The 72,089-nt window shown below is 42.7% G+C and overlaps 2 long non-coding RNA genes across 2 annotated transcripts in view; both read right to left on the reverse strand.

Annotated features, from left to right (window-relative positions):
• Window positions 1-21,736: 21,736 nt before the first annotated feature.
• Window positions 21,737-53,840, reverse strand: LOC122465561. Its single transcript, XR_006290491.1, has 3 exons — window positions 53,375-53,840; window positions 37,114-37,232; window positions 21,737-22,017 (listed from the first exon to the last, which is right to left on the reverse strand). It is a non-coding gene; the product is annotated as an uncharacterized LOC122465561 (long non-coding RNA).
• Window positions 53,841-69,551: 15,711 nt separating this feature from the next.
• Window positions 69,552-72,089, reverse strand: part of LOC122465562 — an 8,473-nt gene continuing 5,935 nt past the window's right edge. Inside the window, exons 2-3 of the long non-coding RNA XR_006290492.1 lie at window positions 70,484-70,624; window positions 69,552-69,644 (exon numbers count right to left, since the gene is read on the reverse strand). This is a non-coding gene — a long non-coding RNA (uncharacterized LOC122465562). The remainder of the gene's footprint in view (window positions 69,645-70,483; window positions 70,625-72,089) is intronic.

The following is a 72,089-nucleotide window of genomic DNA, read 5'->3' on the forward strand; positions in this document are numbered from 1 at the left end:
TGGCTCCATGTCTAGTTGGCAGCCGGTGTCAAGTGGAGTGCCCCAGGGGTCGGTCCTGGGGCCGGTTTTGTTCAATATCTTCATAAATGATCTGGAGGATGGTGTGGATTGCACTCTCAGCAAATTTGCGGATGATACTAAACTGGGAGGAGTGGTAGATACGCTGGAGGGGAGGGATAGGATACAGAAGGACCTAGACAAATTGGAGGATTGGGCCAAAAGAAATCTGATGAGGTTCAATAAGGATAAGTGCAGGGTCCTGCACTTAGGACGGAAGAACCCAATGCACCGCTACAGACTAGGGACCGAATGGCTAGGCAGCAGTTCTGCGGAAAAGGACCTAGGGGTGACAGTGGACGAGAAGCTGGATATGAGTCAGCAGTGTGCCCTTGTTGCCAAGAAGGCCAATGGCATTTTGGGATGTATAAGTAGGGGCATAGCGAGCAGATCGAGGGACGTGATCGTTCCCCTCTATTCGACACTGGTGAGGCCTCATCTGGAGTACTGTGTCCAGTTTTGGGCCCCACGCTACAAGAAGGATGTGGATAAATTGGAAAGAGTCCAGCGAAGGGCAACAAAAATGATTAGGGGTCTAGAGCACATGACTTATGAAGAGAGGCTGAGGGAGCTGGGATTGTTTAGTCTGCAGAAGAGAAGAATGAGGGGGGATTTGATAGCTGCTTTCAACTACCTGAAAGGGGGTTCCAAAGAGGATGGCTCTAGACTGTTCTCAATGGTAGCAGATGACAGAACGAGGAGTAATGGTCTCAAGTTGCAATGGGGGAGGTTTAGATTGGATATTAGGAAAAACTTTTTCACTAAGAGGGTGGTGAAACACTGGAATGCGTTACCTAGGGAGGTGGTAGAATCTCCTTCCTTACAGGTTTTTAAGGTCAGGCTTGACAAAGCCCTGGCTGGGATGATTTAACTGGGACTTGGTCCTGCTTTGAGCAGGGGGTTGGACTAGATGACCTTCTGGGGTCCCTTCCAACCCTGATATTCTATGATTCTATGATTCTATGATTCTATGAATCTATTCCCAGAAGCACATCATGCCTTAGCACCTAAAATATCTCAAAAGAGTTTTTCTGAAATCAAGATGCTGATGCACACCATGCATATACTGAAACTAACAAACTCTCATAATTCAGAATCATTCAATATTAGCATGATAAATCACGCTGATCACCAGCTGGGCCTGAAAAAATTTCCCATCACAGTATAGTTTTGCATAATAGTTTTTAAAAAATAAAACTTTGCACTTCTGAAGTACTTCCCATCCATAGATCTCTTTACAAGCACTAATTAAGCCTCAATCCAAATCACCACCACCCCACCCCTGGTGGTAAATAAATTGGATTAATCCCCATTTTACAGATAGGTAAACCGAGACACAGAGGAGTTATAACTTGTCCAGGATTGCACAACAAGTCAGGGTCTGTGCTTGAAAGAGAACTAAGGATTTCTGACTCTCAATTTCCTACTCTAATGATTAGGCCACATTACACCTAACCTTTAATCAGTGACGCCAAAGTATCATTATAAACAAGACAAATTCTTCCTTTGATTTTCTTTTTAAAGAAATGTAACTCCTCTTCTGTGTTCCTAGTGTTTAGATTTTGAAGGCAAAAATTCTCAATCCTTTCACAATCTTAATTTCAGTTTTGAAAGATCTTAAAGAAAACCTTTTAAAGTGAGGTTTTGCTTGATTTGAAACTAACTGATACATTTTCCAGTTAACCATAACTGATGTAATGTTACTGCATACCAGTGATCCTGATAATAAGAGAGGTCTGAGCTGTAAATTCAGGTCTGAACCTGATTTCAAACTTTCAAAGCTCAGGAGTGTTTGGACCTGGGATTTTGACTTGATTCAGACCATTACAGACAGCGTCAGCCGTGAAATCTTAGATTCAATTTGCGAGCTAAATCCAGATTTGGTTTTCAAAGCCTGCTTTCCAGCCTATACCGCCAAGCTTTTTTTGGTTGTTTCGGTCCAGGTTACAGGTTTAAATAGGATGACCATAAGTCCCATTTTGGCCAGGAAAGTCCCTTTTTTAAGCCCTGTCCCGGCCATCCTGATTTTTTGGCAAAAGAGTTGGGTGCAGAGGAATATGCAGGGAGAGGGGGGCAAGCGGCGATGCCAGCCCCAGACTCACGTGGGCGAGCAGCAATGCCAGCCCCAGCGTCATGGGGGGCAGGATCAGGGCTTGAGCAAGTGGCTTGGGCCAGCACCATGTGGAGAGAGGAGCTCAGACTAGCGCCACGCAGTGTCCCATTTTCCCTTTGGGAAATATGGTCACTCTCTCTCTTTCTGATAACATAAATAATTTCTGGAAATAGTGGGACAATTCTTCATCAATGTCATTGGAGTTTCACATGACAACGCAGTGTTAACGTATTACTTTTTATTTTTGTATACGAGTTTACATCGACATATATATCAAATACCTGAGAGCAAAGCTGGCCTGCTTGTCTGGAGGTGGTATGTTGGACTGGCATAGTAATAATGTAATTGAGAGAGTAAAAGAAGAAATAAGTAAAGAATTTTTTTTTATTTGAATGCTTCAGTACTCACCCCTCCCACTTTCTTCTATAGAATCTGCTTTAAAGTGATAGGTTTCAGAGTAGCAGCCGTGTTAGTCTGTATTCGCAAAAAGAAAAGGAGTACTTGTGGCACCTTAGAGACTAACCAATTTATTTGAGCATAAGCTTCCATGAGCTACAGCTCACTTCATCGGATGCATAAAGTGGAAAGTACAGTGAGGAGATTTTATATGTACACACAGACGATGAAAAAATATACACTGTAAGGAGAGTGATCACTTAAGAATACTAAGTGAAACTATTTCCCCTTGTTTATTCCTCTCCCCCCTCCACCACCCCCCCATTCCTCAGACGTTCTTGTTAACTCCTGGAAATGTGCTGGAAATGGCCCACTTTGATTATCACTTCAAAAGGTTTTCTCTCCCCCCACCCCACTCTCCTACTGGTAATAACTCATCTTAAGTGATCACTCTCCTTACAATGTATATTTTTTCATGGTCTGTGTGTATATATAAAATCTCCTCACTGTACTTTCCACTTTATGCATCCGATGAAGTGAACTGGAGCTCACGAAAGCTTATGCTCAAATAAATTGGTTAGTCTCTAAGGTGCCACAAGTACTTCTTTTCTTTTAAAAATGATGCCTGCTCAGAACTATAGGCACACACAGGACACGCAATACTCAGAGTACATTTAAAGTTCTGCCTGGCTGTGCAAGGATGCTAAGTGTCTGTCACGTGCTGAAATTGATCGTGTGGAAACTGACATCTGCAGGCCAGTAATAGTGGTCATACCTCACTGCTACCCCAACTGTTACCACTCCAGCACAACCTACCACCCTGAGCTCAACCCAGCTGTCAGGGCTGTCACAGCTGCCATCATATTCCACTGCCATAAGCCTCTTGGCACAGTGGACTTGACCACTGCTGAGAAAATGCCTGTCATTGGCTGGAATAGACACAGGAAATGAAGACACTAAGGAACCCTGGGAAGGTGCAACATGTTCCAGCCACTCAACAATAGTATCAATCCCTGCTTGAGTCTCTAAGGTTGTTCTTTGTTGACTGATAAGATTGGACAAGGCACAGTGGGCCCCCAAACTCGTATTCTGTGTTGCTTTAATTGAATGTGTCACTGACAAGGGACAATCACTTATGCTGCAGTATCTATTCCAAATGAAACAATTGTTTTAAAATAATTGGTCTGACAAGAGGGCAGGCAGCCATTGAGGATAACCTATATACATTGCTACTGAGACAGGCAGAAAACATGCTCTTTGTAATTGCTTGTGCTCAGCTCCTCTAATTTCCCCCAAAAACACACTCAGAGTGAACACTGCTTTGCAAATCTGTGATTTGAATAGCACTGAACAATTCTTGTGACCCCATTTCCATTTTGCAGGGTTTTGTGCTCCATGAAAAGGGCTCACTTCATTGTAAAAAAAATCTGGTTAAAAATATTTAACCCAAACAATTGCCAATTAATTTAAATCAAGTGAAAGTGTATAGAGTCAGGGTCAGGTGCTTGGTGGGTTTAAGCCAGCATAGCTGCACAGACTTACCCTACCAGGCGAATTTGGCCTTTAATTTTTCCACTAAAGTTTGCAGCAGATCAGAGTGCTTTACAAACCCTAATGAAAATCTGGGCAAGTATTCAAGATAAAGCAGATGATCAAAAACCTCTGTGTTTCAGCTGTTATTGTCTGGTATGAGACATCGCTCCTAACTGCTTATTTCAAAAACAAAAGTATAAAGAAAAATAACAGAACATGAAAACACCCATCAAAGGCTTGTGTGTACAAGAGATCTGGGAGGCAAGCATTAAACACCTTGAAGATTTCTCAGGGATAGTGCACACGAGAGCAAGCATGTCCATGAGGGGCTCCATCCTGCAAGGTGCTGAAGACCCTCACTTCCGATTTAAGTCAATTGGAACCAACAGTGTTTGTCACCTCCAGGAATGGCTTAGTACCTTACCAGATCGAGCCTTAAGTGTGAACTCTCAAATACAAGTGACCCCTGAGATGACTCTAAAGGAGTTCACCCACTAGCAACCACAAATATATCTGAGATTCTTGAGGAAAGTCTATATAGAAGTGCTTAATATTATTACTGTGTGATTTTCCCTTTTCTAATTAATTTGTGTAAAAATGTGCCATTTGAGTATATTGAGCCCCTTTTAATTGTTAAATATTGTAACAACTAAATTTTAATTAGTGTTTTTTTGTTTTTTAACGTTTCATTTTAAAAAAACAGACTGGAAACTAGAAGCTCTATTTATGATATATTAAATCATACAGTCAACTCAGTTCTTAAAGTTTTGGAGGATCTGATTTTTAAAACCTTTGGATTAATGGATGCTCTCAGAATAAGATCTTCTCAATTTCTCATCATACAATATCTGTATGCTCCCCAAACTTGGCATTCCTTACAGGCAACATGATTCCTCACAATAATAGACCCCTGGCCCTGACAGTGATGAAACTGCATCATTCCTCATAACACGCACATTTCCCCATGGGATAAAATGGTAGGATCCTTTATTAAATAGTTGCACCTAATTTCCAAATATAGAGCTTGATCTTTACCCAGTCCAGCAAGCCCTGAAACATGTGCTTAAGTTCTTTGCTGGATCAGGCCAGCGTGGTAGGCATCCTGCAGGATTGAGCCCACAATGAGTTCATTCTGTTCTCACACCAGCTTTATGCAGCTATAACTCCACGGACTTTGGTGGAGCTTTAGCTGGTTTATACTACTGTAAGATTAGAATGAGGCCCCAATTATTCATTGTTTGTCCTCCGGTAGGGTTTGCAAATGAGTGACCCACCCAAAAAAAGCTGGGGATGCACACAGCAAGAAAGAAAGGAAGGCAGCAGAGAGGAAACATATGCCTGTCTTAATTTAAAAAAAAAAAAAAAAGGAGGACGTGTGACACCTTAGAGACTCCCCCCCCATCCCTCACGCTCTCCTGCTGGTAATAGGTCACCTTACTTGATCACTCTCCTTACAGTGTGTATGGTAACACCCATTGTTTCATGTTCTCTGTGTATATAAATCTCCCCACTGTATTTTCCACTGAATGCATCCGATGAAGTGAGCTGTAGCTCACGAAAGCTTATGCTCAAATAAATTGGTTAGTCTCTAAGGTGCCACAAGTCCTCCTTTTCTTTTTGTCTTAATTCAGACTCATGGCTACAGACAGAAACAGCAGCTGGCTCTGAGTCCACTGGCTAAAGAGTTATGAGGTCTCTCTGGGTGGGCTAGGCAGCCGGGAAGGAGGAGTAAAGCGAGTTTGGTTTCTGGGCAATTCTTTGGACGGGAAGCCAGAATTGGATGAGAGGAAACAGGAGCGAACAATAGATTATTTCTATCTGAAGTGATGCAAATCTTTAACTAAGTTTGGTTTGGGCTTAAGTACATAGACCCGGGCAGCTAAGATTTATAGAAGGCACAGATTTAAGGGTCTGTATGTGGTGTGTGTGTGTACACAAGTCTCTCTTTTCCTCTCCCTCCAGGGTGGGACGCTTGTAAATATTAAATCTGATAACTGACTGGCCTATGCATATTTTCTCATCTGTTTTGGTGGGTACCACAGAGACTTGCATGGGACAGCAATATCCAGACAAGTCAGCTGTTGCAATATATACCACCCATTGCAAGACTTTATCCTTTCTTCTGCAGTAGACTATTGTACTGACGGGTTACTGCGAGAAGTGGGACATATTTGTCATCATTGCATAGAAGTGCAGTTTTACCCTCTGCCATAAGATAGCCATCTCTCAATAAAACACCACATATTCACTATATTAGACACTGCGTTGCTGTGCCCTTAAAGAAATAAATGAAAGTCTGGGACAATAGACATTTTAAAGAGATTAAAGCCTGTCACAGTTGGTCTAAGCAAAATGGGAAGATATATAGTCATTATCTCTTCTTCTCTCATATTATTTTTTCCCTAGTGTTGTTATTGGCATCTGGTCAGCCTGTCATGACAGAGTCCAATTAAAATTATATATCATTGCAGGTTTTCTTTTCGCTAGCGCTGGTACTCCCACTGGACAGGAGATCCATTTGATAGCACTTTGATGCCCACTACTAGGTGTTTTAATTTCCTGACAAATCTATCATGTGTAATTTGCCATCGGGACAGTCAATCTCATGATGACAGCAAAAAGCATAGAGCTTGGAGTTTTCTGTAGCACTTTAACAGGAAGGCCATTTTTTACTGATATTAAGATTTCACATTTCCTTACCATGTATGTATACATGTGCATACAGATACGGCTAGTTTTGGGGGGTGCTTACCAGGGTTTGCACCTGTCAGACATACACTGAGTGTATGTATATATTAAACAAGACCAAGATCCCATATTACTATGATTTATCATTTGTATTACAGCACCAGAAAGCCCACACCGAAATGAAGGTCCATTGTGTTAGGTGCTGTGATATACATAGTAAGAGACAGTTCCTGCCCTAAAGACCTTGCAATCTAACTAAATCTAACCCATTTTATAGGTGGGGAACAGAGGCAAAGGGAGATTAAGTGATTTGCAGAAGGTCACTCCAGGAAACTGGCTGAGCCAGGAAATGAATCCAGATGTCTCAGTCCAGTGCCTTAACCCCAAGCTCATCCTTCCTCTCATAAGTTTTAAATAATGCTACTGAGAGCATATGACTTGCATGGCATTTTAAAAATCACCATATTGTATTTCCTCCCATTGTCTCCTCACTCCCTGCAAAAATATAATATGGCACACTGAATATAAAATAAATATGAGTCACTGGGGCTTAGATCGCTTACCCCCGAGTTCAAAAAGTCTAAGAGAAATTGTTTCTCTCAAGGACTTTCTTAGTCATTGTTTCTGATGTTAACTGATGTTTAAAACCACATCTACCTGTGCTGTAACTTTTGCCCTGCCTCTGTGGTATCCTCTGTAGTAATTGTTGAGAATCTTTAGCATGCAGGATAGTATGTATGTTGACTGATATGATGAAAGACAATGATGAATCAAAAAAAAATCAATACATTCTACAGGGTTGGTGATTCACAAAGGAAGAAGATTAAAGTCTCTGAATACAATTCTGCATATTATTCCTCTCCCAGCATGTTTAAGTTTAGTTTAAAGGTTCTTTAACAGGAAGATCCAAAGTTTACACAAACTATTCCCCCACTCTAAACAGGAGTGAGTCTGTTCTCTCATAACTTGGTAAGCCACAGATCTCATCTAAAGCGAAGACAAAATATCATTTATCCTAGGACAGCTTTGGGAAATTGATGACAGCTTTTATATATTTATACACACACACATATATATACACACGCACAAACACACACACACAGTATATTAGAGATGAGTGAATAATTCACAGTGAATATTATCTGAAGAATTCAGCCCCATGGGATGTCAGATCATGATTGTTAAAAATTATTCACCACCTGTTATTGTATTATGCATTCTACAGCTCTTCCCCCCACCCCCATCTTGATAAAGAACAGCTCCCTGCAAGTATTCAGTTCTTGATAGTCTCTTTTAAAGGTGAGTTTCCATGAATATTCATACATGTGACTGACATTCACAGCACTAAAACTTGATTGCTCAACTGTTCACAGAAAGCAGACAGAAAAGAGACATGAACTTGGCTAAAGCAAACATTTAAAAATTTCAGCTTCCGATTAGCAGGAAATTATTTGCATTATCAGTCTAGCTTTCATAGGAGCGGGTATGTATGTGGTATATGTATACTCACTCATCACTGACCCAAAAAGATACATGTAAATGTATGGGAGTAGGTCGGTCTCTGTATTCATTCAGTCTGATAATACTTTATATTTATATTGGACTTGGACAGCTAGGGCCCAGATCCACAAAGGTACTGAGGCATCTAAATCATAGGCTTTGTGCCTAAGTCCCAATTTTGCCCTACAGCCATCCATAAAACTCCAGGAGGACTGGACCCAGATGTCCGCCCTGCTGTGGGGATTCCTTAATCACTGGACTACAGAGTTATTCTCACTCTCTTGGGCCCAATAACTCTTCCAGTCTGAATACATACTTGCTCCAAACACACTTTCATTATTTATCCACAATGGAACAGCTTCAACAGGACAGACTGAGGGAGCCACATCAGACTATCCCATAGGTCAGTGGTTAGAATGCTCCCCTGAGGTGGGAGACCCCTGTTCAAATTTTTCCTCCCCCTCTTGCAGAGAGGAGGGAATTGAACCTGCATCTGACACCTCTCAGGCAAAGCACTCGAACCACTGAGCTAAAAGTGACATGGTGGGCACCATCACCACTACTTGTCCTTCCTTCTGTTTGGTGTGGAGCTAAGCAGGCACCTAACTCATTCCCTCAAGCAACTGTTTAAGTGCATAAGCCACCAGACTCCAGGAGACAGGCTCATGTTTGTGGATCACTAAGCAGTGCCTAGGCACATCCCCGAAGCCTAATCCCGACAGAGGAATGGGGCTTAATATTCATCCCTCTAGGTGGCCCATCCCATTGGCTAGCTTAAGCAGCTCCTAGCTCTGTGTGCTACATTTTGTGGATCAGACTTAGGCACCTATCTCTCCCCATTCAGAGAGTAAGGATCCAAGGGCCTAACTCAACTGTGGAGCGTTGTTCCTATGGTTTTCTAGGCACCTAAAAGTTAGGTGCCATAATGCTCAGTATTGCAATGCCTAAGTCCCTTTGTGATCCCACCGTTGTACCTGAACTGAATCCACCAACTCATTTCACATAGTCTATCTGACAGCCGTCAAATGGTAACAACTTGCAATCACTACTGAACCGGCCTGGAATTCAGAGATCAGAGGAGAAAGTCTTCAGATCCCATTACCAACCCCCTCAAGACACTGGCCAACTTTTTCTACCCCAAATTTATATCTCTATATTTTGGAGATGATGCTAGAGCCTTGACCACGTCTAGGCTAGGGAGACTATAGCAGCATAGATCCAGTAGTGGAGATGCAGCCTACACGGTTGAAAGGCATTCTTCAGTCACTGTAGGAACACCACCTCCCTGACCGACAGTAGTTAGGTCAATGGAAGCATTCCTCCACTGACCTTGCGGCACCTACACCAAGAAGGGTGACCAGATAGCAAGTGTGAAAAATCGGGACTGGGGTAGTAGTTTGCCTATATTAGACAAAGTCCCTAATAGCCAGATGGTCCCAATAATATTGGGACATCTAGTCACCCTAACACCAGGGCCTAAGTTGGCATAGCTATGGTTCTTGGGCAGGGGGATTTTTCACACCCCTAAGACCATATCTACATCAGCCTTAATTTTAAGTCCAGACCAAACCTTATATTTGTTAGCAAAGCCTCACAAAACACAAGGCCATATGGTTTGTCTCTTACTTAGGGAGAGAATTTTCCAAGCGTGCCAACGAGAATAGATTGAAGTAGCAATTTTACAATTAAACTTTATTTCTCAAGAGATCTTATTGAGGTTGAGGGCCTGTAGGAATTTCTTTTTATAAGCAACTGTTAATTTTTTTCCCCAGCCCTGTGATTATAAAGGATCCCAAGATGTTTAATTCCTACACTTTAGGCATGACACTATCAACAAAGTTCTTTTTGCATTACACTCCCACATTAGAAAATACAAACATTTCACACGCAAGGCAGTTTTTGCTGCCTGGGGGAGAAAAAAAAACAGAGCCCAGGACTGGATGCTGACATGAAAATCCCTGGGGGAGGGAGGCCCATTATTTTCCTTCCCCCATTTCTGTTGATTTAGGGCCTGATTCTCCTTTCACTTGTGTCAATTTAACTCCTTATTTACGTTAGTATAAGTGAGATCAGAATTAGGTCCCTGGTGTATTAAGGATGTTACCTACACCTTAGAGTTTATGCAACAACCTAGATACAAGAATTCCCATTTGCCCATACTCTGTCAGACCTACTGCATTAAGTAGGAAACAGAAATTTAGCCCCTTCATCTGGTAACTGGTGTTCATAGCTAGCTATGCCTGCATTTAATTATTCTATTGCTTGTGAGTGCCACAAAGGGAAACTTTGATGGCACAGTGGTCTAGCACACTAATGTTTTCTGCTTAACTGCACCTACTCCCTGCTCTTCAGAACTGTGGGTTACCCACACCCTTCCTTCCTCTTGCACTGGGGTGATTCTGTTACCTAGCAGGACTATGGTGCATTTCCAGATCTTGGGAAAGTCTCCAAGGTCATTTTTCCTGACAGAAAAACAAAACAAAAGAAAAAAGAGCAAGAGTATTTGGCTCACAGCAGCTGCTGCTGACTTAAGGACCAAACATTACAAGGCAGCAAATGTATGGGAATGTGTGGTATGTCCCCAATCCATCTTCCCACAGCAGGCAGCCACTGAAAGGCTATAAGGGTTCCGATGATAAGTATCGGAATGGCAGGGGGTGAAGGAAAGGGAGGAAACCAGGAAGAAAAATGGATGAAAATGTAAATGAAGGTGAGGTAACGACCACTATTACTAGGCTCTTCTGCATTGAAAAGCCTGAGTGCTTTCAAGAAGATGGATTTTCAGGTCATATAGAAGACAATGCAGACACAAACCAAAGCACAGGGCTGTGACTGAGATGGGAACTGATTTCAAGTAAAAATCCCAGTGGGTAAAGGAACTAGGGGATCATCTAATTCAATCCAATCCAGAGTGGATCGTGGGAGGAGAAAGGGAGGAGTACATTGGAGTGAGTCAGTCATATCAGACACAATATAACAAGTGCAAATCTTTAAAATGTCATTTCTTTTCCTCAAGTCATTTTCTCTATTTCTTTCCCTATGTTCCCAGCACTTGGCTTTAATCCACCTGTGATGGGTTGGACCCCTAATCTGGGATGCCACCTGATGTGCTGGGGTCCCACTCAGCCCTCTGGCCCTGCCAGCCTGGGTTTCCCTTGCACTGGGTTGCTGTACCAGGCTCTCAAGCCTCTTTCCAGCACACACTCAGGCAACACCACACCCACCTGCAGATACTGACTGCAGTCAGATCTGTGTGAGAGGATTCACCCAGCACTCATGTGCACACTCACTGTGGGAAGACGACGCCCTCCCCCCCCCCCCCCCCCGGCTTCTCCAAAACATCAGTTTTCGCTTCCTTCCTCGTGTTTCCCTTCCCCACCTGGTCCTAACTCCTATATTTCCCCCATTTTGATTCTAATAGCCAGGCTCCTTTAATTCCCCCACCACAGACACACACACACCTTTTCTTCTCTTCTCTTTTCATACTGCAGCACTTGCCTGCCCCCAGCCATATGGCTCCTTGTACACCCTTGCCTCTCCCTTTCCACTCAGTCCCTCCCCACACCCTGTGAAGTGCAGATAACATCGACTTCCACACTGTGCGCTCCTGCCCGGGCCTCTTGAACGGTCTCTGAGACCCGGGGCCTGGCTGCCTGTGGAGAAGCTGGGAGGAATGATGCGGTTAAAGCTGAGGACTGAGCTGGCAACTCATCTGCTCCCCAGCTTGCCTTCTGACAGACCAAAGAGATGCAGTCGTGCTGCCTGAGGTCTGCTTTTGCCCTTCTGATTACAGAGTAGGTAGGAGGAGCAGTTGGTATTTGCCACTCATAATGTCCCTTTACGCCACTGGGGTGGATGTGATTCCACTGCTTTCAATAAGCCATATCAGCGGATCCATATGAACACAGCCTTATCTTAGAGGAGGAATTCAAAAAGAACAGAAGAGAAATAGAGCTGGAGATAAATTCTACCCTTAGTTACACCTATGCAAATCTGGATTAACCTCACTGAATTCACTGGAGTGACTCCAAATTTAGGGTCTGATCCTAGAAGGTGTCCAAGAACTCCAGCCTCCCCTTGACGTTAATGTGCATTAAGGGTACTCAGAAATTTGCAGTATGTATTCAGTACACTGCAGACACAAATAATCCCATATGCATTGCAATGTCTGGCTTTGAAATGGCAAAATGGTCACAGCTGAGACAGTGTTAGCTATTCAAAGTTAACTTGGAATATATGGCACCAGAAAGGGGAACAAAAAATACAACTGAGTTCTCTCCTGACAGCTTCATGACAGGCATCTTGAGTGGCAAGAGAAGTAACTTATAGAAAAATTAGGTACCAATTACCATTTCTCCTCTATTCTCCAAAGTTTAAATACACCAAGATCTACATGATAATGAGTTTTTGCTAATTCTTCCATTACAGGTAATTTTTTTGAGGCTTGTGGAAGTTGCTTCCTGAGTTCTTCTCTCAGAAGCATAAATGGAAATAAGAAGTGATTGCATTCCCACCCTGTTCCACATGAAGTCTATACAAGCCATAGCAGGTCAATTTACTCCTTTCCTGGGGTTTAGCTTTGTTGGTAAGTCACATGATAAGAACAGAGCATAAGCCAGCCAGTTCTTAGGACTTTCTACATGACCTCCCCATCTCTGCCCCTATTTCCCTCTAACCAGAGGGTCACATCCACATCTCTTATATCCTGGCAGAGTTAACCAGCTGCATCTACCACAGCAAGTCAGCAGCATTTACTCAGCAGCTTCATGCAGGAGTCTAACGCCTGCTAACAGGGTGGCTCAATGGAAAAGCCCCGCACACCTCTGAGAGGCTCATAGATCCGGCCACCTTGTTATAAGAGAACATGCATTTATTTGTTTTATTTCAAAGTGGATGCTGACTAAAGAGATTAATGCCCTTCAAATGTATTGAATCATGAAAAAGTAGGACTCAAAGGCACCTCAATTGCTCATCTAATCCAGTCCCTGCACTGAGGCAAGATGAAGTATCATCTAGACCATCCATGACAGATGTTTGGAGTTTTTGGATCTTGCCCGTGGGATTGGAAACCCCATAGCGCCACGGGCCCCGCGCTGCTGCTGGAAACGGCCGGCATCACGTGCCTGCGGCCCCTGGGGGAGGGGGGCAGAAGGCTCCGTGTGCTGCCCTCGCCTCCAGGCACCGCCTCCCGCAGCGCCCATTGGCTGGGACCGGGGAACCGCGGCCAATGGGAGCTTTGAGGCAGGTACCCGCAGGGGAAGGCAGTGCGCGGAGTCCTCTGCCCCCCTCCTCCAGGGGCCGCAGAAACATGGTGCTGGCCACTTCCAGGAGCAGCACGGGGCCAGGGCAGACAGGCAGCCTGTCTTAGCCCCGCTGCGCACCGCTGAAACCCCGGAGCTGTTCCAGGTACAGTGCTGGGCCGGAGCCCACACCCTGAACCCCTCCTGCACCCCAACTCCCTGCCCTGAGCACCCTGCTGCACCCCAACCCCCTGCCCTGAGCCCACTTCTGACCCCAACTCCCTGCCCTGAGTGACCTCATACACTCCGCACCCCTCCTACACCCCAATCCCCTGCCCTGAGACCCTTCCTGCACACCGCGCCCCCTCCCACACCCCATCCCGCACCCCAACCCTCTGCCCCAACCCTACATTCATGGCCCTGCATGCAATTTCCCCACCCAGATGTGGCCCTTGGGCCAAAAAGTTTGCCCATCCCTGGGTTAGACAATGACAGAGATTCGAAAACCTCCCTAGGTAATTTGTTCCAGTGTATAAAATCTTACAGTTAGGAAGCTTTTCCTAATCATAGAATATCAGGGTTGGAAGGGACCTCAGGAAGTCATCTAGTCCAACACCCTGCTCAAAGCAGGACCTATGTTTAACCTAAATCTCCCTTGCTGCAATTTAAGCCCATTATTTCTTGTCCTGTCCGCAGTGGCTACAGAGAACAATTTCTCACCCTCCTCTTTATAACAACCTTTTATATACTGGAAGACTGTTAAGGCGTCTCAGCCTTCTCTTTTCCAACCAAAACAAACCCATTTTTTCCCAGTTTTCCTTGTAGGTCATGTTTTTTAGACATTTTGTTGCTCCCCTCTGGATTTTCTCCAGTTTGTTCACATCTTTCCCAAAGTGTGGTGCCCAGAACTGGACACAATACTCCAGTTGAGGTCGAATCAGTGTGGAGTAAAGAGGAAGAATTATTTCTCCTGTTTTGCTTACAACAATCCACCTAATACATCCCAGAATGATGTTCCCTATTTTTGCAACAGTGATACGGTCATATTTAGCTTGTGATCCACTATAACCCCCCAGATCCCTTTCCACAGAACTCCTTTCTAGTCAGTCATCTCCCATTTTGTAGGTGTGCAAATGATTATTCCTTCCTAGGTGGAGTACTTTGCATTTGTCCTTATTGAATCTCATCCTATTTACTTCTGACCATTTCTCCAGTTTAGAAAAGCTTTTGATACCATCTCCCACAATATTCTTGCCAGAAAGTTAAAGAAGCATGGATTGGATGAATGGACTATAAGGTGGATAGAAAGCTGGCTAGATCGTCGGGCTCAATGGGTAGTGATCAATGGCTCAATGTCTACTTGGCAGCCAGTATCAAGCAGAGTGCCCCAGGGGGTCAGTCCTGCGGCCGGTTTTGTTCATTAATGATCTGCATGATGGGATGGATTGCAGATGTCATTAAGCTCGGGGGAGAGGTAGATAGGCTGGTGGTTAGAGATAGGGTCCAGAGTGACCTAGACAAATTGGAGGATTGGGCCAAATAAAATCTGATGAGGTTCAACAACGACAAGTGCAGAATCCTGCACTTAGGACAGAAGAATCCCATGCACTGCTACAGGCTGGGCACCGACTGGCTAAGCGGCAGTTCTGCAGAGAAGGATCTGGAGATTACAGTGGATGAGAAGCTGGATATGAGTCAACAGTGTGCCCTCGTTGCCAAGAAGGCTAATGGCATATTGGGATGCATTAGTAGAAGCATTGACTGTAGAACAAGGAAAGTGATTATTCTCCTCTATTCGGCACTGGTGAAGCCACATATGGAGTATTGTGTCCAGTTTCACCCGCCTCCCAAAAAGGTGGTGGACAAATTGGAACGAGTCCAGTGGAGGGCAACGAAAATGATTAGGGAGCTGGGGCACATGACTTATGAGGAGAGGCTGAGGGAACTAGGATTATTTAGTCTGCAGAAGAGAAGAGGGAGGGAGGATAGCAGCCTTCAACTACCTGAAGGGGGGTTCCAAAGAGGATGGAGCTAGGCTGTTCTCAGTGATGACAGAACAAGGAGCAATGGTCTCAAGTTGCAGTGGGGGAGATCTAGGTTGGATATTAGGAAACACTATTTCAATAGGAGGGTGGTGATGCACTGGAATGGGTTAGGAGGTGGTAGAATCTCCATCCTTACAGGTTTTTAAGGCCCGGCTTGACAAAGCCCTGGCTGGCATGATTTAGTTGGGGTTGGTCCTGCTTTAAGCAGGGGGTTGGACTAGATGACCTCCTGAGGTCTCTTCCAATCCTAATTGTCTATGATTCTATAACCCCACTCAATATACCCTTCCAGCTTGATTGTGAACCATTGATAACTACTCTCTGAGTACAGTTTTCAAGCCAGTTGTGCACTCACCTTATAGTAGGTTTGTCTAGGCTATATTTCTCTAGTTTGTGAGATGGTCATGTGAGACAGTATCAAAAGCCTTACTAAAGTTGAGATATATCACATCTACTGCTTCCCCGCTATCCACAAGGCTTGTCACAATCTATCAAATATAAGTGATATGCATTCAGTGACTTATGTATCAGGCTTTCCTAAGTAAAAATACCCCAATTCTACTGCTACCAGAACTTCTGTTAAATCTAGTAAGTTAAATGTGGGCAGACTTAGTCAATACTTGACTGGGGAAGTCTCTTTGCAGCTGTAGGTGGCACCCTTCTGAGTTTGTACCTACTTAATGCCCCAATATGGTGCTACCATGTATTGGGCTCTTTTAAGATGTCATCTTGTGGATAACATGTGAAACCAAGGCCATCGTTACTTCTACCCAATAAAAATCACATGGCATTTGTAACCAGAGTAGGTTGTTAGCTCAGATATCATGGCCAAACTCCAAAAAGGATAATTGCATTCAACTGTACCTACCTATATTCCCACAGCTATTTCAACACATAACGTTAGTCTTAATTCATCTCCTAACATCTGTTATTTAATATTACTGGTGTAGAACAGCTGCCACATTCTGCCCAGAAGTGGCTGAATTTCACAATAGGTGAAGTAATCCCTATATAACCAGTACATAGTAGCTTGTCAATTTATTTGAGACCCTTAGGATGAAAGATATTAAGGGTGAAGTTTATGGGTGTGCAGAGAACCAGCACAAGACCTGTCTATCACTTGAGTTCCGGATAGGCTGTGTGCAGTCTCTTTGTCTTGGGGTGAATTTTGTCCTCCACAAACATAAATGAATTCATGTTAGTATTATTTGCGACCCTTCTGCTAGATGTCAATGGTAGCAACAGGGGATGGATCTGATCTGTCTGGGGGAAGAGAGGGTCCTCTTTCTGAAATATTTTTGAGGCCCCTTCCAGTACCATAATCCTATTCTGGTTCTGAAAAATTAAAGTAAAGTCTCCCTGGTCACCGTTGCAGGTGGCCTTTTCCCCAATGTGTAAGCACTCAGAGTCCTTTGGAACAGGGAACCACAAGTTTGTTTGTTTTTTAATTTAGAGAAAAGAGGAAAACAAAAGAAACATAAGAAATTGTGCAACCTCAATCAAGAGCGCAAAGAAGTTTGATCAATACGAGAGTTGCAAATACTAATTGTCCAGCTTATTGAGTCCAGAACCCTTAGCCCTACCATGAACCCAGCTACCTGAACCCCCATTCTTGCATATCCAACTAGATTCAGTAACAGTCAGAGGCAGCAAGGGTTGGCTCTCCTCTTCCAGTCTCTCCACTCCAGAGAAAACAACTACACTACATCCCACTCCAGCATGCAGTTCAGTGATACCAGATCTGCTTCCACTGGCCTAGAGGGCTGGAGTGCTGTGAACTCAGCACTGCAATCATTGGTTTGCTTGCTGTATACTTAGCTTTGCCACTGTTGGTCCAATCAATCCTTGGTGCAAAGTCACTTTATACTTGCACCACTGCTGGTCCAGTCTCACAGATGCACTCCATGTAGGGGCAGAATCTCCACTGGGGGAACCCAGAACAAACCATCTTAGATGTAGTCCATAATTCTTGGGATAGATTGCCTAGCCTCTGTGACACAGCCATTGGCCTTCTCTCTACTGAGCTTGAATTTCAGTGCCATCCCAAAGTCCACTACCTGTAAACTCAGGGTGACCTGCATACTCTGTACAATCCCTATGTCCTTTCATGTGTACAGTAATACTTTACCATTTATAGAATCCAAATTCCAACCACAGCAACAAAACTCAATAGGTGGAATTATGGATAAGCAACATTATAATTAATGTAAATGGACCTGGCCAGAGATTGCTTTTCCCCTTCTTCTCTATAGAGGGAGCAGAGAGTCATATCCTTCTCAGTCTTTACATTGTTATTTAACATTCCTCTTAATAACCTAAACCACATCTTAGCAGAAGAACACGAGCATATTAGAAAGCCATAACCCATTCCCTCCTTTCTCTCCCCCGCCCCCCAAACCCCCAATATTCTGATATTTGTCTCTCTAAAGAGGCCTCTTAAAATGGTTGACTTTGGCAATAATATTCTACTCATGTGGACGTGTTCTGCTGCCAGTGAAAAGTAAATCAAATATTAGTTATAAAAGAAAAGGAAAAATTAGAATCATATGTAGTTTTTCAATTTTATTTTAATTTTTACTTTGAATGGGCTTTATCTGTTTAATGTCTGAATTATTGATATTTTCTGTTGTTCTGTTATTTTATCTATTCCTTTTAGTTATAATGTATTAGTTTCATTTAATTAAATGTCAGACTATGGAAGTTGAGTTCCTAGACTCCTTTGAAAAGCCCACTCTATATGTTAGATACCCTATGCATTATATTATATATTAGCCATATAATGTAATATTATGACAATAGGTTGAGATTTTCAAAGCAGTGCAGGGGATTAAGACACACATCTTCCATTTAAAATGAATGTATAAATCATTGTATGAATGTATAAATCACCTGCACTGTTTTGAAAATCTCTGCCACACATTCTATAGCCTACCTATAACTCTAAATACGTAGACATAGGTCACGATATAGATAGATCGGAGGTGAATCAAGTCTGGTTAGAAATAATAAGCAGAGGCAAAGTAATGGACCAGAATCATTTATAGCTCCACTGGGAGCTGTCTATGAAGAGCAAATGCTTAGTACTGGCATGAGACTGAGGCAAAATAAAATTCTTCTATTTAGCACTGGTATCCTTCACCTGGATAGGACGGCAAAAAAGTGCAAATAAAAAAAGACATCAGAATAACAAATAACTGCAGAGAGTCACTCTGGACCTATTCTGAAACAACAGAATACGCTTTAAAAAGCAGTAAAACCAATAAAAATCCAGTCATCTTGAAAAAGGAGAGTCTTAGCAGCAATAAAGGCAGTCAATAAAGAAGCTCTCTCATTTAAACATCAAATGCACATTGTTTTGCAACACCTGTTATTCAGCCATAATAGCTTTCTTAACCTGTCAAAGTGTTTAAGCTGAGGAAAAGAAATGGGCCTCCAGCTGTGCACTTCGGTGGAGAAAGCCTGTGCAAAGCGATATTAGTTTAATGAAATGTGTACCGATTGTAATTGTGGTAATAAGAGGGCAATTCCCCAAGGGGCAGTAGGAAGGCGGTGAGTGCAGTCAAGCAGAAAACAGAAGCTACAGATTGGAGGGAGAGAGAGACAGAGAGAGACAGAGAAGCAGCCGGGAGAAACTAAAATCCTGTCAGTGGGCCCCTGCCTTCCCATGTGCTTGGATATAGTGGAAGGGGTTAAAGGATTCACCTTCTCAGAACACTAACTGACCCCTTAGCAAATCTCAAGCAGAGTTAAACCCAGAGCTGCCTGTGTGCCTCCTCCATAGCTCCTTCTCCAAGAGTTCTCCGGTAGCTATCTAGACTTGTGAGAACAGCCCAAGTGGCAGATCATCGCGGAAGGTGTATAACATGCACATGTAAATACAAGCCAACAATGAAAGGTGGAAAAGGGGGACATGCTGGGGTGGGGGGGGGAGGGGAAGAAAGAAAGCAAAGGGATAGTTCACCATTCCATTTACTGGCTCGTGTTGTGGTGACTCAGTGCCAGAAGACATGTTCCTTATGCCATGATGAGCATTTCTCTGGGAGAAGGGAATTTTCACTGCTTCAAAGTAAAGCATACTGGGGGCTGGAGGGGAGATCAGGAGGAAATGAAATCAAACATCTCATGGGGCTTTACATTTGAACTGAGAGCTTAAACACCGTGTTTAGAGGTTACTTTGCCCCCCCCCCCTTTTTTTTTAAACCACAGAGACAGATCAGACTCAGTCCTTAAAGGCCTATTGGCTTCAACTAGAGGCACTTAGCACCTCACGGGGTCCATTTGAAAGACAAGTCCAAACCACGGCATTGGCCAAAACATGCACTGTTCACACACGTACCTCAAATAGCTACACAACTGCCCTCACTTGATCAAAATGTTATAATTATATGAGCAGCATGAGTCTCCAAAGCCATTTTCTTACTAGCTGAATGTGCCATCACTGACAAGACCCAATGATGAACCAGCTCCTAAGGGGAGGAGACGGATCGTTCTTAAGAAGCTGAAGAAAAGCCAGCAGCAGCCCCGAGAGAAGTGAGAGACAGAGAAGCTGTAGAAGGAGAGAATAACTGGGGAGAATAGTACAAAGGTATGGAGAGACCCAGAAAATGTAAAAGAAAATAGACTGGAGGGAAAAGAGAACAGAGATAAACCCCAGTAGGTGAAACAGAATGGTTGGGAGAAGCTGTGTGGGTGAGAGGAACCGAAAGATTATTGGGACTCACAGGGAAAGAGAGAGGAACAAAGACATCAGGGGAGTCTCACACAAGGGACTGAAAGCTAGAGTGTCCAGAAAGCAAGTGTGAAAAATCAGGACACTTTTTTCAGGGGGAAGGGGTAGAGTTGGGTATATAAGACAAAGCCCATAATGTCAGGACATCTGGTCACCCTATTGAGAGCAGTTATTTTTGTGGAAATATGGAAGGGGGATAACAGAGACCAAAGAGGTCTGGAGGTGGACCAAGGGGAGGGATTGGAAGGCAGAGGAAAAGAAAAATGGTGGGGGGAAACCTGGGGAGAGAAGGAACGAGATAGGGGACTGGAGAAGTGGCAAGCAAAGGAGAGCTAGGGAAGAGGAGGAGAGAAAATAATGAAAGGCGGGTAGAAGAATAAAATTATATAAAAAAAAACCTGGCATGGTGATGAGGCATGGTATGTATGAGAGAGAAGACACTGAAGAAGAAACCAAGAGAAAGGGATACACAAATAACTACAGAAAGCAAGGAAAGGGGAACAACTTTAAAATTAGACAGTCAGTGTATTTATAGGTTTCAGAGTAGCAGCCGTGTTAGTCTGAATCCGTAAAAAGAAAAGGGCCACAACTACTCCTTTTCTTTTTAGTGTATTATACAGTCACGTTTCTACATCTTAATTTACTTCACTGGAAGAAATGGAGGACCTGAAAAGAAGAGAGGTGCATTTTAATCTGGGGAGAATCCTCAGGCTAACTGCTGTATGTGGGGAGGAGGGAGAGCATTTTTGGCTAGATCATGGCTCAGGCAGATGAATCTTTAGGCTGCGTGTGGTACAGGCAGTATATGGTGCTCTTGATACTTGCTTTTGTCTAGTTAACTATGGGCCAGATGATCAGATAACCTTACTTAAGCAGCACGTTACTCTGTATGTAGGCCTGCTGATTTCTGTATAGCACTCATGGAATAACATGCTACCCACCATGAGCAGGGCCAGATTCTGATCCCTTGAATAAATATCTCTGGTTAGGATCTGTAGTGTGCAAAGTATGTCCTATAGTGAGAATAAGGAAGTGAAAAGGAACACCACACACACTCATCTAAGGTATAACTGGCAAGTTAACCAGGGACATCACTGTTCCAGCCCTCTTTATTTTCAACAGTGACCAGTCTTATTTTTGCTCCCTTTACATCAGAGCCAGCAGAAATTGTCTTTGATTTTTAGGGACATTAGAGAGCAGTGGAGCTGTCTTTAGGTTATCAGATGACACTTGAGAAAACCTTCTTCCCTCCCCACCCCAGGAATAATATACAATGTGATGGCTGTAATTAGCCAGGACAACGGTGAGATCATGGCTATAAGACCCATTGAATCAGATGGACTATATTGGCCCATGGATAAATCTATTCCGTTGTCACAACCCTCCTTGCAACATCCGTTCATAACTTTGGTGAGGAAAACGCTTGAACCAAATCTAATTTGGGCAGCATAGCTAGCAAAACTTTTAATTTGAAAGGGATTGCAGAGTGGAGGAGGGATATGAAGGGAACATTCTCTTCAACCCAAATCTTTTTTTTTCTTTAAACAATGGTTTGGAGAATTGTTCAGACTTCCCCAGCTGAGGCCTCGTATCGTGATGTGACACCATCACCTTTCATCAGTCATGTCCCCTTCTGATCCGTGATGTCATGTAGAACAATGTGACTGATGCAACCTGACACACCATGTCACACTGCCAGGCGCGCCAGCTGGGAAACTATGGGGAAAAAAACAAGCTGAATAAAAGGGCAATTTTGATGAGGAAAATATCTATTTTTGTTAGAAAGGTTCCACTGCCTGCAAAAAACAAACAAGGAAGCAAAGAGAAACAGAACAAAACAAAGATTCAGGCTGAGGACCCCCCAAAGAACAAATGCTCTCCTGTTTTATTAGCTGGTTTGGCAGACCCTTCGGTATGGAGAGGAGGGACAGAGTGATGCAGTTACCCCCACTCTCTGCTGTTTCAGAGATTATGTTTTTCTGTCTCTGCAAAAATATGAGCAAATTTAACATTTTAGAAAATGAAGACTAATATCCCTGGCTTGAGACACATAGGATGTACACGCACCCATGTGAGGAGAGACAGCTAACTTTACTTCATTGTGACATACCTCGGTTTTCTGCAATGGACAAATAAGGACTAAACTGAGACCAATTAACTTATTTTTACTTGAGATCTGTGAAAGAATTTTAACTCCAGATTAGCGATGCAAGTCTATTCTACTTCACCACCGAGTACCCTGCAATAAGTACCTGTCAGACATTATCTATTTTATGATGTTTGTGGGTAGCACATTGGTTGATAGGTATTTAGCTGGAGGGGGGAGGTAGGTGAGAGAGTAACAGAGATTTTTGTGGTTGCTTTCTATGAACATTCTAGCAAGTGAGTTTGCTTGCAGAATCATCAGGGCTTCAATGCACTCCTTCTTTTAACAACTCTTTAGAGGGCCACTACACAGATGGGAATCACTGGATTCCAGGTTCTCCCACTGTGGCCCCTGCCACCTCTGACTAGAGGGTCCAGGAATGGGTAGTAGGTTCACTCCTGCCACACAAAATGTCCTTGAAAACATTAATTTCAGCCCCAGACTATATTAATTTTTCCACATTTCCCACCACTCCCTTGGGCCCCTGGGAGTCTTACAGCCACAAGGGAGACCCAGGTAGCATATATTCATGGGTTCACAAACTCTGTCCCCCTTCTCCTCCCTGAGGACATGCTGTGAGGGGAATCTGCACAAGGAAATCCCTACATGGTTTTCCTTGCAAAAATCTCCTCACCTGCAATCTGGGCCTGGGTTAGAATACTTGAATAAAGGCCTCCAAAAGGCAAATGCCTCAGCTAATCGTGCCTCAGTTAAGGCCACTGCAGCTAGTCACAGCAGTGAAGAGAGCGCTGCTAAAATGATTTCACATAGCTGAGGCAGCTACATAGACACTTAGGTCTAGTCTACACTTCCAACCTATATCTAGGGTGACCAGCAGTCCCGTTTGTAAAGTGACAGTCCCATATTTAAGCCCTCCTGCAGGTGCCCTGACTTTTTCTTAAAAACGGGCAATTGTCCTGTATTTTCTCTCTTCCCCTCATCAGTATTGACGGATCCTGCTGCTGACCGGATCCCTGCTCACCAGCTGCCCACCCACCAGTGCTGAGTTGGGGAGGGGTCCAGTGGCCAACAACAGGGGTGGGTGTGCAAGGCTGGTGGCGGGGCAAAGCTGCAGCACGCAGGACCGGCCACTCCCCCTGCTAGTCCACCAGCGTAGCCCCTGCTGTGTGCCGGCTTTTGGCCTGCCGGGCCCCGCCCCCCCGTCCTGTTTCCATCCGACACTGGCTGCGCACCGCGAGCTGCAGCGGCTGGGGAGTGCGGGCAGGTGCCAGGCAGTGGCCAGTTATGTGTCGCTTCTGTTGCCCACCCAGTGGCCTTTTATTTGCTCCCCTTTCTGTCCTCTCCCTGCTTTGCCCCTTCACCCCCCGCCCCCCCAGCCCCACTGCTTCTCCATATCCCCCCACAGCGGGGCATGTCCCACTCGCAGCGCTGTGTGGAGAACCAGCCCCCGGTCGGAGTGCTCAGCTCCCCAACAGCCTGGCCGGCAGGCTCCTTCCTTCCCCCACTGCCTCTGGCTGGGCCGGCGCCCTGGGAAAGCCCAAGACCATCCAGACCAGGGGCGCTGACCTGGAGGAGCCAAGCCCTGCATGTGCCAAAGCCCCACACAGCACTGGCATGGGGAAGCCTCTCTGCCCCTCAGCTAAGCTCTGGATTGGCAGGGGAAAAAACTATTTCTAGCCTGTTCATGCCCCAACCCTGCAGGCTCCACAGCAGCCCCCGGGCAGGGGCTTCGCACCATCTTCACCATCCCACCCTGGGTCCTGCCCCCAGGGAGCATGGGGCTGCTCCATCCCCTAGGCACCCTCCCCCTGCTGAGCCACCTCTCTGGCCAGATTTGCTGAAGCCCCTGCAACCAGGTTCCCTGGGCCCTTGTGCACAATGCATCCTTAGGGCTTAACCCCTTCCTGCCTGTGCTGTAGCCAGGAAACAGAAGGCAGCTGGGTTATGTCGGTGGTCAGCAGCAGCCTGGAACTGTTAGCTGCCTTTCGACACTGTGGGCAGGAAGGGGCAAGCTGCTTCCAGCCACAGGGGAGCAAGGGAGGGGGAGAAGAGAGGAGCTCTGCAAAGACAAGGGCCAGCTCATTCCTTCCCTCCCCATCCTCCCCTGACGCTGGAAGCAGCTCCCATCCCTTCCCTGCCGCACAGTGCCGAAAGACTGCTGCTGATCGCATTTTGGTGTGAACCCTGGCAGAAAGCTGGGGGAAGGGCCTGTGGCCCTGCGCACCTCCCCCCACACATGTTGTCTCGGGAAGGTACCAGGAGAGACAGGTCCATACCAGGGGCCCAGCCAGGCCGAGAGCCCCGGGCAGGGATGGTCTGGTCGGTCAGTCACCGCCCCCCCCCCCCCACACACACACACGTGTGAGAGGTGTATAGGAGTGTGTGTATAACCTCTCGTGTGTCACCCTTCCCCATGTGAACCCTAAAGCCTTAAAGATAAGAAGGTAAATAAAAGAATCCAACTACACAGTATTTTTTAACAGGGGCTCAGTCAACTTGATGTTAATTTGAACGTTTGTACTGCATAGTTCCGACGGATTGCCATTGAACTCACTTGAATAGGAGTAATTTTACCAAGTGTCCCATATTCAGCATAGAGAAATATGGTCACCCTACCTATATTGGTATAACTACTTCACTCTGGGGTGTGAAAAATCCATATTCCATAGCAACAAAATTATGCAGACCTAGCCGCCCCCTGGCCCCCCCTCACGTAGACAGCGCTACGTTAGCAAGAGACCGTCTCCTGCTGCATAGCTACTGCCTCTCAGGGAGGTGGATTAACTAAATTGACAGGAGAGCTCTCTCCCATTGGCTTAGAGCATCTTCCTTAAAGTGCTGCAGCTGCACCGATGCAGCATTTTAGGGGTAGACTTGCCCTTAGTCAAGATAAGGCACATCTGCAGCCCCCCGCCCAACTGCAATGTGCAAGCAGTGCTTATTCCTTTCATTCTCTCCTTGGTTGGTTTCTTTGTTTAGCCACCTTGCTCGGCCACCCTTCAAAAAAAAAAAAAAAAAAAAAAAAGTCCTGGAAATTGAATGTAAAGGTTTGTATTAGGGCAACTCTAAGGTTGAGAAATCAAACTCTCAGATGTCAGGAAACTCCTAAATGTAATGATGCTAGCACAACTTTAAGCTTCATTTTACATGCTTAGCCACATGTTCAAAAGCTGAACCCCATTTTTGCACCCGCATTTGTTTGGCATAAAAAATGCTACCACTTAGATGCCTAAATGATGAATTGTGGACTCAGTTAGATACTTAGACATGGAAGTGACAGAAATTGCACCTGCTAATAATCACCAGTACAAAAATAAATAGTGATAAGATCAGGAAATGTCAGGCTGAAAATTTGGCCCATGGCATGTAGAAATTTCTACTGTTTTCCTTATTAATTGTAAAACAACGTACAGAGATTAAGCCACACAGAGGAATCTAAACTGTAAAATTCACACCACATGCAGTGTGGCTAAGTTAATGCCGCAGCACAGACTTTAACGAGGGGAATTTCCAGATTTTTAAACCCTTCATTCTTCAATCTTAAAATTTCATTGATACTAATTTTTGCACTTAATAAATAAGCATGAAACTGAAATATCAGGAAAAACAACAAATCTCTGTTCCATCCTCCCTAAATGAAACACACCATTGTCCTAAACTGCCACAGTGTGCAGCTTGGTTCTGACAGCAGGCATTGCTAGCCAGCCCTTCTCACTTATCATTTGGCTTTGGATAGTTCGAGCTGCCGATGCCAATCACTGAGCAAGAGGTGGCATCTGCCCATCAGTGGGTCTGTCTGTACGTGTCTATCTTCCAGGACATGTCTTTTTCTTTTTTAAAAGCCAATTTGTTTAACCATAATCCAGCCAGCCAGCTACAGCTGCCACGCCTGTTCCAAGGCACCGTTTCCAGTAGAAAAATAAGACAATGGAAAAGGGGAAATCTATTTTAAAAAAAAAAAAAACCACAGAAGCATTAAACTCTGGCTTTGTCTCGGGCTACCCCCTGCTCAGGGACTGAAACAAGCTGATCGTTCACTGCTGATATCAACAGATTTTTTTTAATAGGCTTGTTGCTCTTTTGTTTTAATTGATTTTGTTGTTAATGTTAATATCACATGGTTTGTAATTTGTTGATGACCCATAGTTACAGGCAGGGGTGGGCAGGAGCTCAAATATCTCTCCTCTCTTCATTGACAAATTCCTATCCAGAGAATTTTCAGCAGCCTGCTTTCAAAATTAAGGCTTGAATCTTCTCAGTGGTAGACATCCAGGTCTTTTCCTTGCTACATAAAAGCTTCTTTCAAAAGAATTTAGGCCCTGACCCGGTAAAGCACTTATATATGTGTGCTCACTTTGCAGCACGTGAGTAGTTCCATTGACTTCAGTGGGACTACATACATACTTAAAATTTAAGCACGTGTTTTCACATGTTGTTAGATCAGGCCATTGGTGACTGTGGTAGGCTGTCTGCCCTGAAGACAGAACAGAACATGTACAAAACAGGCATCAGTATTGCATGCATGACGGGTGCCTATCTTGGCCAACACCCTGGGGGTTGAATCTGGGATCTTCAGAGATAAAGCATGAGCTGCACCAGCTTGAGCCAAGGGGCAAAGCTCATATCATCTGCAGATTGGGCAAGGGAACCTACAACATACACTCACCAGTGGGTTACACAAGCTTCCTGCGGGTGGTCCCTATCAATGCATTTCAGTGCTGTTCTGGAGGGTTAAGAGGATGTCCTATCAACGTTCAGCCACTCTGCAGAGATTGCCAATACAAACTAGTTATGGTGGTGATTTTGCCGTGTGGAACAAGTTCACTAGGAACAGGCTCACCACCAAGCGTATTATCACACAGTCTGCTAAATAGTCATCCTGATCAGTTACAGTGTTCCATCATGAACTGAGCAATTGCAACAGAGACATGTCCACGAAAAGTCAGCTGAATTTTTAAACAAATTGTGTTTGTGCCCATTCAATGTGAATATTGTAGCAAACGAGTTTACTAGCAAGAGCAATCACTAAAACAGAGAATTTAAAGTGAAAATTGCAGAATATTCTTAGAAATCATGCTTGAGAGTTATCTGTGACAGAGGCCTGGTCCTAAGTGACATGCTCATCAAAGAATGTTAACATATTATGTGACTTACCTATCCAATAAGAAAAAGCACAAATTGCAAATATTGAATAATCACAACTAGCTTCTTTCAATTATTATTTCTAGAAATTATTTGGCAAATACCTATGAATGATAAATAAGTTACAGAAAATGGTGATTCATTCACACACAAAATAAAGAGGCATTACGGATTGAATAAATCATTTTAATTTTTTGCCCATCTCTAGATATTACCAATTACAGAGGAGTTAACTGAATACTAAATATCGGGGGGCGGGGAGGGAAATAAATACCATGGCTACTTATTGTTGCTGTTTTTTTGCCCAAATATTCTGGAAGCAAGGTGGCAGACCTGGGCCTGTTTGGAATAGGAGAGGACAGATCTGGGTAATACTGGTTAGAATAGGCCTGGAAGAGGATGATATTCAGAACAGGTTTCAAGGTTCAAATATCAGGACCCCCAAATATGACCACCATCTCACTCCATCATTACCGCTGACTTGGGCTGATTGAAGCCAGTAGTCTAGGTTGAGGCATCTAGTCAGATTCATTTTTGTTTTTCCTTCTCTTCTACAAATGTTTTGCCCTTTTTTCTTTCTTTTATCCTTTGTAAAAATCTATACTCTAGATCAAGTGGTTTTTTTGTGTGTGTTTGTTTTTTGGCAGCCAATTCATCTGCTTGTGTATTTTGCACTAGACTGAAATGAAAATAAAGTAACCTGTCTGAAAAATATGAATGTGTGTCTGTGGGCCAAAGAGAGATCTTGACGGACAGAGTTGTCGACAGTATTATGTAATTAGTGAACTATTTTTCCCAGGTTGTACTACTTTTTTTAGTCCTATTCATTAGCAGACTTACATCGCTCATTTTACATTCCAGAACTATTGCTCAAGGCAAATAACAAATGTGGCCCCAGAGAGAATGCTGACTGCCAGCATACTTGGGTGTTACCTTCCTCGTCATTAAGCCATTCACTCTTCTCCCATTCCGCTGTTTATGTCACTACTTGGATTTACTTAGCCTTTTCCTTTAGGAACCTGGCTGTCTGTAAGTCTTCCCTCCCTGATTCCCCATTTTTTTAAATTTTCTTTCGTACCAACAAATGCTACATAGCAGACAGATTCATTCATCTCTACCACCTTATCTGGTGGAGCATACGTTTCTTTTCTTTGAGGTCAGATTAACTATTCCTTATAACATGGCACAAAGAAGAAATGTGTGTTGGCGGCAAATTCTGCTGCTCTTAGCCATCATTTCTGTCAACTGCATTAAGCCAATTTAACATGCTTAAACATGCCTTTTGTCAACAGCAACAAAAGCAAAATGCAGTTGAACTCTGGTTAATAAATCATCTTCTGGAGGTAGAGAGACTGGCTGAGAAATATGATGCCAGACAATTACTGCAGCTATTCTTACACCAAGGGGGAAAAAATGGAGAGTAAAAAAGTTCAATCAACTTTCTGTCATTTAAAGAAAGTACTCTGGAAGCAATAAACTGTAGCTGTTTTAAAAAAAAAAAAAAAAAAAAAACACACCACACAGATAGGATGCCTGAATATCACCTTTCATACTCACTGAATTCACTCATCCCTAATCAATCATATCCCATACTGAGAGAACTAATGGTCATTCCATTAAACCTTCGCCTCTCGATACTCTCTTCCTTTTCCCTTTGTTTATTGACATTGCTGCCTGCATTCAATCTAATTTAGGCTCCAGTGGATCAGAGTGTGGGATTAGAGCCCAAAGCACCTCGGGGCAAGGACTTCTCAATTTATTTGTCTGCAAAGTGCCATGAATGCCTGGGATGCTGTATAAATTAAACTATAAATAATTACAATGGTAATTGATAGTGAACGCATTGTCGTAATAAGGTCAATTGCCAATGTTGTCAACTTTCACAATTTTATCGCAAGTCACATATTTGGTGGGGGGTTTTTTGTAAAGTTCCAGTACCTGGAGTCAGGTGATCATGAAAGAATTGCTGCTTTAAAAAAATAGAAGCAAGTTTCTAGCCCTCCTGGTTACAAAGCAAACATTGAAAACATGATCCTAAAGGTTCAAAACTGAGTAAGCAAATAAAAAGTACCCAAGATTTATTATTTTTTAAAAAAATTATTATTTTAATTCCATTTGATGATTCTATAGGCCTCAGTTATGATTTTTGATTGCTTGGGGTGGACAACATAGGAATTTACCCCTGTGCAGAGGACAGGCACAAGGTCTAGAAACCACTTAAGCCCAGATTCAGGGGCTAGAAAAATAGTTAAAAGCTACTTTGGCCTCCCCTACTGCCCGTTCTCCACTGAGAGCAGCTTGGCTCAACCAGATCAGAAAATCTGGCCCATAATCTTTAGAAAGTCCATTCCCCCTGTATAACCCTCAAACCAATAACCATGAAATACATTTTCAGCACAACGTTACCTCTGCAACACACATGAATAATCATGTTCCACACTTATCACTAAGGGCCAAATCATCACATGGGATTTTTCTCCCATACTGTACAAAATGAAGCAAATTAGAGTGAAAAATGAGGGAAAATGCAAGTGGAATAAATATTTTACAGTGTGTCTATAATCTGTACCGTGTATTCAAAAATAATTAGAACAATTAATCCATATTTAGAATATGGATAAAGCCAGTGCCAAAGGGGAAGGAAGAGATGAAAATTATTGTAACTGCCTCATTCTTGTCCCAGATAACCCATGTGAGAGATGTACACAGAAGTTAGTCAGGGTAGGGAGCCATTACAGCTGAATCACAAGCCCTGCAGGGCAAGGGCTGTATGTGTTCCAATTATTAGTGTCATGGGAGCACCTAATACTGGGGGGTTCCCCCAGCAATGACACTCACTCACAGAGGTCACAAAAAGAACAGCATTCCTTACACCCAGTCTGGCTGGGATCATGAAGGTGAATTCAATAGAGTTACAACAACAGAGAAACACAAGCAGAGGTAACAGGGCTGACACAGCCCTCCACTGACAATGAAACTGTGTGAACCCCATCAGTAGAGCTGGCTGACATTTTCCAGATGAATAGTTTAGTCACCAAAAATCCAGTTTTGGGTTGACCAAAAGTACTCATGAATATGGGTTAATTCTGGAGAACGGTTTCAGCAAAAAAGAAAAGAAAACGAAGAAATCTTTCAACTTTTTATTTTGAAACATTGCATTTCGGAATTGAGCTAGATTTATTTTAAAAGGGGGTGGGGTAAAAAAATGAAAAAAAAGTTGTTTTGGGTCACACAAAACATGTTGTTCAACTCAAAACACGAAACCAAAAAAAAAAAAAAAAAAAAATCAGTTATTCACTCCACTCGCCCCATGAGTTCTCCCGGGTCCCTCCAAGGCAATGACCCTGTGTCACAAAGCCCTTCTCACTCAGGAATTCTTATGACTCTAGGCTGAGGCTCCCCACTCTCCTCTGGCCCTTTCCTACTCAGAGCCTCACCTCTCCTAGCCAAAAGCCACCTTACTCAGGTCTAGCCTTACTTCGGCAGATTCCAGTGGCTTCCCTGCTTCCCTCCAGACCAGAGATGCTGTCCAGCCTTTCCAGACAGCTCATATCTTTTGTTTCACTCACAAAGTGATCTGATTGGCTGAGGAAAAGGACTCAGCTGTCTATTAAGTGTCAGTCTCTGATAAGTCCCAAAGCTGCTGCAGCTGAGCCCCCGATGGAAAGAGACCGTTATTTTGTGCTGTCTGGAGCTGGTCTAGCAGCTCCAGATGATGAAACAATCCTTCCCACCTTACATTTTGCTGGCTATACAGCTAGGACATGAAATGGCTCCAGTGCATTGTTAGCACAGATAACTGAACTGGTTTCCAGTAAATCCACAGGACTGCATCATACCCATGCTGTGGATTACCTAAACTGTGCCAACTACCTGGGGTCACATTGTATCTATGCAGGTTACTTTGCTGCATTCCTCATATGTGCTACATCCCCTTGTGAGGATTTTAGGCCATGTCTCTTGACCATTCTGTCCTAAACCTGCCTCCCAAAACAGGTCCTGTTCTCTCAGCTGAAAGAAGGGTACCATAACGCGCGTGGACAACAGAAGCATTATAAGGACTTGCTGAAGGACAACCTAATGTAATGTTGACATTGATACTTGGGAGACACTTGCCCAGGATCGCTTAAAATGGAGTGAAGTCCTACATGATGGTCCCCTGCATTTTGAACTTGCTTGCCAACAAGCCGAAGAGGACAAGAGGTGCAGGAGGAAGGACAGACTGGTCTCCGGTCATGGTCAACAGTCTCCTGCTGAGCCTGAAAACATCTGCCCTCATTGTAATAGAACTTGTGGTCCAAGGATTGGCCTTATTAGCCAGCCGAGGACCCATAACTCCCATGGAAGATGATCATACACGGTAACGAGTGATCGCCCATCATAGAATCATAGAATATCAGGGTTGGAAGGGACCCCAGAAGGTCATCTAGTCCAACCCCCTGCTCGAAGCAGGACCAATTCCCAGTTAAATCATCCCAGCCAGGGCTTTGTCAAGCCTGACCTTAAAAACCTCTAAGGAAGGAGATTCTACCACCTCCCTAGGTAACGCATTCCAGTGTTTCACCACCCTCTTAGTGAAAAAGTTTTTCCTAATATCCAATCTAAACCTCCCCCATTGCAACTTGAGACCATTACTCCTCGTTCTGTCATCTGCTACCATTGAGAACAGTCTAGAGCCATCCTCTTTGGAACCCCCTTTCAGGTAGATGAAAGCAGCTATCAAATCCCCCCTCATTCTTCTCTTCTGCAGACTAAACAATCCCAGCTCCCTCAGCCTCTCCTCATAAGTCATGTGCTCTAGACCCCTAATCATTTTTGTTGCCCTTCGCTGGACTCTCTCCAATTTATCCACATCCTTCTCGTAGTGTGGGGCCCAAAACTGGACACAGTACTCCAGATGAGGCCTCACCAGTGTCGAATAGAGGGGAACGATCACGTCCCTCGATCTGCTCGCTATGCCCCTACTTATACATCCCAAAATGCCATTGGCCTTCTTGGCAACAAGGGCACACTGCTGACTCATATCCAGCTTCTCGTCCACTGTCACCCCTAGGTCCTTTTCCGCAGAACTGCTGCCTAGCCATTCGGTCCCTAGTCTGTAGCGGTGCATTGGATTCTTCCATCCTAAGTACAGGACCCTGCACTTATCCTTATTGAACCTCATCAGATTTCTTTTGGCCCAATCCTCCAATTTGTCTAGGTCCTTCTGTATCCTATCCCTCCCCTCCAGCGTATCTACCACTCCTCCCAGTTTAGTATCATCCGCAAATTTGCTGAGAGTGCAATCCACACCATCCTCCAGATCATTTATGAAGATATTGAACAAAACCGGCCCCAGGACCGACCCCTGGGGCACTCCACTTGACACCGGCTGCCAACTAGACATGGAGCCATTGATCACTACCCGTTGAGCCCGACAATCTAGCCAGCTTTCTACCCACCTTATAGTGCATTCATCCAGCCCATACTTCCTTAACTTGCTGACAAGAATACTGTGGGAGACCGTGTCAAAAGCTTTGCTAAAGTCAAGAAACAATACGTCCACTGCTTTCCCTTCATCCACAGAACCAGTAATCTCATCATAAAAGGCGATTAGATTAGTCATCATCATCACTAAACCTGCTCTCCTTCTGGGGTTACGATGCATCATGTTTCACAAGGGTTCTAAGCAGTGGAAACTTTGTATTCACTCTTCCCCTTCCACAAGTTGGCCCTATACATTTACCATTTGGCCTCTACATTAACAAGTGAAAAGCAGATTGTAAGGTAAGGTTTTAAAGGGTGACAAATTAGTCTATATTAAATATATTCATTTCCGAAGTCCCACAATGCTGATTGGATAAAAGTTGGTATTTTAAAAAAGGAAGCATCAAAGAAAAGGATTTTGGTTTCATCTGCATGTGAAACCACTTGTATCTCTAGCTGCAGATTTTCCCCTCAGCTGGTCCCTTTGCAGTTTGGAACAAAATTAAAAATGAGAAAATGACGTGAGCACTGATAAAAAGAATAAGAGTCAAGACATTTAATAATCTGCAAGCTCAAGGCTTTTTCATTAAGCATCTCTCCTCTTGTATATACAGCACTTTCATGTATTTAATCCAGGGAGAAGAGTGTGTTTTTCCCTGCAGTTTGCCATTCCCTTTTTAAGTGTATCACAGCTTCACTACAGAAATTATTGGTGCTACAAAACTGAGAGATTCCAAGCAGGGCAATTATTTTGGTACCTACCTGCAGTACCTGAGGGAACAACAATTCACACGACTAAATCAGCATTTCTAGAGATGAATTTGAAAGCCCTGTCACCACGGAAGCAGAACTTGGAGAAGATGATTTATAGTGGAGGTTCACCTACGAGCTGGGGGGGAGATGTGCTTATATATGATAAAAATCAGATGAATTAGAGCTACGTATGATATTACTGGCCCAGTTTCCAATCAATGCTCACAAAGCCTTTTGTACAGCTTAGGAGAAAGGTTTGAAATATGGTTTTACACACCTCTGTGCTTCCATCTTTCTGGGGCACTGTGCACCAGGCTGGTCCACAGCAGGTTTACATCTGGCAGCTGGGGATTCAGCAGAGTTAAGAGTGCCCCAGCCAAGCGCACTTTTCTTCTGTGGCCAGTAGTGGGAGTTAGCATAGTAGCTACTGTGCCTCCATGATCAGGAATCCTCCAGTGACCAGATACACCAGGTTTAAAGTGTCTTTGAGAAACTGGCCCAATAGTTCAGACAGTCCATTCTCCCAGCCAATACCACCTTTTCTCTTCCAGTACATTCTACAGTGATTGAACCAATTTAGTTTTAAATTACTTTAGCAACAGGATTCAGTCAATCTCAGCTTCCTCCCACCCCCGCCCCACAGTTAATTAAGTGATCGTTGCCCAGTTGTACATCACTCATTCAACATGGATCTGTCTGTCAATCTGTGCTCCAGAGATGCCCCAAAATGACCTACAGCTGCATAACTGTAGCAGGCCAGTGTCTGAAATACACTGGTCTATGCTTGTCCACAGTACCCACCTGAAGCGTGCATGTTTATGGGCACTGTTATCCACCCACATCATTTTTACATGATCAAAGAAAACATACAAATGAGGGGAGAGGCAAACACGTTTCTAGGTCTTACACGCTGTACTCAGACAGATCTCATTTAACAATGCAGACTTGCATAAAGGGTTAGAAGACGCCGCAGAGGAAGTTACTGCAGCAGAGGGACACCCGTAAGCCATGTGTCATCAAGTTACGGCCTGTGTAGCTCCCAGGGATCAGTTTACTGTGGTTTCCGATAAAAAAAATGATAATCACTAGGTCAGCCCAGTGTCGCATGGTTCACATACAGTCTCTGATCTATAGAGCACTTTATACACAGACAGTGTGTGTGTACTGATGCATTACGTGGTCTGAAGGGCAACGGCTACAAATGCCATTTCCAAGGCAGAAGTTCAGCTGCACCTCAGAGTGATTTCTTAGCCGTGTCTGTAAGGACTACGCATACGAAGATCACCGTAGGAGGACAGTGCCATTTAGTTTTCCTCTCCCCACTCCTGACAAAACACAATCCAGGATTCATTGGGCAGTTAGAAAAACAAAACCTCCCCTTACACTGCTGTAGAGTCTGGGGCTTAATGATATTGTTCAACATTAATTGAGATCAAAGCTGGAATGGCAAGGAGCTATTTTATGATGCTTGTCCTATGTCTCTCAGGGAAGGTTAGGATAGATGGACATTTCAGGTTCTCAGCTCTAAAATCCAGCCTTTGATGTCCACTTTTAATTAGGGTTACTCTATAGTCAGTTGCCTGCCTAGCCTAAAGGGCATGTATTGGGATGGCAGCACATTGGCCAAGAAATCACCTACCGGTTTGGCTAGCGAACAGCTGGATTTGTGTGGGTAGTCTAGACAACGCTACATTAGATGCCATATTTCCTGCAGGAAATTCTCATGCTGTGACTAAAATGCCACACAGACAACATATTCTCCTTAGATTATGCCACACCTGTAGTCACTAATGTGCCAAAATACAATAGCTGAACAGTCATGAACCCTTAGTTCAACCAATTACACAAGTTCTGATTGCAGAGAGCACTTGGGAGGCCCATGAAAAATGTCATTATAGTGACAGACAGGGAAAGCATTGGACACAGACCCATGACAGGCTGTCTAATATGTTCACAGATGATGCAAGATGACATAAAAACCCCAAACAGAAGTTGTATGCTTATTCTGAGAGGAGGACAAAAGGCCAAAAACATATAATTCCAGCTGGTCCCCACACTTGATATTATGTTTATCATTCAGGAAGAAAGGGCATGGAGAAGGGGGTAGAATTTTGAATATACTAGCTCTGAATGATATCTTCACTGCTGATTGTGTGGTCATGAGCCAGAGTAAGAGCACAAAAGGATTGCCTTTCTGTTAGCCACAGTCAAGCAATCAATGCAAGTGTATCATCACAGTGTCACAACCCTTATGATTCAAAGCCTGTTAGCAGAGCTCTCTGAGGCATTTACAGCAAACCTATGTTTTCTTTTGAAGGGTGATTAACAAATCCACTACAGTCTGTCTCCATGCTTCTGCTGAGCAACTTGTCTTCCTCAGCAGCACACGCTCAGTTCAAATATCAGTACTGTATCTATGGGGCATATGTCATGGTAGCTTAGAAATGAAGATGAAGCCAAAGGAAAAGTAATATCCTGGGTTTCTGAATCAGAATGTGGGTTTGTGGCAGCAGAGAGCCCAGACATCCTTGTAGTCTCTGCACTAGTAGTGTGATTTTTGCTGGAAAGTGTCACATTTTTTCAGCTGAGGTTACTCTGCGCACATCCTTACTGACTAGAGGTAAAGGAATTTGGTGGGTATTCTGGTCCGGGCACATGTCTGGTGTTACTGGAATCATTGTCCCTAACTAACCTTTCATTTTGCTCTCCATCTCTGTCAAAGAATTATGTATTTTCCCTCATCCTGTTTAGCTGATGTATGTATTTGTGAAGAACATCATGTTCCTTTGGTAGTGCAAATCAGAGAATATTTGCAGGTACTTCTAGAAAGCAGGAACCCTCACAAATCATAATAAGAAGAAATAAAAGATAATTGGTCTGCAATTTTCATTCAAGATAAGATTTTCAAAAGTGACTTAGCAGTTGGGTACTCAACATGAGGGGTGTTCAGATCTGGGATTTAGATGTGGGTCCATCTCTGTTGGAGACATAAAACTATACACCTTTATTCCAAGGGAAAAAAGCAGCACTTCAAAGGGCACTAATCTATACTGCCATCTGCGTTCAGTTCCCATTGCCCCCAGTGGGAGTTCCACATGCAGAACAATCACAGAATATGCCATAGAGGGTCTGGAGAAGAGAACTCTGCCTCTACTGGCTATTACACGTCTAATGAAATGTTGAGCATAAGATTTTGCTTTCCTGTTGATTGTACCGCTCTGTAATGGTTCATATATACCCTAACTGTTCCACAGAACTCCATATCCACAGCAACACGCAGTTTAACTTTTCAACAAATACGGTAAGTATATTCATATTTTCAACTATATTATAACAGCACTGACCTCCAGGTCCAGCATTATTTCCTGGCTTGCTTAAAGGTTTGGTCCTCCACCTTGGGTTTTGATCTTTTCCAGCTGGTCATTATCTACCAGGAAATGGCCTTCCTCCTCAGTCCTTGTTGCTTAAATGGAAAATGGATTGATATTAAAAACAAGCCCCCTCTCCCAAGTAAAAGACTAGGGGGCAGTTCCTCAATGGGTGACTGCAATAGAGCAATGGTGATTTATATCAGCTGAGGTTCTAGTTCCATTCACATTTGCTGCTTCCAGTGACAAACCCTCAACAAAACTAAGACAAGTGTTAAACGGTACACAGAGTAAATGTCCAAAGGCTACATCTCATTTTTGAGCACATGCAAAATTTTCACCCATGTTAATTTGCATGCCAAGTCACTGAATGTGTGTCCCCAAATTGGTCAACTAGGCATGTCATGATCATGTGTGTGTTTTTAGAAAGCCCTTTAAAAAAAAAAGTAAACAGTATGTATCTTCCTGGGTTTTTTGTTTGTTTTGTTCTTTTATGGTGAGATGTGACAGGGTGGTCACAATCATAGTGCTTTACAACTACTATTGTATATTAATTGATAAACACCAATACTGCTACAAGACATAGACCAAGAAAGAACCTGCCTCTGAGTGCTTAAAATCTAGAAAAGAAACAAAGACAAACATGTACTGGCAGGCCCAGGTGAAGAAGTTACTTTAGATCAGCGGCTCTCAACCTTTCCAGACTAATGTACCCATTTCAGGAGGCTGACTTGTCTTGCATACCCCCTAAGTTTCATCTCACTTAAAAACTACTTGCTTACAAAAGTGTCACAGCACCCTATTATTTAAAAATTGCTCACTTTCCCATTTTTACCATATAATTATAAAATAATCCAAATGGAGTATAAATATTGTACTTACTTTTCAGTGTATATAGAGCAGGATAAACAAGTCATGGTATGAAATTTTAGTTTGTATGGACTTCGCTAGTGCTTTTTATGTAGCCGATTGTAAAACTAGGCAAATATCTAGATGAGTTGATGTACCCCCGGAAGACCTCTGCATACCCCCAGGGGTACACATGCAACGTTTTGAGAACCACTGCTTTAGATCACATAAAAAAAATGTTTCTTTTTTTCTGCTGTAAATGTTGTGGTTGAAGTGGGTCAGAGGGAGGCTTTTAAATGAGATAACAGTGAGGCCTGGGGCAGTGGGATTTTGAGTACATTCATGTTTACACTAACTGTCAGAGTTAAGCCTATTTATTTGAAAATTCAAATTTGTTTCTTTATACCAATTCTCAGAACCTCTTTTGCTATAACAGACTTGAAAAACTGCCCTCTAGGTCATACTGTCATAACCCTACACCCATTTCCACCTCTCTGCGCTGTATAAATTCATGTGGCCACACCTCATTTATTTTAACATTCCGACCTTTTTTCTCTCCAGTTGACCTCTGAATAATTTCAGTCAGGCTAAATCATTGCATTGAAACTGCCTTGGAGTCATAAACAATGATCTCCTGGGTTCTGCTGTGTCTGACCTTTTCTGGACATCATAGTTGTAATTTATATACCTAACCACAAACTCCCACTGCAGTCTCATGAATCCTCATTGGTTAAGCATCACTGTCTCTTGAATTGAGGTCCCAGCCAACTGGCAAGTTACAACAGGTATCCTGCAACTGAAACAGTTTCCGTTCATTTCTTCACCAGGGTTCCTCAGATCTCTCTCTCTCATGCTGATTGCTATTACTGTGAGAAACACGACCTATAGCACAGAATAGGAATCAAACAGAGATGTTCAGAGCAATTTCCAAATCATCTTATAGAATATGATACTCTTTCCAGAGATTTTAACCATCATATGGAATTTAATATCATCTCAGGTAGGGAATTCTGTGGGTAGATTTTTGAATTATATAGAAAGATTATAATACTTATCAATAAAATTTTAATAGGAATTTTCCATAGAGATTTGGAGAGAAGAGAGCTGTTCTGTTGTTAAGATTGCAACAGCATCACACTACAAAAAAAAAATGTTGCCACCCCACTATCGTCATCAAGAAAAGGCTTCCCAGGCTACAAACTGAGGAGCAAGTAGTATGACTGGAGGATATGTTTGGTGTTAAACTTGGGATGAATTGTCAAGCCATTTTGGAGATATGGAAATATAAAACTTTCAGAGTTTTCTTTAATTGGCAAATTCTTACTATGTATTTGATCACATTGCATCTCCACAGTGGTAAGGCCAAGAAACTAAATTAGTTTTGCTTTGATTTCAACAACACTGTTTCATTTTGAAGAGCTAGATCACCATACCTTGGAACTTCTCAAATGGAAAGATCAGAACACAGCAGTCATGTCACAAAATTGTGAAGTTACAAGTAATAATTCTTGCATAACAAAAGAGGTTCATAAACAACATGTCAGGTTTGGCAATTTCATATAGCCATTGTTTGGTTTCAGAATACCACTAGAATTTCTAAGGTACATACTGTAGCAGGCATATTTTAAAAGTCAAGCAGTTTATACCATTATCCCAGTTTTGACCAACCCGGCATGTAGATTTTTATACACCAAAGGTCAATCCACACAAAAATTGTGTTGTTTTTAAGATACAGGAGTGGAGAAGGAATTTAGTTTGTAGAAAATTTCAGTTCATAAAAAAAATTCTTCATTACCTTTTTGGAGAAGCACAGAACTGCTAGCTAAAACTACTGTTGGATATGCTGTGCTGTACATTTAGCTAAAACAACATAAAAACAATTGTCAGACAAAAAACTTCACTAATCTGAAGCTAGTGTCCTTACTATGTATGAATAAAAAACGTGTCTGGGGGTTTAAATGTCCATAGCAAATAGCATCACACTTGAGCATCCTGCCTTCCCAAAATACTCAGTCACCCCACACAGAGGAATTGGCTGCAATTGGACATTCTAGCCTAAACCATATTGGAGATGTGCTTTTCCAAAAGAAATGTTAGAGACTTCACAAAGAGGAAAATCTTTTGAACTTCCATGTTTTAAAAACAGCATGTCCAATTCCACTCAAATTTGTCCCCAAAATATTCTCACCTAGAAGAGGATTGTAAATAAGAAATTTGAGGTGGATTGAATTCAGTGGCATGATATGATACCAGGGATGAATTTGGTCCTAAGTCATCATCATTTTGGCAGCATAATGTCTTCCATCCTCCACAGGGCTTTGAAATAAGGATTTTCAATTGCATTTTCACTACATTTCTATGCAAATAAATTTTGAAATCTAGACAAGATCTTCCTCTCTGCTAAAGAATCCAGCACACTCTCTGCATTTTGTGTTCATTATACCATTAATGGTACATAGATTTGCTGATGGATGGTGTCCTCATATCCTCCTCAAATTTCTGCTCATCGGGCTCCCGATGGAAGTGGGTCCTGCCTACACCTGTCTGACACGTGAACCATGCAAAATCCTTTGAGGGGGATTTTTTTTTTTTTATCTCTACTCACTTCTGATGAAGCAGACAAAGGATTCCTGACAAACATGTGTTCACCTGCCCAGTGGTGATTGTGAGATAATTTTAGTCACTCTTAAAGGGTTTCTATAATTTCTCAATTTAGTGGTAGTTACTGAACGAATTTCCACTGAAAAGCTCTACTGGTGTTCCACCAATTGTGTTGTACATTATTTTTCTGCTTCTGAAAAACTTATGTTTTTCATTAAAGGCCCAATGATGCCAAATTTGCTAATAGCGAGTGGTACCTTTCTACACGAGTAGCCCTACTGAAAACAATGGAACTCTGTGTGGAGTAAGATACTATTCCAGGTGAGTAAGGGGAGCACAACTGGGCCCTAAATCAATTGGTGATCTGGTGATCTCTGAGAGCCATTAACTTGTGATCTGGTAAGCTCAAAATAAAAAAAAATTTTAAAAAATCACAATGGTTTTCTTAATGGAAAACAAAAAATGTTTAAAATTAACCAAAAGCTAAAATGTAACCTGGAGGCAAATTACTCATGTGGCACATCCATTATGAAAAGCTAAAGTCAACAATGAAAGAAGTCCCCCACCCCCCCTGCATTCTTTGGATGAGCAGTTACCTGATATCATCCAGCTCTGCACACTTAGACATTTTATTATCCTAGCCCATGGTTTTCCCGGTTCAACACTTACTGTTGCCACACTTTACCCTGCTCAAGGGCAGCAGCAGAAATGGGCTGCTGAATGGCAACATTCTGATCCACCTTACCCCAAGTTCAGGCTGTGCAGATTCAGAATTCTGGTTTGGCCTCTTGTAGAAACAGCAGCTAGCAGCAATGTTCAGAGGAATATCTGAATCTCCCCAAAATTTAGAGAGATTTGATTCCAGGATTTTGGTTTGGGCTCAGAGCTATTAGAGAAGTAAAACACTGCAGATGTTACCATGAGGAGAAAGAAGAAATAATACAAGTGGAATTTACAGACACCGAAAGGACAAACATAGACATGCACCAATGGCAATACACAGCTGGACTTGATTTTCAATGGATCTTAAACCTGGTTTCCATTTATGCATGAGCCACTTTGTTCTAACAGAGTCCAACATGCAGAGTTTTGGTGCACCAGAACCCATGTGGCTTTTGCATGGAATCCCTTTACTGCCTGTGGACATAGATGTTTGTGTGCTAGACATGAGCTTAGGCAAAGTTGTGCACACCCAAGTGGAGGCTTCCACCTTGGGGCCAGGGGGTAACCAGAATCCATATCTATCTCAGTCCACTTTATAGTCAGCTAGACTTTAAAAAAAAAAAAGAGAGAGAGAGAGAGAGAGAGTGTGTCAGCAAACTAAGGTTTCCTATTATTGAGTCATTTAAACACTGAACATCCCTCTACTTTCTTTCTGTAATGGCATCAAATCCCTGCGAATTGTGTCACATCCATCCAATGGCCCTACTAATTACCTATTGTATCTTTACAACACAATGCACAAGAGAGTCACGGAGCATCCAAAGGACTGTACCTCAGAGTGCAAAATATTAGTTAATATCTTCTGCCTTTAATTCAGTTTGAACCTTTTCATAAGGAGATCAAGGTTAAACAAACTCCTCTAGAGTCAACTTCTTTTCTTTACGTTCCTTCCCCCCACCTCCACCCCACCGCTAAATTATACCTTTTGTGTTTCTTTTTATCCCAGTGCAAGGCATCTAGGGAAATTTATACCACTGTAAATGTGAAAAGCCTTAATCAAGGACTTTTTTTTTAATAAAATCTTTCTTGTAATTTAAAACAGTTTAACTTTCTTAACCTTTCCTCATAATTGAAATATTTTCAGTACCAGCCTATTCCTCCCCATTCATAACCCTGGGGTAACATCCAGTGCTCTGTGCTTCAGGTCCCAACGAAATCTCTTCTCTTTAAGTTCAAGTCTAATTAGAATTCATAAGTGGCACTAACTTCCTTCCAAAGTCATATAAACACAAGGCTAGGTACTACATCTTGAGCCTTTATTCCAAAGCATTGCCAAAATATTACAGTGTTGTCTGTCCAAGTTTTGGAACAAATTGAAAAATTAAACAGTAATAAGCCACCCGAACCAGATGGTGTTCATTCATGAGTTCTGAAGGAACTCACAGGTGAAACTGCACAGCTACTAACTGTGGTATGGAACCTATTGCTTAAATCAGCCTCTGTACCAGATACTAACGAATAGCTAATGTGATGCCTATTTTTTTTAAAAAGGCTGACAGGTGATCCTGGCAATTACAGGCTGGTGAGCCTAACCTCAGGACCAGGCAAATTGGTTGAAACTAGAGGAAAGAACAGAATTATCAGACACACAGATGAAAACAATTTGTTGGGGAAAGAGTCAACAAGGCTCATCTAAAGGGAAATCATGCCTCACCAATCAATTAGAATTCTTTGAGGCTGCCAACAAGCCTGTGGACAAGGGTGATGGGACCTCATCAAAGGATCTTAAGCTAAGTAAGCAGTAATGGGATAAGAGGGAAGGTGCTTTTCATGGATCATGGTTAAAAAGACAGGAAGAAGAGGATAGGAATGAATGGTCAGTTTTCATGGTGAAGAAATGTAAATAACAGGATCTGTACTGAGACCAGTGCTGTTCAAGACATTCATAAATGATCTGGAAAAAAGAGTAAACAGTGAGGTGGCAAAGCTGGCAGACGATACAAAGTTACTCAAAATAGTTAGGTCCAAAGCTGACTGTGAAGATTTACAAAGGGATCTTCCAAAACTGGGCAACACAAAGGCAGATGAAATTCAAGGTTGATAAATGCAAAATGATGCACATTGGAAAACATAATTCTAACTATACATACAAAATGATGGTGTCTAATTTAGCTGTTACACCCAAGAAAGAGATTTTGGAATCATGAATAGTTCTCTGAAAACATCTGCTCCTTGTGCAGCAGCAGTCAATAAGCTAATAGAGTGTTGGGAACCATGAGAAAAGGGATAGACAATAAGACAGAAAAAATCTTAATGGCACTATATAAATCCATTATAAATCCACAGCTTGAATACTGTGTGCAGTTCTGATCACCCCATCTCAAAAAAAGCTATATTAGAATTGGAAAAAATATAGAGAAGGGCAACAAAAATGATTAGGGGAATGGAACAGATTCCATATGAGGAAAGAGTAAAAACACCAGGACTGTTCAGCTTAGTTCTATAAAACCACGAATGGTGTAGAGAAAGTTAATAAGAAAGTGTTATTTACCCCTTCACATAAGACAAGAATCAGCTGTCACCCAATGAAATTCATAGGCAGCAGGTTTAAAACAAACTTAAGGAACTACTTCTTCATGCAATGCCGTGTCAACCTGTGAAACGCATTGTCAGGGAATATTGTCAAGGCCAGAAGCGTAACTGGGTTCAAAAAATAATTAGATCAGTTCATGAAAAATAGGTCCATCAATGGCTATTAGCCAAGATGGTCAGGGATGCAACCCCATTCACTGGGTGTCCCAAAACGTCCGACTGCCAGAAGCTGTGATTGGATAACAGTAGGTGGATCATTTGATAAATTGCCCCATTCTGTTCACTCCCTCTGAAGCCACTGTGGGAAGACAAAAAGAAAAGGAGTACTTGTGGCACCTTAGAGACTAACCAATTTATTTGAGCATAAGCTTTCGTGAGCTACAGCTCACTTCATCGGATGCATACTGTGGAAAGTGTAGAAGATCTTTTTATACACACAAAGCATGAAAAAATACCTCCCCCCACCCCACTCTCCTGCTGGTAATAGCTTATCTAAAGTGATCACTCTCCTTACAATGTGTATGATAATCAAGTTGGGCCATTTCCAGCACAAATCCAGTTTTCTCTCTTCCCCGCCGCGCCCCCCCCCCCCCAAACCCACTCTCCTGTAGGTAATAGCTTATCTAAAGTGATCACTCTCCTTACAATGTGTATGATAATCAAGTTGGGCCATTTCCAGCACAAATCCAGGGTTTAACAAGAACGTCTGGGGGGGGGGGGGTAGGAAAAAACAAGGGGAAATAGGTTACCTTGCATAATGACTTAGCCACTCCCAGTCTCTATTCAAGCCTAAGTTAATTGTATCCAATTTGCAAATGAATTCCAATTCAGCAGTCTCTTGCTGGAGTCTGGATTTGAAGTTTTTTTGTTGTAATATCGCAACTTTTATGTCTGTAATCGCGTGACCAGAGAGATTGAAGTGTTCTCCGACTGGTTTATGAATGTTATAATTCTTGACATCTGATTTGTGTCCATTTATTCTTTTACGTAGAGACTGTCCAGTTTGACCAATGTACATGGCAGAGGGGCATTGCTGGCACATGATGGCATATATCACATTGGTGGATGTGCAGGTGAACGAGCCTCTGATAGTGTGGCTGATGTTATTAGGCCCTGTGATGGTGTCCCCTGAATAGATATGTGGGCACAGTTGGCAACGGGCTTTGTTGCAAGGATAGGTTCCTGGGTTAGTGGTTCTGTTGCGTGATATGTGGTTGCTGGTGAGTATTTGCTTCAGGTTGGGGGGCTGTCTATAGGCAAGGACTGGCCTGTCTCCCAAGATTTGTGAGAGTGTTGGGTCATCCTTCAGGATAGGTTGTAGATCCTTCATAATGCGTTGGAGGGGTTTTAGTTGGGGGCTGAAGGTGACGGCTAGTGGCGTTCTGTTATTTTCTTTGTTAGGCCTGTCCTGTAGTAGGTGACTTCTGGAAACTCTTCTGGCTCTATCAATCTGTTTCTTCACTTCCGCAGGTGGGTACTGTAGTTGTAAGAATGCTTGATAGAGATCTTGTAGGTGTTTGTCTCTGTCTGAGGGGTTGGAGCAAATGCGGTTGTATCGCAGAGCTTGGCTGTAGACGATGGATCGTGTGGTGTGGTCAGGGTGAAAGCTGGAGGCATGTAGGTAGGAATAGCGGTCAGTAGGTTTCCGGTATAGGGTGGTGTTTATGTGACCATCGTTTCTTAGCACTGTAGTGTCCAGGAAGTGGATCTCTTGTGTGGACTGGACCAGGCTGAGGTTGATGGTGGGATGGAAATTGTTGAAATCATGGTGGAATTCCTCAAGGGCTTCTTTTCCATGGGTCCAGATGATGAAGATGTCATCAATATAGCGCAAGTAGAGTAGGGGCGTTAGGGGACGAGAGCTGAGGAAACGTTGTTCTAAGTCAGCCATAAAAATATTGGCATACTTTGGGGCCATGCGGGTACCCATAGCAGTGCTGCTGATTTGAAGGTATACATTGTCCCCAAATGTAAAATAGTTACGGGTAAGGACAAAGTCACAAAGTTCAGCCACCAGGTTAGCCGTGACATTATCGGGGATAGTGTTCTTGACGGCTTGTAGTCTATCTTTGTGTGGTGTAGAGGGCTTTTACATCCATACTGGCCAGGATGGTGTTATCAGGAAGATCACCGAAGTTTCCTCAGGAAGTCAGTGGTGTCTCGAAGGTAGCTGGGAGTGCTGGTAGCGTAGGGCCTGAGGAGGGAGTCTACATAGCCAGACAATCCTGCTGTCAGGGTGCCAATGCCTGAGATGATAGGGCGCCCAGGATTTCCAGGTTTATGGATCTTGGGTAGTAGATAGAATATCCCAGGTCGGGGTTCCAGGGGTGTGTCTGTGCGGATTTGATCTTGTGCTTTTTCAGGGAGTTTCTTGAGCAAATGCTGTAGTTTCTTTTGGTAACTCTCAGTGGGATCAGAGGGTAATGGCTTGTAGAAAGTGGTGTTGGAGAGCTGCCGAGCAGCCTCTTGTTCATATTCCGACCTATTCATGATGACAACAGCACCTCCACAGGATACTAGGCTAGATCACTCTGACCCAGTATGGCCATTCTTATCAGGGGTGAAAGTAACATAAAAGGCTTACCAGTATGGAAGGGGCAGGGCCTCGGGCTGAAGCAGTGGTGGTCAGCCTCCCCTAGCCAGCCCATCTGCGCTGCCTGGCCCATGCTGCCCAGGGCTCCGGTGGTGATTTAAAGTGTGTATGTTTGTGGGTATGTGGACATCGACAAGCGGTAGTGGCAGCAGCTGGGAGCCCTGGGCCCTTTTAAATTGCCAGCCCCCGGGGCAGCTGCCTCTTTTGCCCCTCCGCACCGGTGGCCCTGCCGGTAGGGTCCCTGCCACCAACGGGGTGGGAAAAAGGGGCAGCAGCATTAAAGCGTTGCCGCGGTAACGCTTTAACTTCGGCTGCGTATGGGCCGGTACTAGCGGGCACTTCTTACCGGTATGCCGTACTGGCCTACTTTCACCCCTGATTCATATGTTCTTAACCCACAGGCTCTCGTTTGCAGGTACTGAAACAATATGAAGCAGTTAGGGGGAAAGCTGAAGGTGTGAAGATGCAGCAAAGAAAGCGTGCTAGACATTAGGGAGGAGGAAGTGGATTAAGAACTGGGTAAGGCTTATTCAAATTTGTTAGGATTATGCATAGGGCTTCTGATTTTTGGTTCAAAGTGATAAACACCGCTGATACAAAAGCAATTAAATCAGTGTTTATTCAACAAACACCAGAAAAGGTTATTTGTATTTAAGTGATTGTCTATGTCCACATACCCACAAACATACACCACGCATTACAGTATATACAAAGAGAAAGTCCCCCAAAACGTAATTTTTGGACATCTACATAAAACACAAATTGCTAAAAATAAATCCCAAAACACAGAAGCCCTAATTATGGATTAAGGCCCAGATCCTCAAAGATATTTAGGCACCTAACTCCATTGAAATCAGAGAGTTATATGCCTAAATACCTTTGAGCTTAAAGCCCTGATTCAGCAAAGCACTTAATGACATGCTTAACTTTCAGCATCTGCTTAAGTCCATCCCTATTCAGCACAGCACTTAAACATGTGCTTAATTTTAAGCATATGCTTTAAGTTCTTTGCTGAACAGGAATGGACAAATATAATTTTAAGCATTAAACTTGTGCTAAACTGTTTTGCTGAACTGAGGCCTAGAACTGTGGGAAAAACAGGGCTAGGTATGCTCAATCCCCTATTTTCGTTATTTCAAGCAGCAGTAATTAGAAATGGGAGTATATCACATATACCTGTGACCTACCATTGAGGCTACCACCCAGCTGGGGAAAAGGACAACGGTGAAGAAAGGACATGAGAGGGTTCCAGGGTAACGTTGATGAAAATATACCAGTATGCATTGCCACAGATATTCTAAACTCTCCAAAAAGTAATTAATATCAAAGGGACATTTCCAACTCCTGTTAATATCTGCATACATCAAATGGCAGTAAGTCCTAGAAAACTGAAGAAAGAAAGAAACAGAAGGAGTGGCCATTTCTTCCTGCCCTACTGACCTTCAGAGAACAAGTGCATAGCAATTACCTTATTAGGCAACGCACAGCCAGACATCTCAGGGCTTTTTATATTCTTTATTTAGAGACAGAAAACCTAAGGAAGGAAAAGCTGAAATTGCTAACCTCTTGCTAAGCTCATGAGCTATGCTCCACTGATGGGGGAACACAGCTGGACCTGCTACAGGTTCACTTCCACAGTAAGCAGCAATTATGGCTGGATTTTCAAAAGGGGCCTAGGAGATTTAGACACATCTCCTGTTAACTTCCAAAGAGATTTGGGTGCCTGACTCCCTTAGGTCCTTTTGAAAAGTCTATATGGATCTGTTTACATCATTAATGCCACTTTTACAATGCAGGCATTTGTCATCACTATTGATATGGACATGAATATTCTTATTTGCCAATAATTTTCTGTCCAAAACCATAGGTTTTACCCACACAGTTATTTGGCTACCCCTTAATATTTGAAACAGAGAGGGTGAATGGATGTGTCAGAGAGTTGATGAAGGAATATATAGCATTCCATCTCCAGATCTTTGGTTCAGATCTAGTCTAGCTGGTAGTAACGGAAAGTCATTACTGTTCGATGAGACAAGGTGGGGTGAAGTAATAGCTTTTATTAGTGATAGAGACAACCTTTTGAGCGTAGACAGAGCTCTTCTTCAGGTCCTTGTTGAGCCCATAAAAGATATTACCTCAGCCACCTTGTCTCTCTAATATCCTGGGACCAACAGAGCTACCACAGCAGTGCAAATTACTATATGATTGCTGTTCAGTGGCCTTGGTGAAAGGATTTGGTGATGCCTCTCCAGTTGATAAGAATCCATAGCACAATACAATTGACTCTGCCTTTGGCAGCCTCAGGACAGAACCCAAGGACTGAATAGTTCGGGAGTCTGAACTAATCACCTCCTCACTCCCCAGAGATAGTTTCTTGAGGTCTAGCAACCCAGCATTTTCAGGATCCCCAGATTTGCCCAAAACGTTTTGATACATAATTTTAGAAACCCACAGACACATTCCCTTGCTCATTTACAAAAGTCACAAGTGATTGTCTATCTCAATTGTGGCAACAAAGCAAGGATCAGACAGTCAAAAATAAACCATATTTAAAAGTGAATTTGAGGGTGAACAACCTAACAGCAGCATTTTAAAATATTTTTTTTTTTACAGTATTAAGCATCTCAGTCGCGTGTATTGACACATTTGGGCCTGATTTTTAAACCTTGCTTCTGTTTGTGAGAATACAATTTTGCACCCAATCAACGGAAAGCACAAATGCTAACATTTAGATCTCTAAACTGAACTGCAAGCACAATCGAGTAGTGAGGTACCCAGCTGCTGACCTTACATTCACAAAAATGAAGGCAACATTTAAAAGTCAGGTCCACTGAAAATCCATAACAATATTTATGTCTATTGACCTTATAAATCAACTAAACCTAATCAACCAAGAACAAAACCCATTAAAGAAACTGAGCATTAACATATGAAAACAACAATATCAATAAGGCCAACACAACCCAAATTCAACCAAGAGAACTCACAAGGGAAAATATATGCTTAAATTATTTGAAAATCCTACATAAGAGTGAAAAATAGTACACTGGCAAGTATGCAGACAGATATCACTTGCTGCGTAACTCATTGCATGACAACTACAACCTTTCAAGAGGGCACACGTTTTTCAGACACACACACACAATTACATATATACATTATGCATCCTGAGGAAGCAAAACAGCTTACCCACAAGCTATAACAATGTCGCTCCACCTCCTGCAATAAAACACATAGAAGGAGACTCTAGGGGATGAAGTTTCCATGAGATGTTCTTCCCTTATCATTCCATCAGTGGGGTCAGGAAGTGACAAACCCTTCACCCCTGGAATAGGATGAGGAACCTGTTAGCAAACCTGACAGAATCTCTTGTGATCCATGGGAGGCTAAGGACATCTTCACAATGGCTCTGTCCCCCAGGGCCTGTGTCTTCACTCACAAGCAGTGCAGCTTGACTAGATCCACCAAGTTACAGACTCTATCTCTGCATGAGGCAGACCCCAGGATACCAGCTCATTGGCATAAGACAAGATAAGGAAGAACGGTCCGGTGCTTAGGATGGTAGCCTGGGAACCGGGTACACCTGAGTTTAATTCTCTGCTCTGCAGCAGAGTTCCTGTGTGACCTTGGGCAAGCCACTCGTCTCTGTCTCAGTTCTCCACCTGTAAAATGGGGATAATTGCATTTCCTCACCTCAAAGGGTGTTATGAGGCTGTCAAATACTATGATAATGGGGGCCATCTGAGCAACTAAGGTAAATAGATTAGTAACTTTCAGTCACTCCTGAGCCAGGATAGGTTCAAACAGGCAACCCAAATTCTCATCATCATTCTCCTGAGCCTTCCTCCCTCTATGATGTCATTTTTGAACATTCAGCCTATAGGATGAGGATATAAAATAACGTCCTTGAAGCTTGCTGTTTCCAAAGGCCTATCAAACTAATGAGAAGCTGTTGATATTTAATTTTGCTTATAAAGCACATGTGAACAGGTACTTTTGAAAGCATGAAGCAAAATATTAGAGGCAAAGTATTTGTTATTTATTATCAGAAGCCTTACCAGATTTAAGAGCTACCCATTAGTGTGGAGCTGGAATCTTTGTCACTCTCCCTAAAGAACCAGTAACATTTAGCTAAGATCTAGGAGTAACCTTTAAGATACTGCTTGCAAAGAAGTCACCAGGGATACCTTGAAGATGTTCAGGCTGGAAACTTTTCCTTCTCTAACAAGAGAGAAAAGCACTATTCATTATTTGGAGTGTACTATGAGCAAAAGACCAGCTAAACTAAACCAAGACATACTGTAGCTAAACATTTTAATTATGTCTCCAAGGTATGCTTTTCCAGACACTCAGGGCAAAGACAGTGGTACCAGATTTAGGAACAGGAGTAATCACTAACCGAGGCTAGACAGACACATGCTGTTCAAGACAAAGTTTCTTTCTCAAGAAATGTTCAGTTAAGAGAGAAACATATGAGCTCTGTAAGCTACACAAAAGCAACAACTCCTCAGCAGAGGATCAAACACAGGCAAGGAGGATTGATCAGTCAGTTACCGTACAGGGCTTCAGTCTATTCGTTGCTTCATTTTAATGGGGGAGCCATTATTCACATTTTCAGATACCTCATCTCAACTTTCCTGAAAAATTTGCACCTACAAGTTTAGAAGCCAGCTTCAGGTCTAAATTTGGCCCAAAGACTCTTTGCTGTCATGAAGGTTGGAGAGTGAATTTTGTTGCTGATGATTAACTTTTATTTGCAACCTTTGTTCTTAACTCACCTTGTAGAGCTACTGTGACATTCTATACCCTGGGGGAGCATCCTGGAACCCCCATATTCTTCATTTTTATATAATCATGATCTTACATATACGGCATGCCTTGTAAGGTATCAGGGGAAACGTTATGACCTTCTGAAAGTCATTTTGCTATCCATATATGTGTATTATTAATGCATGTGAAGTTATGAGAATTGTGTTTGTTGTATGGTTGTCACTAAACCATGCTGTAAGTTGGGGAATCAGCCAGATATTAGCCCCCCCCCAGAGACAACAGCAATATAGCTGGGTGTGGGGCGCCACATGCTGTTGTGCTGAATGATCACAACACCTGGAGGGGTTTGCTGCTTGTCACTAGCAAGGCATTGAGAGAGACAGCCCAGGCTGGAGAGAGTTCAGGGGGCACAGCAGTCCCACAGTCCCAGGCTGCACCCCGGGAATCCCCTCACAGCTACTATACAAATAAGAGACATAATTTGCCCTCACATAGTAGCTATCACCCAAGGAACTCAAAGCCCTTCATAGATATTACTTAAGCCTTGCAACACCACTGTGCATATTATTATTCCCAGCTTACAGAAGGGTATACAGAGGTTAGGGCTGAGCTTTTCAAAGCCATCTCTTGGATTTGGATGCCCAATTTCCATTAAAATTAATGGGAATTAGGTGTCAAAATCCATTAAGCAATTTTGAAAATCTCAGCCTGAATCTCTTTCCAAAGTTCATGAAAAAAAGCTAATAGCAGAACTGGGAATTAAACCTAGGATGAGCTACTGACATTTACTCATCTTCTCGAGCCTCCAGGCTCTACTGCCTTTAAATTTATAAAATATAATGCTGAGGAAAGGCCATTAACGTCTTCTATACTCTTCAAGTATGCAGGTAAGTAACATCCTTAATGAAGGTGAGAGCTTAGTTTCTGACTAGAGTTTAGATGCTGGAAAAACAGGTTAAAGAAAACGTCTTCCTTGGGGTAAAGCAAGCATTTCACTGCCCATCCACCACCATGCTCCCCATGTCAGAGAGGACTGGCTAATCTTTACAAAGCTCTTGTAGGCCTGGTCTCATCAGCTACCGTACCCCATCTGCTGCACGTTCTCTCTCTGACTCCCTGGGCATTTTGCTTTGGACCAAACTGTGGGTATGTCTGCACAGGGATAAAAAAAAAATACATGGTTAGCCTGGATCAGCTGACTTAGGCTCCAGGGCTGAAAAATTGCTTTGTAGACTTTCAGGCTCAGGCCATAGCCCGAGCTCCAGGGCCCTATGAGGGTGAAGGGTCCCACAGCTTGTGTTCCAGCTCGTGCTCCAGCTCAAACAGCTACACAATGAATTTTAGCCTGACAGCCAAAACTTGAATCAGCTGACCGGGGCCAGCTATGGCTGTGCCAGGAGTCTTTTATCCTTGTGTAACCATACCCTGTGAGACAAGTAGCATTACCTCTGTGGTGTTAATGTGTCTACTCATTTCATCATTTCTTGGGGTTTCCATCCACCCTATTGTTCACAAAATTAATGGCCCTCCTCATTAACCCACAAGGATTTTACAGCACATATAAAAACAGGTATTTGAAAATAGGCATAAACTGGCTCATGCATGTGAAGGGCAGAATTCATACCATACACCCACAGATGATGAAGTGCAGAGAATGGAGCAGACTATAGAGGCAGTAATGGATTTGTTTTCAGTAGTGGACTATACTCACTCTCTTTCTGCAACAATTATGGGCAAGCCTCATGCCACTTCTGCCTCAAAAAAAAAAAATCTCTCTCCTTGCCAGGCTACTTCACAAGGTGAGGCTTAAACACCTGTGCCTCAGATACACACAGCTGTTTGTGTGCAGCTTGCTAGCACTGATCCTTCTGTAAAACATGCTACATGCTGATTTGCTTGACTTGCATGCCCTAGAGTGATTGCTAGACCATAGCCATAGCGGAGAGACAGCTACCAACCACATAACCCGCCCTGGATTTTGTTACAAAGCAGTCAGTTTGCTTGATTCCCAATCAGCTATGCTGATAGTACATACAGCATAGACTATTCAGGCAGGATGGACGTAGCAATATACTCCTACTTTAGTCAGAGCCAGCCTTGGCAACCCAGCAGGCTCCCTTCCTAGTTTTGATTTGGGGGAGGCTCTATTGACATGAAGGCCAATCTCACCTTCCATTTTTTAAAAGGAGAGTCACAAAGTAGGCCTCTCTCTGCACACAGTCCTGCACAGGTTCCCCACCACTGTGGGGCCTTTTTTTTTTTTAAATAATGTGCTGAATGAGTCCTTCTCCCTAGAGTCAAGACACAGGGTAAAATCTCTCATCTCCCTGCAAGCCTAGGTTTCTCTAGCCCTTTCTTTAGGCTTCTCCTGCCTTCCTGTCTCTCTTTTAATTGTCCTCAGCTGAGGAGCTGAATCACCTTAATTGGTAATTAATCAATTATCTCATCAATCCATCCCATGTGGAAACACTTACAAAGCACAGCCACTCTGCCACAAGGAGTAAGTTGTTGGCCCTTTTTGTTGTGGAGCTCTCTTTGACAACATTAACTCTCAGCCTTAGCAATTGATTTATCACTAGCATTTTTCCTAAAAATCCCAAGTTATTAATGTTCTTCCCAAGAACTACCTGTATTGGGGCCCTCAAACGTATGGCTGTGAATCTCTTGAAGCCGTGACTTCCATGACCTCTGTGACAGACTTGCAGCCTTAGCCATGAGACAGGGGAGTTTGGGATACATTGCACGGGCTGCTCCAATATAAAAACTGGTAAGTATTATCAAGTAGAAAATGAGAAAGAGAGAGGGCTGCACTGACACAAGAGAGCTCAGGTGAGAGCAAAAGGCTAATGTCCAGACTCTGAGGAGCAAAAGAGAGACAATTACCGGTAGGGGAATGAAGCACTGGATGAATATGAAGGAAAGCAGATGAGAGGGTGCATTCAAAGAAAGAAGGAAAATGATATTAAAGAAAACAGAATACACAGAGAAAACATTAAGGAGAAACAGAATGGGTCAGCCTTGGACAGGGAGAAAAGGACAGTTTATTGAAATGGGGCGGGGGGGAATAAGGAATAAAAGCAACAATTTTAGATCAGTGAATTTCATTTATGCTCCTTTATTTTATTGTACTTTTCTGGCAGACATCCTAGATCTCTGCTTTTGAGGGGAAAAAAGTGTGATAACTTTTTTTTGAACCCTTATGTTATATTAATACGGCTGGCAACTTAGGATTCTATAGCTACTTAATTGGAGAGAAAGAGACATTGAAACCCAACTCAGACTCCCTCACCCTCTGACTGGGACATGGCAGCCTCCAAACCTCCAATTAATTCCAAGAATGATCCCTTAAAAATGCCTTTCCAACACTGGCAGCTCTCTCCCTAGGTGCTTCCATGGCCACCATCAGTCTTATCATCCCTATTTTTAATTTTAAATGGGGGAACCAGCCCTGGGAGCCTGATTTGTGGCTCAGTGCCAGTTCAAAGTGACTGTGTGGACCACACCCTGGGCAATGCTCCGAGCACAAAAGATCTTCCCCACCAGGCACAAAGCCTCTGGGCCTTCTTCCCGCTGCTGGAGTGGGCGGGGGCATTCCAGGTTAGGTTCTGACCAATCCCTTCCTATGTAATTTTCTAGCTATTGCAAGGCCCATAGGGGAGCAGTAGCCAGGCTTGAATTAGGCGGCCCTAGCCTGTTCCAGGGACTGAACCATGCCCCAGCAGACCCAGGGTCACTAACTAGCCACCTAGAGAATGTCTTTATTGCAGTGAAACACCGCCGCTGGCCCACCTCAGCTGTCTCTGGCTACGGAGATGCTTAATTGCAGTGTAGACAGTTGGCTTCAGTCTGAACCCAAATGCCTACCCCGCAACCAATCAGCCCAGTAGCTTGAGCCCTGCGAGCTTGAGTCAACTGATGTGGGACAGCCACACGTATTTAAGTGCAGTGTAGACATACTCCCAGGCCCTGTGCTGGATTCTGCACCAGGACAAGGATTAACATAGCACAGAGTTTAAGTGACTTCCCCAAGTCCTCACACAGTCTGTGGCAGAGCCATGGACTTAAACCCAGATCTCCTAAGCCCCAGTCCAGTGCCTAAACCATAAGACTGTCCACACTAGGAGGCTCCTGGTGGTGACCCAAAGATTCTTCCCATTTCTTGTACAAAATGAGTCAGTGACCTTTTCAAAGTTCCAGAGAATCTTCTTGGTAGCTTCCCCAAAATCACCAGGGAAGTCTGGAGCATAGTGATGGCAAGGAACGTGAGTCAGTTAGGTTCGGGGGTGGGAGATCGGGGGGAGATCGAGGAACTGATTCAGAGCCTTATGCCAGAAAGTGGGGAAAAAAACAACACTCTACTTTTAGTAGGGGTGTGCTGAGCTCCATACAAAGATTGCCATAAAGACCAGAGTGGTGAGGAAGTGAGTATGCAATTATTTTATAAGCACCGGGTCCATCACATCAGTTGCTTAACAGCAATGCATGGACAATGTGTATTTCCATAAAACATGCAACCAACATGTTCTGCCACATCACATAACATGCATCATCAGAGTGGACTTTACTATACAAGACACAGATTTTCAAATCAGTGCTGACAGTCACGTGCACAAATCCATTTAAGTTAAGGTAATAAATAATGGGATGTGCTTGTTACTCCCGCTGTGATTCTTTATCAATGAAAGTACCCCAATGCAGCTGGATGTAGAAGACCAGTTCCTCAGCTGGCATGAATGGGTGCAGCGTCATTGCAGCCTATAACTTTAAAGCATTCTTTTCCTTTTGGAGGAGTAGGGTGAATTGCAATTTGTGTACTTGGCACCTGATCCAGAACATCCTAGTCGGATTGGCCTAGAGATTTCCTTTTTTTTTTTCCCCCTCTGTGACTACAAAGTGTCCTGATGTGCAGATAATGCAGCACTCCACCTGCAGCTAGCTCCAAACAGCGTGATCAGTCTCATTCACTGTGATCATTCTTGTAACTCCTTTTCTAATAATGACTGAATGGGATTAAATAGTGTCTGCTTTACTTGTGGTGCATCAAACAGGGCTAAGTCATCCATCCACTATTTTCCTACTCAATATGGTTAACTGGCTCTTTAACTCCATCTTCTTTATCTTTTCAAAAGCTTCAATTGTGACGAGGGTTACAAATAGTGAGACACACCAAGGTGATTAAACATTTATGACTGTGCCCCAAACCTGAATCAGCTCTTCCCCAGCACTGCCCACCCACACACACATATTCATTTTTTGTTAGCATTCTTGCTTGATTTCCTAGCTTTAAGTCCATTGTATCCCTTTGCATTACAGCAATCACATTCCTGTATAATGCTATCAAGCACGAGAGACACACACCGGCATAATGGTCTCAAAGCAGTGTTAGCAAAAAAATATATCACTCATTCCTTTCTCATAAACTGCTTACTCATAGGCTCACTGAGACTAATTACGTCTGTGTTTCTTTCAAACCAAGTTTGGACTGCGTTGGATTCCCCCACTCTGCAAAAAAATGGTTCACAGCCTCAATTAGGAACAAAAATTAGCCACAATCATGAGATGGATAATTCTTTTCACAGAAGACTTCATCTAAGTCAATTGGCATTGCAAATACTGAGGCCCCTAAAGAAAGTGAAGGGGGCGGGGAGAATAAATAGTGCATTTCTCCATGAGCAGCAGCAATTCATTATCAACCAGTTAGCTTGGTAATAAGCTCCCATTTCTCAGTTTAGGATATTTCCTCAAATATTGGTAATATAATTATGATAAAGGTTGAAGGCACAGTACAGTTCTCAACCACGAACAGTCTATGAACAATTTGTCTTCTACTAACAGACGGGAGAGGCTCTAATTACACTGAACATTTCAAGAAAAGGTTGAATGTTTGCCAGACAACACTCCATTGATTGCCTTTAAAACATAGTACTGGGTTGCTAAAGGGAAAATATGGATTCTTAGCTCTAGGTAATTAACTTTCACGCTGTTCCCTTCTTAAACCCTAATGAAGCCCCCTTGAAGTCTTCATTACTAAAGGGTATTCGTTAATGAAAAAGCAGATAGTCAGCCAAAAGTCGACCCCATAACTTTCTCCTTTTTCATTTCTTAGGGCTCAATAACATCTTTGAAATGAGTAATGATGGGCTGAAAAGTGCAAAGGGTGAGAGATGCTTAATGAGACAAGGCCAGACAGCAGGAAAGGAAAGCCCTGACAGAAGGGAGAATAAGGGAAAGCAGGGGGAGGGAGTGTGATTGAGAAGCAGGCAGGAGGAGGATAAATAAAGGGAAGAGAGACCAATATCAAAAATTTTGCCACGTGATATCACCCTTGAAATCCAGTAGAGCAAACTGTAAAACTAAGAGGGAAAGAAATATCCCTTCAAAAAAAAAAAAATACAGACAGACCCATGTTGCTGACTTAGTAGCTGAACCTCCTGGAGACTGGAAAAGGGCAGTGATCTTTAATATTTCTCTGATATGACGACTGGATCAAATGCACTCTTCAAAAATTAGGGAGCAAGATCCAATCTGCTTGATAGTGGTGATAGGGCTCCAAGGCACCATCTGCTCATATCTGTAAACTGCTTGCTACTGTTGGCAGGATCCTTCATAACAAAGAGTCCATCCGAGGACGATAATATCCTCCTGCTGCAAATGGAAAGCCTTGCACCAGTAGAGGTATATCAACCATCTAAGGAAATGTGATCTGTCCTGTTGGCTCTATTAATGAAGAAACCTTGGGACTGTGGTGTCTAGACTGAGACATATCAACATATCCTTTTCCCATCCAACAAAGTACCAGACTGCTTTTTACAAGGCTTCAGTAAAATTGAAGCCACAGTGAGAGTGTGTTTCAAGATGATCTCCTAGTTCCTGGGCCAGACAAATATACAACAATCTGTGACCAGTCTGCATCCCAAAGGCCTATAATATTACAGCTGGAGAGCATGGCCACTGGTGCTTCTTTGCAGAACTAAACTCAAGACATAAGTTTTGCTGGCTCCTCATTGCCCATTTCCTAGAATTTAGGCTCAGGACCAATGGTAGCAAGCAGCAATGATTTGAGTGCTCTCATTTTGTCCAAAAAAGGCTGCTATATCAGGCCTTAGAGGTTATTAATTCACATTCTTCCTCACATCCCAGATGTGCATAGGGAACTAGAGGTCATCTTCATCCCCTCATAGTGCTTCCATTGGAGAATTTGGCATTTGCAGGGTTTTAGTTTCTGAAGATTTTTTTTTCACACCATTCATTAATTAGGATGGGTCCCAGGTAAAACTAAGATCACAATAATGGCCTGGTATGAGGAATCTTGTTGAGCTCTGTGGTAAAAGTGATGTGGGTTCTGCCTAGGCAGGGATCCTCTCAATAACAGATATTTAAAATTTCTGAAACTCCATAGGACCCCCAAAGTCTTTTATCCTGTGAACTCAGCAAGTAAATTCTTGATAGCACATGCAGTTTGTAAACAAGTAGCATCCAAGTGATTTATGAGAGAATTCAGTGTACGTATACTCCTGAAACCTGGCTATTTAGTGCTATAGGGTGCCGAAGAGCCCTTTGAGACGCTAAACATTTGAAGGAAGAATAATGGCTCCAAGTTTTGAATTAATATGTTGCCCAAACTAGTAAGTGGCTGCTTCTGAGACACCTTTGGGTAACACCAGCGTTCCATTTGCACTAGAAGAGGTTGCATTTTTAAAACACTAAAGATTGTCTCTAGTTCAGGTTTATCCAGCTTTTGAGAGAGTGTCTGAACTCTCAGTGGGTAGGTGTCTTAGGTTTCCTGAGGTTTTATGTCCTATTAAGATATAGCAAAGAATGCAATTATTGATTTCCTTTGTTAAGCTTCTGCTTATGTCTATGATTTCTTTCGATAGCTTGCTGGAGTAGTTAAATCCTTCTAAAGCTGGGATTTATATTTCTAATTTTAGGACTCCTTCAGTTCAGGCTGCAGCTGTCTCCAAAACAGTAGCCCTCTTGTGTTTTCCCTTACAAGAATTTTTTTAGGGTAAAAGACTGATCTAAGTCCTTTACCTGTAAAAATGCTCTATTAGAAATACAGAGAAAGTTAAACTGATCAGCTTCAAATTAATTCATCTAAGGATGCAGGATCATTCATCTAACGATGTATTACAGATATTACACTGATACAGATTCCAGTATGTCACACAAAAAACCAAACACATGCATTATGTAAAGTCCCAGTGGTAGCGAGAGATAAGATAAAAACTGAATTTGACTGGATGGTAAAATTAGATGTGACCGAATGAATTCAGACACCAACTGACTGAGTTAATGGTATGGTCATCATAACTAAACCCAAAGAAGACAAGGCATTTTATACATCCAAGAGATTTTAATAAGACCATCAGATGTGAGCACTACCCCATGAGAATACATGCGGAGGTTACATTTTAACTTTAGGATATGGATGAGATAGAAGTAGCTGCTGATGATCTGCTGATTCTTAGGGAAGAAAACGTTCAACCCTAATGAGAGATTTCAAAATCTTCTGCAGCATCCCAAAGACAAGGAACACAAACTGAACAGGAACAAATACTGGACCAGGCTGAATGAGATTAACTATGTATGACACATATTCGGTGACAGTGGTAGTCAGCTGCATCCAAGAAAGGTTGAGAAGTTCCTATTTCTACACAGTAACAGAACTATAATGAGCTTAAGTGGAGAAAACAACTGGACATAGGAGGAAAATATAATTAAATCTACTTAACATTATTAAGCCACCATACGCCCTTTTAAAAGCAGTTACAGCTGTTTCTGTTTTCAACAACAAGTGATTTGGATGTCCTCTTACATTTTTCTGGGTTAGGAAACTAGGTTCGGAAGCAGTATTTTGTTTAATTATTGAGAAACTACTGAAATTATTGAAAAAATATTTGATACAGTCGATGACACTCAAACTTTAAGGGCCAATGTTTCAGGATTTGCCAAAGCAACAAAACATTCCAGCAGGGTAGCAGCAACATGGACAGAACAAGTAAATTTTTCTAAGGAGTTTCATTTTTTGATTAATGTTCAGAAGAAAACTGTTTTGATCCCTCAGTCCCAGCAGCACTGCTACTATCCTTAGCGCTATCACCATCTGTACCTATCAGCCACAACCTCCATCACTATCACCCACCTGCAACCAGCAACCACAAGCCCTAAAACTACCATCCATCTGCTCCCAGCATCACTCACCAAGACCACCAGTAGCAGATGGGGGAAGAGGGTGGTTATCTGCCCTGGGCATGAGATACATCCACCGTGGCTTGTGCTTGTTTCATAGCATCCTGATCTGGTCCCAGACAGTCAACCTCAATACTGCTCAGAGTTGGTTTCTCAGTAGTGTAACGCCCCAGTAATCAGAGTATAATAGTGACAAATGGACCTTTAATATGTGCCTCTCACAGAACACTTGCTGACATCTACAGAAAGTGTCATGACAATCTGGCTGGACAGTTCCATGTCTGGTGGGGAAGAGTAGATGGAGCGGAGCTAGCTGCCTGGTCCCAAGAGAGGAGTGATACTGTAGATCAATAAGATGGAAGGTAAACAAACAACCCATCCCCCTCTGTCAGATGGAATTAGGACTGCTTAGGTATTTGGGGTTAGCTCTCTTTCTACGAGCTCTACTGTGAGGAGGAAACCTTAGTGACACTGACAGCTAATGACAGGTTTCAGAGAAGCAGCTGTGTTAGTCTGTGTCTGCAAAAAGAACAGGAGGACTTGTGGCATCTTAGAGACTAACAAATTTATTAAAGCATAAGCTTTTGTGGGCTACAGCCCACTTCATCGGATGCATAGAATGGAACATACAGTAAGAAGATATATATAGATATGTATATACATACAGAGAAGGTAAAAGTTGCCATACAAACTGCAAGAGGCTAATTAGTTAAGATGAGCTATTGTCAGCAGGAGAAAAAAATTTTTGTAGCGATAATCAAGATGGCCTATTTATACGGTTGACAAAAAGGTGTGAGGATACTTAACAGGGACAGAGACAATCAAATCTTCAGGCTCAGCAATGAGAAACTGTTGTTTTTAATAGAGAGTTTGTGCCGTTCCTCAGGAATGCACACTAGGGCTATTCAGGTCTTAATGCCAGGGTGTGACACTAAGCACTAATAAATCATACCCTACACGGCTGCTGTAAAAATCTTCGTACAAAATACACCCTGTGAGGTATCATTTGAACACTAATAACTCACTGATCATCAATATTCTTGCATGATATATGTACGCAGTATGTATTACGAGTTATGAATATGCTGGAATTACGACTAACGTGTGTGTAAACCAGGTATGGCAGATGCTCTACTCACCACTGGAGTGCCTCTTTGTGGTCACGGCTGGGGATTAGCTCTGCCAGTCTGATGCCCCTTCCTGCAGGTGCTCACTCAGTCTCTCTTTCTCTCTCAGGGCTCAATTGCTCCCTCTTCATGGCTCGGCCTTCTGGCCAGGTCACTATAGTTTTGCCCTTCCGAGGGTGTGTATGCCAAAGTCTCTTTGTACCAGCTGTCCCAGGCAGTCTTCTAAGTCACTGCCCCTCAATGGTGCCACTTCCCCAGTGGCTGGTAGGAGAACATGGGCCCACCCTTCTCTCTGGGTTACAGCCCAGGGACCCTGCAACCAGCAGCTGAAGTATGCACAGTCGCACACCTTCCTGCTGTTTCCCTGAACTACTTCCTACATTGCTTCTGTGAGGCTCATTCTCTACCCTCCTCCGGGTATGCCCTTCTCTCCCTAGCTCAGAGAGTCCTGCTCCCTGAAGGAAGTCTCCTATTAGAATTACTACTGCATGTTCCCACTCTACCAGCATCTCTCCTTTTTCCCATATAGTGTTAAATAATTCCAAGATAAGACTCAAACTGCTTTCAGAAAGATATTTAAATATTATGTTACATATACTATCTTTACCTGGGAATATATTCTTGTAGGTATCAATGGGTTTCTCAAGTTCTGAGACACTATACTGTGTATATATTTTGTGTCTTCATGTTTACCTCAACTACATAACAGATCATGATTCTCTTCAATGAATTGTCTTTTAATCTGGTGGAAAACTTGACTTTGGTTTTCATCATAACTCACCCCTCAGAAAGTTTCTGCCAAAACTTCTGCTTCCTCATTATCAGAACTACGTTGTCAGTCCCAATAACACCTGGGATGTGGCTCTTAGTCTGAATTCCATTCATTTTTCTAATTTTCCTGCATATTTCTGATGTCTTGGGATCTTTGTTTATCCATCCACAGTACTTCCTCCAATTCTCTTTCTTTGGTTGTCTTATAATTCTTTGTGCTATTGCCTTACTTCCTTTTATACTTCATTAGATCTTCACCATTCATTGTATTTTTTGCTTTTTTATAGGTTTTCTTCCTTTCTTTAACTGCACTTTGCACTCCTCATCCCAGCCATAGAAGTAAGTTTTTAGTACTGGGGTACTTTAATATCCTAGGTATGGCTGCTGCTATTAATCCCTTTGTGACATTATCATTGAAATTCTCTATATCATCACTCACATAATGAAAAATTCAGTACATTTTCTTGTAAATAGCTCCCAGTTAGCTTTCTTAAAATTCCAGGTGGGTAATTTTCCATTACTGTCAACCTTACTTTGTCCTTGAGAAGTAATAAGTGTAGGGAAATGATCACTCCCCATTCCTTCTTCCTTGTATATTTCCCAGTTGCATCTGCATCTGCTTTTGTAATTCCCACATCTAAGCAGGAAAAAGTACTGTCTGCTGCATTAAATCTAGCTGGGTTACCATCATTTAAAATCACGAGATTGTGCTCATCAATGAACTTTTCTAAGGATGCACATTTTTAGCAGTTGTCTTACTTCCCCGCAATTTATTATGACTATTTAATTCACTGCATATAATATATGGTCTTTTAATATTCTTCACTATTTCTTGTAGCTCCGGACTTTCTAATTTCCCACATAGGTTATAGATATTATAAGTCCTTAAAGAAATATTACTCTTCTGCACTGAGATCTCAACAGCATTATAGTCTAGGATTACTTCTTCATTCTCTACTGCTATGTACTTTTATCTTTCCCTTATAAAGTACAAATGCTGCCTCCTCCTCTTCCTAGTTTTGAGTCTGGCGTAAAGCAATATATATCCTGTGATTTTAAATGCAAGCTTTTCAGCCAACCATTTTTCCTAGCTACATATGACATCCGGTTTAGCTTTCATTTCTAGGATATTTTCTTTTAGTTCTTGACCATGAGCAATCAGACTGCTCATTCCAACAGAAGATTGAGATCCCTATACTAGTCATATTTCACTATTAACTTCATTCAAAAGTGCATGAATATGGTCCACTGACAAGTTGCTAATAGATCAGTATTTTTCCAATGCCCTTGCTATAATTTTCATTTTTTCTTATTTTTCCCCCAGTTTGTGAGGTACAATTTATCACTTTTATCATAAATGCAATAAACCTTTCTTTTTCATTACTAGTTTATCATCGCCTATTTCGTCTACACTGTTTATCATATTCCTCATAGAATGAGGCTGTGTCTGCAGTTCTCATTTTCCTGTGCTGATTGTCTCTTCTTTCTCCACCTGATGCTTTGAGAGTCTCCTTACAGCTTCCACATAAGATATGTTATTAACAATTTTTGTCTTTAGTATGTCTTTACATTGTCTTGCCTCTATATACCTGCTGTATTCTGGAGTGCAGTTACCACATTTGACCTCTATCCCTTTTGTACAATTTGTCTGTCCAGGTGAACTTCATCCTTCAATCAGTCCTCATTGCTCCCTGGTTCCTCCTCCAGGTGCAGCCTAAGTGGTTAATTGGCACACCTAATCATCTTAACCCCTTAAGGGGCTGGTGTGGGCTGCCCACCCCATCACACAGGGTTATTAAACAGGTGTATCTTAGAAAAAACAATGTGTATTTGATTCTCTGACCAGCCCAATATTTAGGCGAAAAACAATGAAGGTCCATATTTACAAAAAAGCAGAAACAGGATGATCAAGACAGCAGGGAGAGAAGATGGCAAGAAACAGAACAATTTGCATTTCAGCAAATACAAGTACGGAAGAAAGAGCATGGCGCTTCTTTCTCTACCAAATGTCATGGTGTGTTCCTCACAGCTCGAATGAACTTTACTTTGAGGGGTAACCCCCAGAAGAACCCGTTTCAAAAATTTACTGGTCTATAAAGACAGAGGATCTGAACCTGAAGTAATATGCAATTGAATCAACTGATTGTATACAATATTACTGTATTAGAAGAGTGTATTGAATGAGGTCTTTTCTGAAGGTAATGGCACACTGGTGAGTGATATCACTATGGCATGTCAGTAACATTATTGGAGGAAATACGGATACTTAATGATATGATGTTTTAGAGTCTGTGGCCAAAAAGGAAGAAACAGGTTCCCTCCCAGACAGGAGAGAAGGCAGCTATTTACCTTCTCCTACATAAATTAAGCATGGTGGAATCAAAAGAATGGAAGCTCCATTTGAAGAACAGCATGAAGGCATCCTGCCTCTTGAGAGAAAGTCACTAAACTTTGAAAGAAATAAGCAAAGAGAGAAGCCATCTTTGGCATCCACCACAGACAGATAAAAGGGAACAGTGCTCTTGCAAACTGAGGGAAAATGGGTTTTTCAACCAAGAGGGGGTTGAAGTCTCTGGAAACTGAACGTGGGTGAGAAACCATCTTGAACCAAGCCTGAATCTTATTAGATTAAGTTTTAGACTTGCAGATGCATGTTTTCATTTGTATTTGCTTGTAATCCTTTAACTTTATTCCTTTTATTTGGAATCCCTTAACCTGTGTCCTATTGTTAATAAAGTTTTTTTTTTTACTATAAACCAACTCAGTGCTGTGTTTAAAGGGAAGGGTGTATTTACCCAGTTAAGTTGACAAGGAGGTGAGTTTTGTCTGTAGAAGAACAAATAAACCCTATTATTCCTCTGAATTTTCCAGGTAGTTACAGACTGCACCATTTGGGGAAGATTCAGGACTGGGAGTCTGTTGGGGTCACCTTGCTGGTTGTAACCAAGGCTGGTGGAAGCTGCTGTGGGGCTGTAGACAGGCCGCTGGGGTCAGAGCCACTGAACCAGGGCTGTCTAGCACAGAGACAATATAGCATGTGACATGCATGCTTGTAGACTGGCTGTGAGTGTTTTAAGCTGGCAGCTACAGCAGAAAAACACTCAGGGTTGCAGGGTAAGTGGTGACACAACCCCTCACTGTTCCAGACTGCACCCCAAACCATCACACAAGGCTAACAGGAATAGGAACACTGGCCAATTTTCTATTCTGGTGTATTCAGGTTCTTACACCATGCTTATTATCACCAGAGTAGCACCTTCCAGTAGTGTATTAAGCCAACGTGACTAACATCTGTTGTTTGTTTCTTTACCTTCTCCCCAGGGGGGAAAATGGGTACAATGCAAAATTCTGTTTTGGAATTTTTATACACAGACATACCCACACATACATACATAAACACATGTTTCTATACACACATTGTATGTTTATGTTACAGAAGGCAAAATATAAGAACTGCCCCCTTGCATTTATAGCAGAGGGGGGAGAGGTTTGAGACGGTCCTTAGGTCCTGTAGGAGTTCACTACGCAGTCTTCAGCTAGTCCCCACAAAAGCTGTATTGTTTGTATTGTTATTGGAGTGTCTAACAAAGCACGCAAAAGCTACTGTCATGTCCCTCATAAACTCCTGGCTTTCTCCTGGGGATTGATTATTTTATCACGAGAAAATATGGATAGAGGGTGGCAGAGGAAAAAAGAAATATTCAAAATAATGATAAAACTTGGGTCAGCTTAGAAATTGAATTGCCATATACAAAAATGTGTGACAAAAGCACCTCCATCTGACCCCTGCTCAAAGCACTCTATATTTAGGGCCAGTGTGTGGCTTACACTTATGATGCTGCATTAGGGGAGGGCACAAGGGGCTTTCCTGCCTTTGCAGACCCCACAGATGGGCCCAGCACAGTTGTAGTCCCTGCACTTCCTTGCCCACACAAATAGACTTCTGCTAGTGCTCTTCGAGCACTAGCCCCCACCCCTTCCCCTTTACTTCCCCCTCCCCTCCCCGCCGCCCCCCGACAAGTGCTGGGAGGAGACAGGGCTATGGTCTCACTCACCCACTGCAGTAGCCAAGATACACAAGGGGGAGCACACTACCCTCTTCTAAGGGATGGAGCATCCTTGCAGCAAACTCCTCCTGAAGCTCTTTTGGGGCCATGAAGCTCTGTACCACCCCCACTCTGGGCTAGTGACTGACAGGCACAATCTTGTCTTATGTGTGGGCTGTACTGATTTTCTCTCCCATTGGCACAACTTTGGGATAAGCCTCTCTGCAGGGACCTATTGCTGCTTATTTCTGTCATCAAAAAAAGGAGGCCAACTAAATCCATTTCAGTCTCTGTCTTCACATGCCCTGAATTACCTGTCTTCTCATTTCTTTGCCCAACCCTCCACTCACCTTGTGTCACAGGCTATGGCATTTATAGGTCATCTCATTTTACACTGAATTGTAACCTAGATCCTTCAAAGGACAAACCGTCTATCACACAACATTATCTTTTTCCATTATAAGTTATTACACAGGATTTGATCCTAACACCGGATTCATTACAAAACAAGGGCAAAATCCAGTTTTTTCCTAAGGGTTTATTATCAACAGAAAAAAACCTGGTGAGATTTGAAAACAAAGGCAAGTGAAGCCGACCCATTTTTTAAACGTTAAAGTAAAGCACCAGCACCCTCTATCAGGATTTTTCAAACACTGGCAATACTACAGTGATTTATTCTGAATGGGAAATATGCCTTTACTAGATACTTGTTATGTATTGCAATCTTCATAAGTCTGCTTTAATTAAAGTGCTATTTCTTTTTTAAAACTGACATGCACCACTGCTATCCAGAGCTCTGCTTTGCATAGATATTTTTCAGCACTGTGCAGCAAGTTGTTATGCAGTACCACTCCAAGAAAGTCTCGCAATAAGAGAAGTGATAATGAAGACAGCAGCTGTTACTAAATTACTAAAACAAGACAGATTTGTTGGCAAACACTAATATTCTGGGTAAGTTTTTTGCAAGTTCGACACTTCTGTAAACAGCCATTGTTTGGGCTCCTTGGGTGGCGTGGGACGGTGCCAGTTGACAGAGGACTTATGGCTTTGCTGACACAGTCAGCCGCTCTCTTGCAGTGATCCCCATCACAGGAATGTAATTAACAGCCATCTTGTCACGTCCCGTCACTTCTCATCTTTTAGAAAGTGAATTCTAGTGCTTGGGATAGGACCAGAATGACAACCCTAAAGGCCAAAGTCCTCTATTTTCCCACATAAGAGGAATTACAGTCAGCAGCAAAGCACACTTCCCCATATCGTCAAATGAAGGTGCTACAACTACCACCTAGAGGAGCAAACTTTCTAGTTCAGTCTCCGTGCCCCTTCAGTCCTTGACCTCTCAGTTAAGACAGCGAACCAATGCCCAGTGGAGTCCAGTTCATTCCATGCAACACATTAAATAACTGTCTGATAGTGACTGAAAGATACTACCAATATGGGCAGGGTCTGAACCAGAGACCAAAAGGTAAAAGGCTACTCATGTAGAGGGTCAGATCCTCAGCTGGTGTAAATTATTATAACTCATTGGCGCTAGACTGACATATACCAGGTGAGAATCTGGCCCAAACCCCCTGAGCTATCAAGTCCCCTCAGATTACTGGATGTGTTTTATCATCCACAATGACCTTACGCTTCTGAGAAATTTCAATACAGGAGCAATCATTTATTTTACTGACCATTACACCATATAAAGGAGCACAACATAGCTGGCCATTGATCCTTCAGATTTATATGCCTTTGCCAAGTTTCCATACAGTTACAGGTGTGCAACAGGTATTTTGAACTCTGGTGCATTTGCCTCCCTCTCTTTTCCCCAGTGCGTGGTCTGAAATAGTCAGCTCCCTGGACCGAGAAAGCCAGAAAGGTGGCATTTTCCTCTATATCATTACTATTATTGTTAATTTTACAGTGCCCAAAAGTGTACTAGGCACTGTACAAATCAAACAGCCACTTCCTGGAAGACCTTAAAGCCTAATGTTTAATGTGACGCCATTAGACAGGGAAGGAAACAGTAGAGAAGGGAAGGCGCTGAGGAAGGACAATGATTGCATCAAGGAGATCATGTAATTATTCATTTTATGTATGGTGCTGTCTGGCTGAATGCGATTCATAAATTTTAAAGCCAGAAGGAACCACCAGATCATCTTCTAGTTGGACTTCCTGTACATCAGTGGCCATAGAATTTTACCCACTCAGTCCTGTATTAAGCCTAATGAATTATATTTGACTAAAGAACTTCCAAAAAGTCTTGAATTTGTCCTATTCCCCTTTAGTGGCCAGTCCACAAAGAGGATGAGAGCCTACTATTGCTCCTATTAATGGAGCTTCTCCTTTAGCTGAAGTGATAGAAGATTATGCTTTAATTGTGGGCACTGTCAGATGCCCTGGCCAGGATTGGATGAATTCGAAACAAATGGGGCTCTCTCCCACAAGAAGGCAAGGAGCAAGACCAACCCATACAATAAAAATAAAGAGAAGATACCCTGTTGTCCAGCAGAGTCCGCCCAAATGGTGTTCTTCCCATTACTGTCTGGAAGTGCCAAGGGAGCAGAAGAGGGAGCAGGTGACTTTCCACCTCCATTGTCCAAATCCAAAAAGGGAAAGGTGTGGCTTCAGCCCTTTTTCTCCTGCTACGGCTCTGTGGTGCCCAAATGACTGTTGGGTTACCATCGGGTGGATGAGTTTGTTGTTTCTGACAAAAACCTCTTTAAGAAAGAGTTTGGGAACAAAAAGGCCCAAAAGTAAAATAAAGAGGAAGTTGGAAGTCGATCCCAAAGGAGAGTTTCTTCTTTTTTAACACAGCAAGTATGTAAGACACAGAGGAAAGAAAGGCTAACCTTCTTAGTTCTCGTCAGTGTTATAGAAGAGCTGCTTATGCCAACAAGAAAGGTCAGGTCAGCACTTTCATTAGAAAGCCTGGATAGGAGGGCGGGGGTGTTGGTTCTTTGGTTTTTAAATTGCACAATTTGGAAAATGTGGCTTAAGCTGATTTTGAAAGAAAGAAAGAAAGAAAGAAAGAAAGAAAGAAAGAAAGAAAGAAAGAAAGAAAGAAAGAAAGAAAGAAAGAAAGAAAGAAAGAAAGAAAGAAAGAAAGAAAGAAAGAAAGAAAGAAAGAAAGAAAGAAAGAAAGAAAGAAAGAAAGAAAGAAAGAAAGAAAGAAAGAAAGAAAGAAAGAAAGAAAGAAAGAAAGAAAGAAAGAAAGAAAGAAAGAAAGAAAGAAAGAAAGAAAGAAAGAAAGAAAGAAAGAAAGAAAGAAAGAAAGAAAGAAAGAATCGTAAATGGGGATTTTTACATACATGGCACCTGCAACAAAAGAAATGAAACTTGATCAATGTATAGATACAAATAATCCAAGTAGATGGGATTTAAAATGTAAATTGGGCAAGTCATTCATACATAATCCTGATCACTTACCTTAACAGCTCCCTTTAACCTCTCCTTCCCCACGCATCCACAGATCAAACTACTCAAGATTTGTAACATATTCTGCACCTTTTTTCTATCAATATTATTTTTGATATCACACAGACCATATTGTCTAACCACATCCCAGACCAGCTCCAATGGAAGAATTTGAAAAATTGCCCAACCATATAATTACCTGATGAACTCACTCTAGCCCTTCGGGAACATAGCATGTTTATCAATAATCACCCAGGGCCACCTTCTACCTTAATTGACCTCCATTGAGCACTAGTAAGCATCTGTTCAGCTTCAGGTTGCCAGGATGTGAGGATAGAATATGACCCACTGAGCGTGATGGCTCCTGTAGTTTTTACATGTAGCACAGCAACTGGATTCTTGTGTGTGTATACACACACACACACAGACATTCCCATCCAACTTCATTTTAAGACACCATTTTCATCAACATGTCTTCTCCCTCATCATCAGGCTAGCTGAATACATCAAACTAGCTTTGCTAAATAGAAAGCATACTGTGTGCAGTACTGCAAGTATATACACAAAGCGTGGCAGTGTTGTTTAGTAGATACAGCAGGAATATGGAAGTCGAGATCACAAGTTCTGTTCCTGGCTCTGCTGATGACTCACTGTGTGAGCTGAGGCTAGTCACTTGAACTCTCTGCACCTCAAGTTTGTCCATTTTATAGATGGGTAATCAGAAGATATTAAGTACCTACCTCACAAGGGAGTCATTATGCCATCAGATATGTATGGCCCCACTCCTGCAATCGGATCTGACCCTTGTGATTGAACCAAGCTCCACTGACTTCCATGGGACTTTGTGCCGATGTGAGGATCTGCCTGCAAGAAACCAGTTCCTATGGGAGAGAGGGAGGGAGAGAGAGAATTAGTGAACGTTTGCTCAATGTATAGAGTTCCTGGAATGCATGTTATAATTGCTATAACAGATCTGCCCTGAGAGAACAGACTAACATTTCTGGAGCTGTTCTGGTGGCTGAGGTGAATAACACACATTTTATTGTTTCCCATAAAATACTCCTTTATCTTTAAAAAACAGAAATGAGGAAATTAAACACAGAAAAAACACCTTATGTTATTACGAAACAGAGGCAACTGTTGGAACCCAGGAAATTCACAATTAGGGTTGGAATTCCAGGCTTCCCTGGAATCATCCAGCCCAGTTATTGGAGGTGGTCTTTGAACAGAGAGGATTTGATGAAATATCTGGGGAGGAGCGTGATTTCAGACTTATCTCTGAATTCCTTGACTTGCATTATTCACGTCAATAAAGCTACTTCAACAGTGGTGGCTGTATCACACCTAGGCTTCACAAACTGAACTGGCTCCTCATTTGCCTCACAGAAGATTTCAAAATGTTGGTGTTCAACAAGGTGTTTAATAGGTTGGGACCTAGTTACCTTAGAGACCACTGTTACTTCCTGTCATAAATATAAACGAAAGGGTAAACCCCTTTAAAATCCCTCCTGGCCAGAGGAAAAATCCTCTCACCTGTAAAGGGTTAAGAAGCTAAAGGTAACCTCGCTGGCACCTGACCAAAATGACCAATGAGGAGACAAGATACTTTCAAAAGCTGGGAGGAGGGAGAAAAACAAAGGGTCTGTGTCTGTCTGTGTGATGCTTTTGCCGGGGACAGAACAGGAATGGAATCTTAGAACTTAGTAAGTAATCTAGCTAGGTATGTGTTAGATTATGATTTCTTTAAATGGCTGAGAAAATAGCTGTGCTGAATAGAATGAATATTCTTGTCTGTGTGTCTTTTTTGTAACTTAAGGTTTTGCCTAGAGGGATTCTCTATGTTTTGAATCTAATTACCCTGTAAGGTATCTACCATCCTGATTTTACAGAGGTGATTCCTTTTTACTTCTATTAAAAGTCTTCTTGTAAGAAAACTGAATGCTTTTTCATTGTTCTAAGATCCAAGGGTTTGGGTCTGTGGTCACCTATGCAAATTGGTGAGGATTTTTACCAAACCTTCCCCAGGAAGTGAGGTGCAAGTGTTGGGAGGATTTTGGGGGGGAAGATGTGTCCAAACTACATTTTTTCAGGAACCCAGATAAAGTTTGGTGGTGGCAGTGGAAGTCCAGGGGCAAAGAGTAAAATAGTTTGTACCTTGGGGAAGTTTTAACCTAAGCTGGTAAAAGTAAGCTTAGGAGGTTTTCATGCAGGTCCCCACATCTGTACCCTAGAGTTCAGAGTGGGGAAGGAACCTTGACACTTCCCAAGCCAGCTATGTTCCATAGGGACAATACAGCTGAACAAACCAGGTTCTCACTATCAGGCTCTGGGGACAAAGCAGTTTTG

This window comes from Chelonia mydas, chromosome 4 (assembly GCF_015237465.2).
Source record: "Chelonia mydas isolate rCheMyd1 chromosome 4, rCheMyd1.pri.v2, whole genome shotgun sequence".
NCBI classification, from domain to species: domain Eukaryota; kingdom Metazoa; phylum Chordata; order Testudines; family Cheloniidae; genus Chelonia; species Chelonia mydas.